The following is a 67,778-nucleotide window of genomic DNA, read 5'->3' on the forward strand; positions in this document are numbered from 1 at the left end:
AGCTGGGAAGAGACTTTTGATAAGGGCATGCAGTGACAGGATGAGGGGAAATGGCTTTAAACTGAAAGAGGGTAGATTAGATATTAGGAAGGAATTCCTTACTGTGAGGGTGGTGAGGCACTGGAACAGGTTGCCCAGAGAGGATGTGGATGCTCCCAGCCTGGAGGCATTCAAGGCCAGGCTGGATGGGGCTGTGAGCAACCTGGTCTAGCGGGATGTGCTCCTGCCTATAGCAGGGAGTTCGGAAATATATGATCTTAAAGGTCCTTTCCAACCTAATCCACTCTGTGATTCTATGACTGTACGATTCTGTGACTCTGTTCTTCCTGCCTAGCTCTCCCTGCAGGCTCCTTGTGCAGACTCTTGCCTTGGGGCCTATGTGGCAGTGCAGGGCCTGGGCAGCAGCAGGATGCTGTGCAGGGCAGGCGCAGCCCTCAGTGACCAGTGGCCTTCCATCTCTGCACAACAGAGCAGGAATTTCTTTGAGGAGTCTGAGGAATTCCACATAGAGCACAGCTCTCACCTCTCCAAATTTTAAATTTCCTACCAAATTTGTAGAAGGATTCACTTCCCGAAGGATCAACTGTAGGAACTTTAACATAGAAAACATGGCATGTTTCCTACCTAGTCTTGATCTCAACAAGTGAAAAAGAGGCTTATTTCTTGCCTTCTCTTCTTAGCAGTAGCAAACATTTTTGTTAATTTTAATGATGGGCACTTTTAGTGATAAGAAAGATGAAAACTTTCAGCTTTACAAAGTCAGATGAGGATCTTCAAATATGAACAGCTGGATACCCTTTCCTGGAACTGGTGTTGTGAGCTTTGTTTTATGGTACCATCAGAGAATGTTTAACAGAGCTCAGTCAGATTTTTTTTTGTTGTTGTTCCTGTCCTGATTTTATCACATTTTCTTTCCCTAAGGCATGCAATTTCATTTTCTTGCTCTAAAATAAGGATATTATCTGCTTGTATTTTTGAAGGAAGCACATCTCATTTCTGCATTTGATGCTTGTCCCACTTGCACACTGACTTCTCCAAGACCTACAGATCAGCAGCAGAATCAAAAAGATAATTAAAAGTGAGAAAGGGATCAGAAGGCAATAACTTGTTCATGAAGAAATGTTTGCATTAAGGGTATACATTGCATAAGCATACATATACTGTAAATTTTCTCATGCTCTTGAAACACTGAGAGATCAACCAATAGATACTGTGATTTTGAAATGGAACGGTATTATTTTGAGAAGCGATGCCAAAAGTAATTGTAATTGCCAGAAATCCACAGAAATTGTTAGTTTTTCTCCAGAAAGTGCAGAGCAAAGAGAGAAGCTGTCCTGGATAAAGCTGTTCTTCAGTTACTGACCCAGCAGTAAGATCTTTACTTCTGAAAGTTTAATACTATTTTGTGGGGATTCAGTAAGCTGCTGTTTCTTAGCAAAGGCTGACAGTGCTCTCTGCACAAGCTGGCTGACTCCACTGGCACCAAACTGCTGGTCCTGTGCCCCCTAAAAGCTTTTTGTTTTAATCTCAGACTGCTTGGAGTGGAGAGCAACTAACATTTGTGGATGGGTTTTCCTGCAGTCGTTCTTTGTGTATCTGTGTGCCATACTATGCTTACACATAGCCATATATAACCATGCTTAGATGGTTATTGTGGCAAACTACATTTGGAATAATCTAAGAGGATCAAATCTTCTTTAAGAAAATAAATGAGCAGATAGGTCCTTTTTATGAATTCATTTAATTTTTTCTTCTGACATATCAACAAATGAAGCCAAAAAGATATGGCTGGTCCCATACTTGAGCTATGTCATGCTATTTAACTGTACTAATAAGAAAGTGACTCAGCATTCATATGATATATTCATATAATACATTCAGATATTGTAATGTAGAATCAGGTAAAAAGTTTGGACAGCACATGAACATTTCACCCTGATGTTAATGTATTATCTCAAAGAAGGTCAAAGGGCAGCCTTCTGGAACGCAAATAGATTAATATTTTATCCTTAATTACCTTTAAGCTGTCTGCTTGTTTTCCTGTTGGCACCTGTTCTTCCTAAATGAGTTTAATTTCAAATTGGAACCAATAGATCAGATTTGCCACAGATTTTGCACTTTCCTATCAAGAGTGGTAGGAAGCACTAGAAACCAGAAAAATGGATAATTGTGACAATTGATATTTTCTCTTCTGACTAGTTGGCTTATTTCAATTCCTTGAACTGTAAATTATTTACAAAAGCTTCAAGCAGAAAATCCAGGAGTGCATCTTGCACGGTAGTTTCAGGGGACAAATAGCTGTAGAAATTAAACTCATGGGAAAGTCAAGTGACTTTCTTTTTGAAGCACATTCCTGTTTGTGAGAGAAAGGGACTTAGAGCTGGAGGAGGCAGCTTTGAGACAAATCCCACAGAACTCACATTGTAGCAGCAGCTACAGATCAACGCCTGGGTCAGTGAGCAGCATGGCCCAAATCTACTAATTCATTGCACAAAGAAATCAGAATTTGTCCAATCGCTCAGTCTCTACCAACTCTACATGCTGTTACCCACGTAATAACAGTCCTCTCCAAAAATAAACAAGGCCAAGTTACATTTCACATAGACTTGAAAATTCAATTTATCTGTAACTAAATTAACAGAAGGAAGTCCTTGAACAACTTTTGTGTTAGTTTCTACTTCTCTGCAAAAACACGAAGCCTTGCTGTCAGGCTATGTGAGGCTCACGTACCATGTGCCCTTCCATAATGTGAAAGGTCTCTCTCATTTCTGTCCAGTCATCCTCTCTTGGCCCCGTTTCACATCAGCAAACTCGCTAGCAAACCAATAACTTCATATTTGCACATTATGTTGGGCATAAAATGCCCAGAGCCACGTGGTGCTGGGACAGGTTGTCATTGCACAACTCACTTGTGCTATCAGCATGAGAAAGCTGGCTCTCCTTCAGCAGACTAATAAGAAACAGTGTTGAAGTCATTAGAGAAAGTCTTCATTTTATCAGTAATGTATGTCTTTCTAATACAATGTACGGAATGCATTCATTTTTCTATTTTTTTTTCCCCAGTCAAAATTCCCTAATGCTATCTCAGTTTTCTGCAACTTTCAGAATACCTAGCAACTTGGACTGGATTATTTTTTTGTGTCCGGAAAGAAACTCTATAGTTGTTCCACAGAATTCTTGTAGCTCTTGTGAACCTGCACTGTAGACCTTATTAGGCATTTTGTGGGCAAACTCCAGGATTGCAGAAACAGAGGTGTGTGGCAACCCAAGCTGAACTCTAAAAGGAACATGTGGAAGAAAGGCTCAATGTCCTTTACAAGTTAATAGATCTTTTTTTCTTTTCTTTTTTATTCTGTTTTCCATCATAGGACATCTTAATATTCTCATCCTGTTGAAACCCATATCTTGCATGACTTCTCTTTGATCTTCTGGCTTTCATCGCTTTGTTTCTTTAACTTTGCTAGGAAAACATACATTGATTCCTGCAAAAACTTGCAAAAGACAGGAAGGCAAGTGAGCTACATTCATCATGGTAGAAAAAGGCAGCTTGCTGGTACTTGCTGTCAAGCAACAAGTGGTGGTTCTAGCTGCTGTGGTGACACCAGCACTAGGGTGCATTGCTCAGGATGCTCACACACACACAAGGTGTGTGGGGATTCTGAACAGATGGAGTGGGCTGAGCTGGTGGAGTGGGCTCAGAAAGAGGCAGAAAATGGCCTGAGGTCTGGAAAAGCTGTTATACAGAATTTTTTAGGCCATTAAAGTGATAAATAGAATCATAAAATCATGAAATATCCCGAGTCGGAATGGACTCACAGGGATCACAGAGTCCAATTCCTGACTCCACATAGGGCCTCCCAAAATAAATGTAATTTTCTGAATTTACTTTTACACTTTAAGAAGATAAATCAACTTGAAACTCGCTGCCTTTGTTTCAGTACATTATCTAACTGAATGAACAGTTGTGAATTTTACACAGAAGTTATTGTGTGTAGCTTTATGCGGTTTATTATCTGGGACCTTAAATATTTAAATCTGATGTATGGGCATGAAATCTAGAACAGACCAGTTGACACAACAAATAATTTATTGAATGCAGCATCTTCTGTGGAAATATGCACAAATATATCTTTTTTTTCTCGCCTTTACCCTGTACTTCTTGATTTTGCAGCCTAGCATCCCAAGGAAGGAACTTTTTGGTGGTTGTGTCTGTTCATCTGTCCCCCTCTACTAACTTTTAAACTGACTGCCAAATTTTAACAGTGCAATAGTATGGCACATAGCTCAAAGGCATTCGGATTAATTTCGCCTAAGTTTAGACTCTGGATATCGTATCAGTATGTAGTATCATCTGAATTGTCACCTTAGGTTGTCCTTACAGTTAGTGGAGACCAGTTGGCACTTCTCAACTGGATTCAACTGTCCTGATTCAGACATCTATTTTGGGATAGCATGAATCACAAGCCAAGAGTGCCTTTCTGTACCACTTAGTTGGGATCATCAGCTGAGATGAAGAACAGCCTAATAGTGGAGTTTTCTATGAGACATCTGAAAACTGGCTCTATGTAAGAAATGAAATTTATATGTCCACTGAGGCCAAAGCTGTGGTGTGTGCCCTCCAGCAGTGGCTAGCTGGTGGTCAGCTGCTGTGGGTATCAGGCTGGTAGCTGACACTGACCCCTTGTTGGGAGCTGATGGTGCCCTTCATCCTGCTGCTATCTAGGGGATGTGCCAAGGAGATGAGTGCACTGCCAAGGTGAGGAGACAGTGGTACAGAGCTTTGGGTTGTTGTGATGGGTGGGTAAGAAAAAAGACACCAGTTGGTAAGAAGCAAGTCTTCACTGGATTTACTTCTCACAGAATTAATTGCTTGTTCTCATGAAATCACCTCATTTCTGCATGCTGTGACTGCTCAGATGAAACCACTTCTACAACAGCCCTTTCATCATGCAGAGGCCAAGCCCTACCTCTGATCAACATAGGGTGCCGATTTCCATTTTCAGCTTGACAATTTTTGAACTTCCGTGTTTTTCCTCACCGCCACTCTTCCTTCTCAGAAAAAGTCACCACAGATACCTGCAAAACTAATTATTTTCTCTGAATTTCCCCGGGCCTGCTGAAGTTCTGATGATGACTGACTGCTCTGCTGAGGCTGCTCCCCACATTCATTATCTCCGTTTCCCATGGCTGTCCTGCTCGTGCTCCACATTCTCTGGGTCAGAGCATCTCTTTGCTGAATGCAGTAAATGTCTTACTCAACAAACCTAAATCTGTAAAATGCACAGTAATGCAAATAAAGAAATAGGAATACACTACTGTTCTGATTCTGTCCTGAATGTTGGCACTACTCATTCTAAAATGCTGGGCCTGGGATGTGTCGTGACAGCAATGTTTCCTGGTTAATCTCAGTCACTTGGCTGTTTGCAGAAGACTGAGAAGCAGCATCGCTGCAGGAGAGGCAGACACACTGGCAGCAACAGCATCTCACAGGAGGAAATGACCAGAAGGAGACATTTCTCAGGAGTCTGTTAATCCCTGCAATGTCATTGAATGACAAGAGTCATTACTGCCTTAATAACCTTCATAACAAGTTGTGCTTTGTCATGGTGACTTTCTGTAAGTAATAAGGCAGGGCATTGCTCAAGGCTGGCATTAGTTTGGTTGCCTCCACAAGACTGTTCTCATCTCAGGATGTCTTGCTAATGCATATTTAGTTAGTAGCTTACTTTATGGGCACAATTCCATTCATGTTCACATTTTCATTATCAGCGAAGCATAGCTCACTGCTGTTTTTCAAAAGGCAGAACAGAGATAGCTCAGTGTTTGCTCATAGCCACAGGGCGATTCAGTGACTCACTCAAAGAGCGGTGCGAAAGGCAGGCAGCTTTTGTGTATGTTTCATTATAGGAAAACCAACATAAGTAGTATGGGCTCGGTGAAAAACTTCAGAACAAATGAACCGGAGCAATCTCCCCCAAGCTGGTGCTGCACAGAATTTTGTTTGGATTTGTGTGCTGAATGTCAGACGGTGGATGCTGCCTCCTCCTTCCACTTTCAGAAGCTTCAGCCTCTATATATCTCCAGCAAGGCCACTGCCCAAGATTCCTTTCTTTGGGTATCTTTGTCCTCCGGGTTGGACAGCAGTGGTAAGTATGGTAGTGACGTGCAGTGAACTTGTTGCTATCCTTTTGCTGAAAAAGGATAGGTCTTTTGATCACAGCGAAACGAGTCATTTCTCAGTTCTTTCCAGTTTGCTGCCAGTCATGTTCCTGGTACCAATACTGACCATTCCTTTGTCCTCTCTTTACTGCTTTGTCTCTTGCATACTTTCACTCCTGCCTCATCCAACAGTTTCTTTCTTTGCCATAGGTCATTGGTCTGCCTTTCAGGGGCTGTCTTGCAAAACACAGCTGATGCCAGTGTTCAGTCAATAGCAGTAAGTCAGGTAGAAGGAAGCCGAGAAAGAGTCTCTGAACTATCTCTGTGCATGTGCATCTGTTCTGCACCAACCTGTTAAGGCTCAATTAATGTAAGTTGTTGCTGAACAGTTATTTCAGGTTGCCTCGTGGTTGGAAAGACTAATATGCATGGAATTCTGCAATTAAAAGACACAATGGCCTCAAAACAAAATTGCAAGCCAAAGAAATCTTCAAGCGCAGAGACAGATACACAGTATCTAGAGCAGAATCCAGTTCCATGAGAATGCCTTTGCTCTAACGTGTCTATTATAAATGTGCTTTGCTATGCTTTGCCTGTGGAGATCAGCGGCTCAGGCAGTGGAGATGAGTGGCTCAACTTAATGCTGGTGCTATTTCAGAAGCCTGAGACAAGTGGCTGTCACTGACAGGGGAAATTACAGGGGAAACCCTTGCCCTTTTGGAACAGCTGGGTGCCAGCCTGGACACCTTCCCAGTGCTGGACACATAGAGGTGAATCTTGACTCTAGCCAACACAGTCAGTAAAGTCTGAAAAGCAGTTTAGCTCTTCCTAAAGTAGGACCTTGTGAGTGACTGAATAAGCCACTTGATACGGCTGCACTGGCTGCTTCAAAGGAGCAATGGTAGATTAAAAAACATTTAGGTTTCCCAACTGATAATGCCTGCAACTGCTCAGTTTCATAACCTGCATGACTTATCTGGCTTCTTCTAAGTGGTCTGTCCCTCTGAAGAGATAAGATCACACAGAAATTTTCAGAACACTTGTTTCTCACACAATCTGCTCCAACTTTTGGCAGCGTGACCCAAACTTGCTTTGCTTCTGCAGGGTGAACCATTCTCCTTTTCATCATTCCTTTCAACAATGTCAGTCCTGGAAATGCACCTATCTCTTGTTTCAAAGGTTTTTCTGATAAAGAAGTATTCAGACTGCTGCTAAGAGCTGAGAGTGCTATTTATTACTCGCATAACACCATGAGAGAGCTCTGACTTTAATTTTAGTACAAGAATTATGATATCTGCTACCACTTTTTTTCTAGTTTTGCTAAGATTCTTGGATTTTTTGGTGTTCACCTGGACTGGGACCTCTCTTCTTCCTTCAGAGGAGCTCATCTGTTTCTTCTGATAATGCCACCAAGGTGTCCTTTTGCCAGAACAGAAGAAAAGAGACTGTCACAGAAAAGTCACTGATGGCTCTGTTGGCTGCCTCAGTTCATTTGCTGTTGTTGCAGTGAGTGTGATCTAATGGAAAGCAGAACATTCTTATTATAGCAAGCTATAATTCACTGGCTGAACACTCAAGTGTATGCAGTCACCAGCACATGAGCTTTAGAGTAGCAGCTGGACCTAAATCTGTTTGCTACACTGTCCTCACAGCTACATGGGAAAGAACTGTTTTTCCCAGTTCCTAAACTTCAGCAATTTCCATTTTGTGCTGAGATGAAAGCAGAAAATGTTCTTGTAAACATTGTCCTGGAGCAGCCAAGAGATCAGCATTTAGGGCACTGGGTTGGGAGGCAGAAAATACATGTATGCACTCTCCTTCTCCGGTGGGAATAAATATTATATATTAATATATATATTAATATTATATATTAATATATATATTAATATTATATATGTATTAATAAATATTATATATTAATATATATTAATAAATTTAATCTGGAACGAGCTCTGGCAGGGCAGACTAAGGAACCTTCGTATAGATTGGAGGTAGGGACCACAGATCTGGAACATGCCAACAAAGTTCCCACTGTGAGCCCAAAGGAGTTAAGCTGTTTATCCTCCCTCGTCAGAGCTGTATCCTATTTGCTGTGGGAATGATGCTCTCTTGTGGTTGCCAGAATTGCATCCCACAGCTAAGAAAACTGTAACTGAGGAAAATGTTGTCTGCCTTCCTGTGTCACTGGACTGTGATGTTACTGACTCGGAGTCATTCAGCACCCCATCACTGAACGCCTGCATGTTTTTCAGGTCATTTTACCACCCTGTTGGGCTCCTCTCGAGTCACAGTCCACTCCCAAAGTGTTCATGCAGAGATGGACAGGAGCTGAAGTAAGGAGGGCAGGCTGCCACTGACATTTTTTTACACGACATAACTGTCGTCTTTGCTTTTCCTCCTCTTTTTCCAACCCCAGCATTCCCGTCTGAAATAAGAGTTTTACTCATAGAATCACAGAATCGCTCAGGTTAGAAAAGACCTTCAAGACCATTGAGACTAACCACGACCTAACCATACTACCCTAACAACCCTCTGCTAAATCATGTCCCTGAGCACCACATCCAAATGGTTTTTAAACACATCCAGGGATGGTGACTCAACCACCTCCCTGGGGAGCCTATTCCAGTGCTGAACAACTGAGCACTTTCCTTTCTGTAAAGAAGTTTTTCCTGATATCCAACCTAAACTTCCCCTGGCACAACTCGAGGCCATTTCCCCTCATCCTGTCACCTGTCACCAGTGAGAAGAAACCAACCCCACTCTCACTGTAAGCACCTTTCAGGTATTGAAAGAGAGCAGCAAGGTCTCCCTTCAGCCTCCTCTTCTGCAGACCAAACAGCCCCAGTTCCTTCAGTCTCTCCTCATAGGGCGTATTCTCCAAGCCCTTCACCACCCTGTTGCCCTTCTTTGGATCTGCTCCAGCCCCTTCCACGTCCTTTCTGTACTGATGTGCCTAAAACTGAACACAGCACTCGAGGTAAGGCCTCACCAATGCCGAGTACACGGGCAGCATGACTTCCCTAGTGCTGCTCACCACACCGTTCCTGGTACAATACAGGGTCAGGATTCCGGCTTCCCTCCTGGATTGCCCCTTTTATTGTCACCGGGGTCCCGCTAGGACACGCCATGTCCCGCACAGCGCAGCACGCGGCTCGTGTCCTTCCTGCTGCTGCCCTCCTGCGTCCCGGAGCCGCCATGGCGCCGCGCGGCGGGAGCAGCGGTCCGGCTTCTTCCTCAGGTTTGGTTTCAGCTCGCTGGAGTAAGCAGCGCATCGCTGACATCAGCCTCGGCTAAGAGAAGCCGAAGGGGTTCTCGGCTGCCTTATCGAAGCTCTGGAGCGCTGCCTTATCGAAGATGTTCACCGTGCAATCATCTTCATTTGAAAGATAGCAGTACCGGATGAGGGACGTGGCTAGTGGGCATGGTGGTGATGGGCTGACAGTTGGACTAGATGCTCTTAGAGGTTCTAATAATTCCATGACTCTATCATTCTGTTATTTGTCCTTTTTCTGCTTTAAGGGAAATTTCAGAAGGCAACATTATTCAGATTTTTTCTTTTTTGCTTAGATCAATTATAAGGAATAACCTCATGCATCAGTACAGGTTAGAGGGTGGTTTGCTGGAGAGGAGCTCTGTGGAAATGGCCTTGGGGGTCCTGGTGGACAACAGATTGGCCATAAGCCAGCAGTGTGCTCCACTGGCTAAGAAGACCAGTGGGATCCTGGGGTGCATTAAAAGGAGTGTGGCCAGCAGGTCAAGGGAGGTGATTCTGCCCTTCTGCTCTGCCCTCATGAGGCCACATCTGGAATACTGTGTTCAGCTCTGGGATCCCCAGTTCCAAAAAGACAGGAAGTCCAGCAGAGGGTGACAAAGATGATTAAGGGTCTGGAGCATCTCCCTTATGAGGAAAGGCTGAGAAATCTGGGTCTGTTCAGCCTGGGGAAAAGAAGACAGAGGGGGAATCTGGTTAATATTTATAAATATCTAAAGGGAGGTGGGAGGCGAATGGATGAGGCCAGGCTCTTCACATTGATAGGATAAGGAGCAATGACCTAAAACTCGAACATGGGAAGTTCCATACTGACATGCAGAAGAACTTCTTTATGGTAAGGGTGATGGAGCACTGGAACAGGTTGCCCAGAGAGGTTGTGGAGTCTCCTTCTATGGAGATATTCAAGACCCATCTGGATCCCTACCTGTGTGACCTATTGTAGGGAACCTGCTTTAGCAGGGGAGTTGGACTTGATTATCTCTTGAGGTCTTTCCTAGCCCCACAATTCTGTGATTCTCTGATATGTACCTTCAAGAAATTCACTGTTTGGCTCAGAATAATCCCATATACAAATGGCAGAAGACAAAAGCAGTCTTTTTCATTTCCTATGGGTTTTCGTGGCTGTGTTCATGTTGCTACATAGGTATTCTGCTTAATGATAAACAGTGTCCTTCAGATGAGACACAACGCAATGTCATAGGTTTGGGTTGTATTTATTTTGGGAGCATTTTGCAGAAAGAAGAAACACATTGATTTATAGACCTTTACACATTGGCATAACGGACACCATAAATCTGTGCAAGTCCTACAGGTATATTTTGGATAATTTAGAGGAAAAAAAAGCTTTCCCTAAGTGAATATTTCATTCATACTGTTTCACTGGTTTTGAAGGAAAATGATGGCATAGTCATTTCTGAAATACAGAATATATCTGGAATACAGAAGAATAAGTAATTTTTTGGACCCTTAAGTAACAAGGCAAATGCAGTAAGAAAGAACACAGGCAATGTTTACTTTACTCTGGCTTTTTTTGTTGTTGTTGTTTTTGTTTTGTTTCTTACTTTAATTATGCTGCCAAATAATGCATTTGGCAAGACTTGCTTCAAATCTTTGCTTTTTACACCATGGTTTATTTAGAAATACTTTTTAGCAGTTTTTTACCACATAGATTCATGACTTGACTCCTGTACTTTGCTTCCTCAAAAACACCCCTGATAATTTTTATCTGCTCTACTTTAGCTCCCAGCAATCATTTACATAGTTCTTTATTTTTTTTAACCCCTTAACGCCACTTAACATTATTATTTCCACTCCAGATACATGAAGATTCCAGCCAGATCATGAAGGATTTGCTGGAACAGAGACAAGTTCAAAGTAGTGATACTCTGTTAGTTTCTCTCTCTCTCTGTTTTTTTTTACAGACAAGCTACAGATGATCATTTTGCTGTCTGCTCTCAACAGATCAAGGACAGCATGTAGCTGTAAAGGACTGAGTTGGAAATTTAACATTTCTTCCCTGTTCCCCTCTCTGGATGCAGGGAGAACTCATGTAGAGGTGAGACATGGCAGTAGCACATTTTATGGCTTGGGCTCAGCAATACCACAGCAGCCTCATTTGCTGCTGAGGTGGCGACCTATGTGCTATGAGCTTCGACAAGGGGTCAGGGGAGAGACTTGCTCTTCCCATTCTGCACAACAGGAACAGGTCATAATCCCTCACAGGCTGCTGTGAATTTGGTTATGTTTTTCCTTACAAAAAAATGGCCATACTCTGCTTTGAGTAGGTGAATAACATATCCTATATTAAGTCTCCTTTTATAGCTTATGACTCTATACAAAGCAATTTCCTTATGCTAAGCAAAGCAATGCTCTCCTTTTCTTCAGCAACAGCACTAATCACACACAAAAAAAGAAATCTGACACCATTAAAGATTTAAGTATTTAAAGATTTTAAATACCTGAGGATCGCTGGAAAATGATTTACAGCCATCAACATTTCATGCTTGCTAGACAGAAGTTCTGCATCTGTGATCCCTCAATCTTTTGCCTTCTGCTTCACACCATTAACGAGATGAAATATAAGTTGCATGCTCTAGGGATCTACTTATTCCATAAGACCTTTTGCGCCACTGTACTTGCACTGGTAAATTACCAGCCAGGTCGTCATTGAGAGGTGATAACATTATATCCTACTACTGGGCCAAAGACAGACATCGCCACTTTGAATAGACCTCTCCCCTGAAGGAAATGATGCTGATACTTAGCTTTTGAATAGTGTTGTGAGGATTTGAGATAAGGAAGGTTAATGTAAATTTGGAGCTAAGAAGAGATAATGTAGATTTGAATAATAGATTTATATAGGGTAAGTACAGTGAGTTATATTAATTATAATTTACAATTCAGCGCATCTTTTTGGATAAGGGCATCAGCAAATTTGAGGCAGCCAGGACTTGTTGATACATTGGGATACCAACAGAAAGGCCACCTACTCTTGGACTGTCAGGCAGAGGATATCTGGGGTGCCCTGCAGTGTTGAAAATGGCATAAAATGCTACATTTAGGCCAATTAATCCCCTTTTACAGATCACTCACAGATCAGCATCTCATATCAGTTGAGATGGTGTTTACACCACCTGGGACAACTGCTTAAGGCTGGCTATTAGGACATGGGACCTTTGAAAAAACCACAGCAGATGAGTCCAGAGCATGTCAACTGACACTAGAGAGGTACATTAAAGCACTTGAGTCCTGACTTTCAGACTTTTAGACTTGATGAGCAGGTGAGCATAACCGAAGGCAGATATCTTGTCAGATGTTAGGAACCTTGCTGATGCTCCAAAGGTGCGTGATCCACAGAATCACACAATGTCCTGAGGATCATCGTGTCAAACACCTGGATCCATACAGGATCACCCACAATTCAAACCCTATGTCCGAGAGCATTGGGCAAACACTCTTCGAACTCTGGCAGTTCAGCGCCGTGCCCACAGCCCTGTGCAGCCCGTTCCATGCCCACCACCTCTGGTGCAGCCCTGTCCCTCACCCCCAGCTGTCCTCCCCTGACGCAGCTCCATGCCGTTCCCTCAGGCCCTGTCGCTGTCACACACAGCAGAGCTCAGCGCTGCCCCTCGGCTCCCTGTGAGGAGCTGCAGCCGCCATCAGGCCTTCCTCAGCTCCTTGCTCTGCGCTGAGCAAACCCAGGGACCTCAGCTGCTCCTCACACACCTTGCCCTCCAGACCGTCTACCATCTTTGTAGCCCTTCTTTGGACACTCTGTAACAGCTTTATGTTCTTCTTATATTCTGGTGCCCAAAATTGCATGCAGGTCACGTTCTTGTTCAGCAGTCTCATCAAGCTGTCTTGGACATCCACAGAATGGCAAATCATGCTTTGAAGAAAACTCTTCTTGTCAAAACTCAGGGAACACTTTTCAATACATCAAAACCTCTCAAAAGGTACAACTTAATTGCCTTTTAGAATTGTGACTAATTTTTTCCCCTCAAAACTTAGATGCTTTTATTTCCTCTGATGTTACTCATACAGTGAAAAGGAAAATATGCCAGATTGCTCATCACGCATCCATTCTGTTATCTTTTCTTGTAAGGCATTTGAATGATGAAAAATGACTGTGAAATGCTTTGTTGAAAGGAAAGGTATTTTCCTTGTGAAAGAAATGAAAAATATAGGATACAAGTGGTACCAGCGTCATCCTGTGTAGCTCACCATGACCATGGTTTGACAGCCAGCGAATGACAAACATGCCAATTAGCTGGTATGGAAGAGGTGATCAGCATGGGGCTTGGAATACAAAGGATATTTAAACTGCAGCCAGGGGTTAGCCTGATAGAAAGACAGTCCCAGAGATACAAACGGACTTGACAGCAAAATTAATTCATTCTATGTGTCAACAGTTTTATTTGAAGCATACAATGAAAAATACTGACATGCTGTTTTATTCCACTTAACAACTGCTGCACCACACATTTTAATTTTTAAGTAGTAACATTCTCACATTACATATATAGATTTTTCTGTTGAAATATGTTCCCATGTGTTATCACAGTTCATCCTTACAGTGTATAATTAGAAAACCTATTTGTATAGCAGTATGTCTAACACTTATAAGCCAGGGAAATGTTTTACACAAATAAATTATCTTTTTTAACTTGTTGACAACAAAACTGCCAAGGCAGCAGCCAGTGTAACACCCAGTGCATCTAAAAGTGTGTGCTCCCATTCTTACCAACTGAGATTTATGATGTATTCCTTGTAAATTTACTGTCTAGATTTTTACTGAAAATTTAATTTCCATTGAGAAACCAATGAACACACTAGTATTTTGCATGGCAAAACGCATCTGATGTTATCTGAATCTCTCACTCAAGCTGTACAGAATTGCATGCATTTTCACTTGTCTTTTTGGGAACTACTGGGAATAGAGCTCTTAGCAGTGCCACATTTTAAAAATAAGCACCTGTGACTCATTGTTCACCCCTTTTTCCAACAGGCATTCCAGATTATGACCTTTTCCTTACCACAGCCACCAGCAAAGAGGTTTTCTTTGTTTTGTTTTTTTAATTAGATTCGCAGATGAGCTTTTATGAACTGTATGCATCTGTGCACCATAAGCAGCTGCTTTGGTTGCTTGTGAGAGAACCACTCAATAATGGACAAAAAAAGAAAAAGAAAATAAAATAAAAAGGGACGAGATTCTCCTCCTGCACGGAGGAATCAGAGTACAAATCTGTTCATGAAAATATTTTTGATTAATTATACAAAGCAGATCTTTGACAAAAGGATGAGAAGATTCATAGCAAAAATGCCAAGAAAGTGTTGAAGGACTATTGGCTTCAGCTGCATTCTCCAAGCAGGAAGATTCAGAGCTTGAAAAATACTTCCTGGCTTGGGTAAGCCCAGGTTACACTAAGTTGAAAATTCTATTCCACTGAGAATGGAAATTACAGTCAATAGAAAACTGAAACTTGGTTTTCATAAGAAATGTTGGCCGATTTCAGTTATGTAACAAAAGCTGCTTGTGGAAAGGTGTGTTGAAGCAGATATTTCCTTTCAGCATGTATTTCTCACACATCCTTGAGAAATGGCATCAAAATCTTAATCTCCTGACTATGCTAAGGGGCTCCATCTTCTGCTTTCCACTGTCTGGATCTTCTTGCATCTCCAGTCCTGTGTGTTGCACAAAAAAACGCAAAGCCTACACAGGGTTTCACTGGGGAGATCATGTCTATGTATGGTCAATGTAGGTATTTGAATGGTAATATAGAATGTTGACCTGATACCTCCATGTTGGCCTTTATTATATATTAATTCTTATGTACTCATGCATTTAGTTCTTGTAATTTACATTTCCAAACATTAATGCATGAGAATATATATAATACATATATTATATATTATATATATATATACACATATATAAGAGGCCCCACTGTATTCAAAATGGGATATGTACTCATACAACTATATTTATGATTGCCAGGTTTGCAGCTACAAACTTATTTTTGTTACTATGGAAAAAGTCCCCCCAAACCCATCATGGGTTTTGAAAGATTTAAAGCTGTAGGATCAGTGAATCTAGGCTTAAGAATAATATAAAGGATGGCCATCAGTCATTTAATTAATCACGTACTTTTTCCTGCTAGAACTGCCATTTAAAAATCTCAACACGCAACACTTTTTAACACCTTGTAGTTTTGGTTGATGCTAATTTTCACCACTCCCCTCTCTGACCAGCTAGAAGTTGGCACTCAAGCTTAGTGGACGTTTGACTCATCCACAGATGATCTTACAGGTTAACTTCAGGAATGGTCATGGTCTCATCATAGTGGTTAAGAGCTATGCACAAAATCTTCCTTTCAGCATTGCTTTTCAACAGTAAGCTCCTCACTCATAACCTTACAACACACTCTTCCATACACCTGTAGAAGCATTATTAAACAAGAAAACTAAATGTAATCAAATTGTTTAAATCACAGACTGAACAGAGATCATTTTCAGATTTCAATTCCTTGGAATCACGGATGTTGAAGACTATATATGCATGGGCACAAGGAATTTTGAAGACAACATTATTATTTCTTTAAATATTACTATAGCATTAAAGAAGATCCCTGTAGTGTTTTAGCAACCTGTGTCTCATACAGTCGGAAGTTCTACCATACTTAATATCACTGTATACAGTACTTTCTAAACTGCATTTAAGATTTTCTTTTTGGGATACACAATATTTCAAATTCAACTGAGATTTTCTTATTAAATATTTGGAGATTGAAAATATGGTACCAAACAATGAAAGAACACCGTCCCATAACACGTAACATACAAACCACTTCTTACAGTTCTAACAAAATGAGATTGTACATAAAAATGTCACAATTAGCTCAGTACGTTGGTATGATCAGAAAAATATGAAGTTCAGCTGATACTGTCACATACTAAGGACCAAATCCTGGCTCAATGTGCAGTTGAAGCCTAAACAGATGTTTACAGAAAACAATGAAAATACGAAGCCACACTGAAGTGCCATAGTGACAACGATGTCTTTTATTCATCTACCTAAGATTCTTTGCCTATGGCATGTACCTGGTTTGTGCAATGGAAGAAACACGTGGCCAGCGGTGCTTGACTCCTGTCCTAGGACACTTCCCTATAGATTTACTGTGGCCAAGGGTGGTGAGGGCTGAGAGGTCAGTCTTCCCTCTGGATATGACAGTTTTGCAGGCATCTGTATGTATTGTTCTGCCAGAATTTGGCCAAGAGTTTTAAATCCTATACATCTTATTCAATAGTCCCAGTGAAGTCAATGGAACTTTTTTTGTGAGTAAGATGAAAAGGATTTGGCCCCCAGTGTTTTTAACCCTTTAAGTAGTACGAGAGTGGTTTCATTGCACTTAGCCCATCATTCACAAATAAGTTTATATCCAAGACCAGAAGATTGGTGTTGAAGTACAGAAAGCGTCAGTTCACAAAAGAGAAAAACATGCAGCAACATCTGACTACTAACATCATTTGGGACCTGAATTCCTAAAGGGAAAAAAGAGATGCTTGCATGACAGAATTTTATCCCATATTTATCTGAGGCAAAATGATTATTTATTCAGTTCTTAAATACCTTCTTAATGGGTACCGTAGAAGCATGAAAAAACTAGCATATATATACAGACATAAATGAATTTGTCTCTTCATTGATCTGGGTGTCTAAGCAACTATAGTTATAGTACTACAATTTGGCAAAAAATTTTTTGGAGCAGAAGGATTTTTCAAAGAGCATCTTAAATACTTTTGTATGGAACACGAGATCATGACTTTGAGAAAGGAGAAATGTTGCTCTCATCCATTAGAATGTTTTTGACTAGAGGGGGCAGGACCAGTATATCTGTGTTTAAAACACAGTAATCCTACTCTGTTACACAATGCCATGCTTTCTTCTGTGACTGGATTTGAATTATTACTCATTTGAATTAGACAAGGACAACTATATGCAAATCAAATTAACCAAAACAAACTGACTGGTACTCTGATTACAGGTCATTGTAATGCAGTGTATTCTAATAGCATGCAATACTCAGAAATTGAATTTGGGATTTAAATTTCTGCAGTCTGCAGGATGCAGATGTGGAGTCTTAGTTAGAATTGGAAAACAGGATCGAGTACCATTCAGTGTAATTGCAAAGGACAGCGTGAATTACTTCATCCCTAACAAACTGTGTCATGCTCAGTATGGAGTTGTACCAAAGCTACAAAGTACTGAGTAGGAGAGTCCTTTAAATGCTTGTCTCAGCAAAGTCTGTACAACAGGCAATTTTACAGCACTTCTCTTTTGCAAATGAAATAAACTGTTGCACATGTTGAGTGAATTGTTACCCTTTTTGTTATACTAAATCATTTTATTATCTAATTCTTCTCAAACAGAAGGATGTAAGCATGTCATACGGACAGCAGTCCTTTCGAATCAAATTCACCAGGGACTCTGTGGGCTGCATATCCCTTAGACTACACGAATACCTCCAGTGTCCATTGAGATTAGGAAAAAAGTTCTTGGAAATTAATCTGAGTTAATCTAGCCTTTGGAAAATGTGCCCAAGAGCTCCTCAAAACATAAATAGGGCTCTAGCAAAGAATTCAATAGGAGATACTTAATGATACATCAAGAAAAATGTTAGTTTGTGTGATGTTGTGCCTGCACCCGGTAAGAAAAGTGTTAAGATCTCTCGGTTACTATTAAGGAATGTCTCTTTGATTTCATCCAGTTTCCCGTGATTCATGGCTTTCCACACATCTATCCTATGCTTAAAAGCAGTCTCCATTTAATCTTTGTTCATCACCTCACAGGGAAATTTTCTTTTTCAGAACAGTAGAGTAGGAGAGATGCTCCATGCACTTTCTCCATCCTGAGATCCCATTTAGCCCTCGGTGCCTCCTGGCATGAACTCAGTTTCCAGATTTTGTCCCTGTTGTGGCACCTCCTGGCTTCTGGCATGGGCCTTCTCACAAGAGAAGACAACCCAGAGGAACATTTCTACAAAGGTGGGGTAGAGTAGGGGAAGAGGAGACACACTGGATGGCCTTCATGTCTTCCATCTGGAGCAACAGGAGAGTCTCCCTGGCATGAGGAGGAGGAGGAGGTGTTTGTCTGCTCCACGGTGTACACACGGAGGCCAGGAGAGCAACGCAGCACCCAAGGAAGACCTCGGGGCTGGACATAATGCTTACAGAAGCTAATGTATTTTGTAGATTCTGGTCTTGAAAGCCATGTCACAGCATCAGATAAGAGAATTAAAGGCTCTCATGCAGAAGATAGGGATCTCTTACTAGCTTCTGAAGAAGAAAAAGTTTTGACAAATTTTCTGTGAATATCAGTGCTCCAAAAAGTAAAGTATGCACATGCTATATGCAGTTTTTTTGTATTTTTTTCCTTTTTTCCTTTTTTTTTTTCTTTCTCAAAATATAAAAAGCTTAAAAAATAACAAAACTGACCAATTTTATGTTGACATGGCACATTTCTAATTTCTGTTGAGATTTATTGCTACCAACGTTTGACTTTCATTTTGAGTTGAGAAAGCATTTAAAACTCAGTATTAAAAAAAGCCTCACAACAATCTTCTGAAGCAAATTTATCTCTATTTTACAGGTAAGGAAATCAAGGCACAAACAAAGTGTGATTTGCCACAGATTACCCAGTGAGTCAGTGGCAAAGTCAGGAACAGAATGAAATTCTCTCTGCAGTTATGGCTTAACTCTCTTCCTGCTAAGTAAATTCATCTTTTCCCTAATAGGTTGTTTCACAGCACATGTCTTAAAGGTCATGAAAACTGGCAAATTTGCAGTGTTAATACTGTTGCAAAGTCAATTGGTTTTTTTTTCTGTATAAGCTCATAAATGCTACTTAAAGGGTTAATTATACTGCTATGCTGGTAAACATTTGTACTGGTTGCTGGTTTGACCAAGATTTAAATACTGACTGGTACAGAAGAGACTGAGCTTGCTCTGGACTCCCTTGTCTTGGTGTTGGGCATGGATATAGTACAACAGGATACTCCCACAGTGGCTTCAGGCAGCTCGTCTTCCTCCGTCCACTCATTGAGATCTGGGTTATAGCACTGAATACACTTCTTATATTTTTTCTCTATCTCATTCCAGCCCCCCACTAAGTAAATTTTCCCATCCAGCATTGAAGCGCCGGCTGTGCTAACTCCGGTTTGAAGGGGTGCCACATAACTCCACTGCCCCGTGTAAGGGCTGTAACACTCCACAGGAAGGACGTCGATCCTTTCCCCTCTCCCCCCCAGCTGTGACCCGCCCATGACATAGACCCTCTCCAGCAGGGACACGGCACAGTGCCACCCCCGAGGGGTGCTAAGGCTGGACTTATCCTGCCAGCTATCATTGCTGGGGTCATACATGCACACCGAACGAGAGTAAGCATTATTAATGTACCCTCCCGTGACCAGGATCCTACCATCCACCACGGCACTGGCATGGCAGCACCGGGGCACCTCCAGGGGTGCCTTCATCTGCCACTGATTAGTTGCAGGCACGTAGCACTCCATCGAGGAGAGACAACCCTCCAAGTTGCGACCGCCCACTGCAAACAGGAGGCCATTGAACACATTCAGGCTGAAGTGGGTACGCTTCTGATTCATATTTGCCAGGTGAATCCAGGTGTTGAAACGAGGATCGTATCTACAAGGGTAAAAACAGAGAGTGTCCATCTCACGTGCAGCTCTGGTACATTCCACAGTCCTATGTCTGTCCCCCTACTGCTGTGGTTGAGGAACGCTAAATCAATAACGTGCAGCTACTTTTTTAGCCCAGTAGAAGTCAATGGAATGAAACTGCCATCCCTGCTTAAATTTCCAAATACATTTAGTTCTTTATTGGAGGAAAATGTGTTTATGCCATTCACAATCAGTATTATTTCAACAAAACAAATCTGACTCTTCTGAAAACTGAGTTTGTGTAATAAACTCTTCGTAATCAGAAAGTGATACTTTTAAAATACAGTAGAAATTGTAAAATTTTGCAATTTAAGCCTACTGAAAAGCTGTCAAAATTGATTCAGAGTTTTAAAAAGCATTGAGCAGTGATTTGTATTAGCACCTTCTTAGTACTTTCTAAATGGTGTTTCCTCCTGCCACTTCTGCCAATTAAGATTTATGTGGAGAGAACATCTTTGCTTCCTAACACTATATCTATCTTAAAGAACATTCTCTGTCTTTGACTATTCAATAAGCAGTTGTGAAGTAGCAAATAGAAAATTACATTTCCTTAGGGCAGGGGGTTTTGTAAGGTACATTAGTAGACCCTTACATTTTTCCTGTTGCGTGCTGAGTGGATCAGTGAATGAGGAAAAGACTATGGGAGAGCAAACAGTAATTGTTAGTTGTTATATATTATTATTGGTAAAACTCTGAAAGCAAGCGCACATACATATTCATATTAATTAGCATTGCCGAAGTTAATGGCAGAAGAGGGATTGGAACACTGAGCAGACCACAAGAATTCCACCATTCCTCTGCACAACCCAGGTATGCACCAAGCACACGACTTGATAGAATTTGAGGCATAGCTCAGAGGCAGAAGCTTGGAGAGCAACAGTGTAATCTCCTTTAGGTAATATATTTTCTTCTGATAAATTAGATTACAATAGAAATGATCTAGATAACTTCCCTTTTTCATTAATTTTATATGTTGGTGGTCCTCTTTGGGAGAAGTTATCTGAACGGAATGTTCTTTTCTGGGAGCAGAAAAGGAAGCATTGTTGGGCTGCATGTTTGTACTGTGTGTCCACAGTCTGTTACTAGATAGAAGGTGAATTTTTTCAACACCTGCTTCAAGCTACTACGTGCCACTAACTTTTAGGCTAAGCTATTTAAAAACCATCACCATTCATTTGACTAGTACGTGTTATATTATGCACAAGTGACAGTATTTGCTATCACTTGTGCAGTTCTTGGATGACTACAGATAAGAACTGTAAGCAGGGTATTGTTTGGAGTGTCTTGTACAAGAGACATTCAGCCTTCATTGTTTCTAAGCTCTTCATAAATCAAAAGCTAAAAGATATGAAATGCATCGTGAGAGATGTTAAAAATACAAGTGGTGGTGCATAGAAAGTCAGAATTATAATATTTTTCAGAGTTTTCTGTGAGGCATCATCAGCTCTTGGAATTTAAAGTCTCATCAGATCTAATGCATTGTAGTGCTACTTCAGAACCTCCCTTATTAATTTCTCACTTCCTCACTTCTCATTGTGCATCATGGTGAAGCTATTGTGCATTTCAGTTGCACTGTTTTGTTCACTCAGAATTTAATAAAGAATAGCACCTATAGCTCCTCCACCCATCTTTCCACGTGTCTGATCTGATCACGCTGCACGTCACAGTTCAGCTTAGCCTATCTCCCTGCACTGTGTGGAGTAAATAAGTATTGTTAAAAACAAACAAACAAACAAACAAACAAACAAACAAACAAAGGAGTTACCTGCAGAAATTGCTGACCGCATGCTTGGCTTGGTTCCTGGCATCATTCTGGTCTTCCCCGCCGGCCACGTAAAGAAATCCATCCATCACCGTCACGCACTGGTTAAAACTTTTAGCGGGCATTTCACTAAGCTTCTTCCATCCATTTTCAGGATCTCTGTATAAGATGTCTCTGCTGAGAGACTTCTCTGTTAGAGCAGGGCGTCCTCCAACGGTAACTAGCACTCTGAAACCTCCACGAATCCTTGTTCTTCTAGACTGAAGTGTATTCTGATGATAGGGAAGCAAATGATAGTTCATGGCATCTACCAGGAGCTTATGGCAATCTGCATCTTGCATCATTCTTGGAACAGTTTGGACATAATTGACAAGGTCTTGAGCTGAGATAGTACCAAAACGAATGTTACCTAAGAGATCAGCAGCAAACTTTACTCTTTTTTGGTCAAATTCCAGCCATTTTATTGCAATCTGGAATGCAACAATTTCAGAAGGCAACTGCAAGTCATCATCTGCAAGAAGTTCATTAATCTGATCAAAAGTAAGTTTTAAGAACTGATCTGTTTCTGAAAATTCAATGAAGTTGTCTCTAATAAATTTGTGTGCAGCTTCCTTGGTTGTTTTCAGTCCATACGTTTCTGCAATATTGGCAATGTACATACAATTCTCAACACTGATTTCTTGGGTTAGAAAATCACAGCACATCTTTACAAGGGTGTGAATCTGAAGATAAATGGCTGTGGAAATAATACTACCTATCGTATAAAGTGAGAGAGTGAGCTTTCCAGTGTAAGCGTAGGTGATAACAGTAGCCAGACCCAATGGAGATACATCATTGAGGTCTACTCTCTGAGTGGACGGATCTTTCTTTAAGATGTTGTGAAAGTAGTCACTGATTGAAGCCATCACCACCTTATGAACACTGAAAGATTTGGTTTTGGTACTGATAGTCAAGTCACAAAGAAAATTTTCTAGTCTCATTCTGCTTAGGCCTTCCAAGAGGTTTGGGCTGTATGACGGGTCAGAAACTTCAGACGAGACGCAGCTGAAACCATTGCCTCCATCCAGGAGTCCATTCAATCCATTTAGTTTGCTGAGGGGGCCATCTTCCACAATGATAGTCATTTCACTGATACCTGCTGCTTTGTTCTTCTTCACGTTCTTCTTCTTAGGTGCCATGACTGCAATGAAATATTACAGCCAAGAGCTCGCTAAAAATAAATTGAAAATGTTCAGAGCTGCACTGCAGTTGTGAAATTTAATACCCGAGTGATTATGCAACAAATCTAATCGTTGTCAATACATACAAAGGCCACAAAACCAAAATACACAGGGTAGTCTATCTGCCTATTAACTGTTGTGCTCTCCTGGATGGTAATGTAGCTGCTTATCTATAACAATGCATGTTCAAATTATGAAGAATACATCACAAGTAATTCCACAATTCCTTTTTAATAATGAGATGAAAATAGTAATTATCGTCAACACATTCAAAGAGTTAAACTCTCTTCCTAATGAACATTAAATGAGTATGCCAGAGTGTACAGTTCTGAAATGAGCCAGGTTCTAGATCTGAAGTATAAGAAAAATATGGGCCCCTACTTCTGTTCATCCTCACTGCAGGACTAATACAGATTTACAGGTAAGCGAATTCAGAGTGTAACCAGGAAATATTAAGAGTGGGGAAATTCTTAAGGAGATGGTAACATAAAAGATAAGAAAGTGAATTACAGGTACGATCTTATGTTGATTTTAAATTTAAAATCCGTTCCAAATTGCTTCAACTTTTTTATAATTTATGAGACTGATGATCTTCTATTCCCATGTCAGATTTGCAAATATCTTCTACTCACAGACCCTCTCTCTGCTTCTTGTTGTCTGTAATTTGAAATGGTTATAATGTTATTTTTAGGATTTTCTGGAGATTGAGGGAGAAGAGATGCTGTCTAACTTTTATCTGAAAAAAAGTCACGCATATTTTGAATTTGAATTACACTTATCAACTCTGGACAAGTTCCAGTTCTTGCTGAAATGAAGAGCCTGGTTTTTGTCAAACACAAGTGATGTGACCCTTAACCAGTTCTCAAAGGAGCTTCCTAAATATATATCTATGTATGCAAACACACACTGAAGGAAAGTGCTGATCTTCAGTAACAGAGTTAAAACGGAATTGCTGAGATCAGCGTTCCAATACACACAACAGGTATAACATTTATCTTTGATGCAGCCATTAATTTTAAAACAACTCGCTTAAGCTGGTTTCCTTTGCAACCTTTGTGCTCATAGCAGACAGAGCACAGAGAAATGCTAATTCACGATAAAACATTCTGGATTGTTTCAGATCAACTTAAAAAAAGTTTGATCACATTTCAATCTGAAGTCTCAGCACACTGATTTTCCCTTAAGTGCACAGCACATAAAAAAAATGCTGATTTAATTTTAGAAAGGAATGGTTGCTGCCTGTGAGTACCAGGCATTTTTTTCTTCTTCTGCTGGGTGACGACTGCGTGCAGAGCAGGAGAGGGAGAAGGCCATGTGTGCTGGAAGTGTCAGTGTCAGCGCATGCTGACGTCAGCTGCAGTCCCCAAATGTCTGGGTGCCAGCACTGGGGTCAGCTGCTCCCCGCCTCCCCCCCTCCAGCTGCATTCCAGAAGCTGCATCTGTTGAGAGCTATCAGAGTCACCTCCAGGAATAGCAGCCTCCCAGCAGCTTGCCATTTTAAGACAGGTTCAATCGGAGGTGCATCTGGTGCTTTAGTCCACTTGGTTGTTGAATGCACCTTTTTGCAATAAAACTATGCTGCCTGCCCTGCAATGTATAATCATTGACATAGAATAAAAGCAAAACAGAACCATTGGGTGTCTTTGGACATACTAATAGCCACAAGTTTATTGCTGGCAAGGCAATGTATTATTTTGGCAGACAGACTTGTAGTTCTACATATTTTTAGAGGCCCATAACTTAAACATTCCAATAAATACGTCACTTAATGTTTATTGCTTCACTTGTAGAGCTTACTTAAATACTGTATTCCTTGTAGACCTTATTTAAATATTCAAAGCATGTGTTTAATTTGTTAAAAAAGGTCCACTCTCCAAAGTTTTTTTCCTGAAAATTACTTTTCCATCAGCAGCAATTGCACTGGCTACCTCAGTGCATAAACGTACAAGCAACAGGAGATTCAGAACCAGCGAATCAAACCAAACAAACCTGTTACAACTCCTTGTTGCTGAGCTTTGAAAGCCCTGGATGATTTTCTTTCCTATAGCTGTTTGCCTTCACCTGATTTACTTTAGATTAACAGCAACTCATGCCAAAGGACGCTGACGGTCCCCAAACAGCACACTCAAACACACGACCTTCCCCCCTTTAATATGCTATCTTCTAAACGCTACCAACGTGAGGAGTTAAAAACCCCTTACCCTCCTCAGAAATAGGTTGTCTCAGAGCTGTCCAAGACGCTGCCAGTGAAATTGACTCTTCCTAGGAAAAATGAGAAGACAAAGAGAGGAAAGGTGGTAAAAAGAAGAGAGGAAGATCAGAGGCCACCTGGTAAGTCCCAGCTTGCGGTTTCTACTGTGACCCTTTGCTGTCACAGCGAGCAAAAGAGACCGCAGCCTGAGCTCGAGTGCTCTTTAAAATGACCCCTCCTCTCGGTGCCTCGCTCCCTGCCTCTGCCCAGACACAGGCATTAAGTTTCCCCAGTCTGCCCAGCCTTCAGAAACCAGGGGGGCAAACGCGGACAAATCATGTTCAGGGTCAAGGCAGGAGGGGAAGGTGAAGATGACATATCCACACCAGGTAATGCTTGGGCCAGGTAAGCGTAGGGAGACCATCAGATTACCCTGCTCTGGGTGCCTGGGCTCCCTGAGCACTGCTTGGCGATGGTGACATCTGAGGGTGGGCTGTGCAAAAGCCAGTGTGCTCTGTGAAACAAGCATCTGAAATAACCAGCGGGAAACAGAAAGAAGCTGGCACTTCAGTTCCATGTTTTGTTGCACTGAGCTGCTTACCTCTGGGCAAAGGGAAGGAAATGGACTGATGGGGGGATTCACAGTCATGTCCTGTTTATCAGGTAGGTCACTGCTCCCATGAAAGCTTGCCTTGGCTTTCAAGGATGCTGGCTCACATCTCCTGATACATTTCCACAAAGGTTTGAACTCTGAATCCTTTGAACCCATATGAACCTTATTTGTGGGTTGGAAAATACTCTGTAGTATTTTACCTTCACCTTTGGCTAATTTGAAGCCAGGTCTCTACATCCCAGAGGAATTTCGTACCATGGGAGATGGAAAGAAGAGAGAGGAAGAGATAGAAAAGGTAGAAGTGACTGCATGGGAAGGGAGAGGCATCGGGGGTGTGGAAGTCATGGAAAGAGAAGACTTTCTTTTGACTAGACTTGGTGTAATACTTCATCTGGTAGATTTGTTCGATTAGCCTCTGACTCAGATGGGCTTTTACAGCAATTGCTGCAAAATAGCACATTTAAACAACAGGACATCTCTGTGTCAGCGTAGTTACCAAGTTATAAGACAAAAAACAGAGGCAGCAGTTGGATGCTGTCAGACCAGTTCTAAGAGCTCGCACTCAGACTTCCATAAATTTTTATAATTAAAGAAGTTCTGAAAAGCCAACATTTTTCAGAGAAAGAATTTCTTATCTGACATTTTTTGGTGAGCTTATTTGATAACGAGGACATTTATTCTCCAGGAAGAATACTCTGTCATGTTCTGTAGAAAAAATATATCATTCTAATTTTAATACCAGCTCTGAAAAACATATTTGGAAACAGTAAAATAAATTCAACTTTTATTTAGTCTTTAAAATACATTTCCAATATCCCTACATGATTTGCTGCAGTAGAAATATCACACGAACTACAATGAGGAATGCAATACAGGACTAAGTTCTTATTTCCAGAAAAGGCTGAACAAGCTTTGAGCTGTGCTGTGCAGGACAGAGATAACCATCATGGGGGGCAGGCCTCAGCATTTATGTATATTAATGCTGACACAGTCAAATAAGTTCCATCATTCTGAAACTCTGGTTGTACCTCAGGGCAAAACCATGAGACCCTTACTCACTCAGCCTCCAGACCAGAGGCTGTTATGTAGCATCTAAGCTGATCTTGGAACTGTCATTCTCATTTTCCATTCATTTGCACACACAAAGTCTCTTCAAAAGCAAATAGCAGCAGTGTTGGCTGTGGGTTGTGATGCATCTTTAAAATTCAAACTTTAAGATTTTTTTTTTTAATTCTCAAATATTCTTCACATTATTTCCTTGATATCTTGAAGAAAATAATCTCTTGTCATTCTGATTATTTCTTTTCCAATGGGATAGAAATTAATTACTATGCAAATAGTTTGATAATGTTCCACAGAAAATGTAAATCCTAGCAAACTAGTTACGAATTATGGCCTTATAAGAGATAGGATGGTGCATTTTGGCAGTGATGTTAAGTTTGTAAAGATATATCCTTTTAGCTGTGAGTGAATGCTGGGGGGAAAAAATACTTAATTTTCTCCATAATCAGTCGTGAGCGGCTAAGGGCAATGCTATCAATCCATGCAGCAGGTCCTGCGTTAAGATTTTAACATTCTTTAGGGGAAAAAAACCCAAAAATTTCAAGAGATTTGTTTGTAGAACAGTAAACCAGTATAACTGCTGTTATCTGCACAGGCATGAACCAGAACTGGCAATAGAGAAGACTTCTAAAATAGGGACTTCTAGGCAACCCTCAAGGCAATCTTTTATACTCCATGCAGCACCATTGCTGCACGCTTTCTGGTAACTGTAAAGCCTTGTTTTTAAAGTTAGTGTGTTCTGTTCTGTTGGTGGAATGCTAGCACCACAGCTACGGCTATGTGGAGATCTGCCCCGTTCCACTAAAAATGTTAGCAAAATTGTGGCTCAGCTTTAGATCCTGATTGGTTTGTTGGCTCGGAACCCTTTGCATATATTCAGCCAAGCATTATGCTTCTCCAAAGCCCGTATTTAGATCATGACAATAAGACAGTGAGGCCGCACAGCACAGAGCAGAGCAGGACAACCCCTCCCCTCTCCCAGAGGCAGCGCTGGGCCTGGGGCACCACAAGATGCGTTGGCCCTTTGGGCTGCCAGGCACACTGCTGGCTTTGTCCGACTCGTCATCAACCAGAACCCCAGCTCCCTTTCCATGGGGCTGCTCTCTAGCCTCTCAGCTCCCAGTCCGTATGAATATCTGGGGTTGCTATGTCCCAGGCACAAAATCCAGCGTTCACTCATGTTAAACTCCATGTGGTGAGTGGCTGCAAGCCTTCCACTGTGTTGAGATCTCTCTCTGCGAGGTCTCATGAAGAATCCATCCCGCTGCGCCCCATGGCCAAGCAATCCCCGGGCCCAGCAGAGCATCCGGCGGGCAGGTAGCCCGGAGGCAGCATCGGAGCGGCCGGGCGCTCCCCCTGCGGGTCGGGCAGCGCACTGCGGCCCCGCCTCGGGACGGGAGGGCGAGGCCGGGGCGGGGAGGCACCGCCCTTGGGCTACAAGTGGGGCGAGCGGGGGAGGGACGGGGCTCTGGGCCGCGGCGATGGCGGAGGGGCGGAGCGCGGTGCGGAGCAGCGTGCGGGCGCTCAAGTCGCGTCTGAGCCGCGCGGAGGAGCCTGCGGAGGTAGCTGAGTCGAGGCTGCTGGGCCTGTTAGAGCTTGTTAGGGCGGCGTCAAGGAGAAAGGTTGAATACTGGGTACAGCGCTGCCGTGCCTGGAGCGCGCTGTGCGGCAGCGGTGCTGTCAGGTCCTGCCCTGGCTGGAGATCCAGAGCTGAGCTGCGGCGGTGCTCCGTGCTGTGTTCCTAAGGGCTTCTCGCAGTGAGAGAAGCGTTCCGGGTGCGCTCTGATGGTGCGCAGTGTGGGATCTGATACATCCTGCGTTCATGGCCCTGGTATGGGGGAGAATAGGGCTGCTCTCCTACCTGGGAGGAATTAAGCTACCTGAGGGAGAGCAGGGCTGCTCTGTAGCTGCAGGAAGCAGATAAGGGGCACCTGCACTAAGAATGCATCCGTTCAGAGTGGTTCAGGGCCACGTAAGATGGGCCCTCCTCAGGTTTTGAGGCACGGAGAGGGGAGAAGGAGAGAAGGCACTCCCTGTGGGAGCGATGCAGGAATCTGGCAGGCTGTTTCCTAGTGAACGTCGTTTGACAAAAGATAGTGTACTCAAAAGGGACTGTAAAGATAAGCAACCAAACCAGAGCTTCTTGACGGGCTGAATTCTAGCTGAAAATAAAAAGCACGCTTTGGTGGTGGGTTGGTCGGTTTGCGGGGTTTTGGAAGTTGATGCAAGTTTGTGAAAGGACTTGGAGGCGAAGAGTGCTTAATTTGCGTTGTCCTTGGTGGGTAATAAACTTAAAAAATCTTCATTACTATGTTCAGATCTACTGTGTGTGTTTATACATATTGAAAAATGTTTTTATTAGCCACTAATGATTTGTCTTCCTAATGCCGATTCTATAAGCTTTTTCTGTCAAATGAAATACCTGTGTGCAGATGTTTGACCTTGCAGTTCTTGTGCTACAGAAATGATCAGATTTTAGTCTTTACAATTTGTTTATGATTGATAGAATCCCTAGAGTTGAAAGGTGCCTCTGAGGGCCATCTATTCCCCTGTGATGAACAGGGACACCACAGCTAGATCTGGTTGCCCAGGGCCTGATCCAGCCTCACCTTGAAAGTCTCCAGGGATGGGGCGTCAGCCATAAGATGAGGTGACCTGTTCCAGTGCCTCAGCAGCCTCACTGTAAAAGAATCTTTTCCTTATATCTAAACTTTAGTGTTGATATACAGTTCTGAACAGAAGATGGGAAGGGAGAAGAGAGAAACGATTCCAGAAGTAACTCCTTAAGGGCTTTTAAAGCACAGACAGCTTAAGAGACAAAAATGTGGATGGCCCTGGTGAGGTGGATTTGACTCTGTAAGCGAGGAGATGCATAGTTTTTACCTCGTATGAGCTAAAAGCAAAAGCTGTGTCAGCTGGGTCTAATGGTGGTGCTGTAGCACTTCTGCAGGCCTTGGTAGAGCTGTGTCTGGTGAGATAGAAATAGCTATAAGTAGCAAGGGATAAGGAGGAGGGAAGGGAGAAACTGATAACTGGAAATTGGCAGGCATGAACTGTGCTAGTAATAAAAGGTAAGTCTAGTAAGAAAACATTTGTGGCATATTTAAAGGTAAAGAGGAATGTTTTAAATAAGTGCAGAAAGATTAATAAATTAGTATCGCAGGTAGGTGTTGGTGTTGCTGAGTATTTCTTTTCATGCTTCTTTGTCTGATTTTGTCACTGTTCTTACTAACTACAAAGTACTTGGGTATGACAGGAACCAGGAAGGATTCAGAACATCAGCTGTTCATCTTAAAAGCTTTGCAGTGTGTCAGGTTTGATGGCTACTCTGGAGAGAAAGAACTGACCAAAAAATGTTCAGAACTGGTGATTAAGGTATTAAATGAGCCTTAAGAAAGTAGAGGAGTTCATCAGGTCTGGAAAAAGAAACCAAAACCAAAACTGTTTCTTTGTGCTGTTGTCCCACTGAAGACTGTGAAGCATTTTAATGAGCAGCTGTGAAATGTTGCATGTAAGGTGCAACTGGTGTAAAATTAAAGCTTGGTGCTATGATCAGTGCCACTTGACGAGAGTTCATGTAGATGTGTACCACCAAATTCATTTTGTATTCAGCTGATACTACCTGTCACAAATGTATATAAAATCTCTTAAAGCATTTGACTTGCTGCTATGATGTTGGTTACTGTAGCAGTGTTACATACCTGATGCAATACATAAAATGGACTGAAATTGCTCTCAGCAAAAATAAGTGACAGCCCTCATCAGAAAGAAATGTTTTTTTGGGGGGGAAGTGATTACGCATCTCTTCTTGACTGGATCTTACTCAAATCTTTCTTAATTTAGAAGACAGCAAGCATTGCAGTAAAATGTTACAAGTACAAAAGTAACTTTGCATCAAATAACGAAGAATTTGAGCAGCCTTGATCACGTGCAAGGCTGTGCTCATTTGAGCAGCATGCATTTTAACATGGCTCAGTGGAAAGTCACAGCTAGAAGCCATGAATATAGGTCATTCCAGATAGGAGACTGTATTTTGGAAAGCACTGACTCAGAAAATGATTTGGAGCTCTGATGTGTTAACGCTTGAGCATGAAATTGCAGTACAATGCAATGGCTGATGGAATAAATGCTATCTTTGGGTAGTTAGCATTTGTTAGTTTATGTTGTTACTACTCCCATATAATTTTAGGAATATTACAGGAATATTATGTCTTGCTCTGGGAGCTGTTATTAAAAAAAAAAAAAAAAGCTGTTTCAAGCTGAAAAGATTTTTTTTTTCAATGGCAACAGAATGGCTGTAATTATGGCTAGCACAGCTTCTGAAGCTCGAGAACTCAATCTGTTTGGCCCTAAAGCTGTGGAAAAGGTAATCTTATACCCTGTCAGTTAGCAGAAAGATAATGAGAGTCAATGGTTGAAAGCAAAGCTATACTTTTTATTTATCTGGAAACAGGGTTATTTAGTGAGGACAACTGAGCATATCATACAAGTGCCTCACTTGGGATTGCACCGGGTTTTCTAATATCTTTAATCACAGAATCATAGGTTTGAGTTGGAAGAGACCTTGAAGATCATGTAGTTCCAACCCCTGTGCTACAGGCAGGGACACCTCCAGGTTGCTCACAGCCCCATCCAGCCTGGCCTTGAGTGCATCCAGAGAGGGAGCATCCAAAGGCTCTCTGGGCAGTGCTCTTTCAGGAGGTCTTGATGTAGATTCACAACTGGCTGGAATGTGATGATCTCTGTTAGTGAGAAGAACAGGCTAAACAATCATAAGGAACCCTTTGAAGCGTGAGGAAGAGGAGGGAGGAAAAGAAAAGTAGTTGTGGTGAGATGAAATGAGTCACTGGGCACTGGGGGCCTGTAGTGGGCCCCATCCTTCTGAGGGTCTGGCTCAGCCAGAAGGGAGGTGATGCCAGGGCTCTGTGCAGGAGGTCTGCTGGGAGCAGACATACCTGGTGCACCTGGCCCTGTTCTTATCACTGCTCTGCTTTCAGTTTTCACTCCAGAAAGCTGGTCACGTGCTTCTTGCCTTTGTCCTCTGCTTCCAGATGCCTCCTCTCCTTCATCACAGCTTGCTCTGTTGGCATGTGTGTGCTGGCTGTCCGTTTGTCTGTGAGGCCGTGCTTCTGTCCATTCACGCTGTGAATGCAGGCGGGCAGAGCTCTCTCCTTCAGCAGTCCCTCAGGTGTGTGGCTGCAGGTCTTGCAGCAGGCTGAGCTGTGCCCTGCTCTCACGAGACCAGTGCTTCTCTTCTAGGGACTTCTAGCACTTGGTAATTGCTTTGTGTTTTCTTCTTAATGAAACTCTTGTGTTTTGTCTTACTTCTGCAAATGTGATATACATCTCAGGAAAGCAAACTGAGCAGTGTGGACTTTGTCTTAGAAAACACTGGAAGCTTTGTCTTTCATGAAGACGTGCTGACTGTTTTCAGACCTGCTTGTCATCTGGGTACTTGTACAACACAGCCTATTCTGAAGCTGTATGAGTAGTAATTGCTTGCTTCCTGAATCTGTTTCAGAGATTCTTCTGAAATGAACTCAGCTTTATAAATTAACCCCTCGAGAGAAAATGCTCCAAATCCCCATTGTCTCTGTAGCTTGATGACAACATCTTTTAGCATTGTGGTGTGTCTCTGTGGGATTTATTCCCAGTGATTTGTACTGCTTGATTATCTAGTCCGCCTACAGAGTGAAATGTACCTGCTCAGCAATGGGTTACTTCCTTCTGGTTGCAAAATAAATTGAATGAATATAATGTTAATAATGAACTAAATTAGCTAAAATTGACACTAATAACTTAGTTTTTAATGCTTGTGATTAGCATTGTCAGCAATTACTGAACTTCATAAGCATCTTTGCAGCGTATATTTTTTTCCTGTTGGGGTTATTTTAGGATAGGTCTTCAGCTCGTGGGTGGATCAGTGAAGAGTCCAGGGCAAGGTAACCATCAAGCTTGTAACATCCTGAGGAGGATGAGCCATTCTCCTGAGATGGAAAACTGGTTTTAATTTCTTGCTAGGCTGTGCAACATTTCTCTTGAAGTTCTTCAGATTTCAGTAACTGTACTGCAGCACAGGTGTGTGAGAGGAAGAACTGCATGCCAGATATGCTGATAGAGCCTCTGCACAACGAAGTTCAGTGATACTCTGCTTCCAGCGTACTCCAGGAATAGGAGGTTTATCACAGAATCCTTAGAGTTGGAAGGGACCTCTGAAGGCCATTGAGTCCAACTCCCCTGCAGTGAACAGGGAATCTTTGTGGAGAAAAACAACCCTGTAATATAGTTTGTAACTTTTTCATAAACAGTGCTGCTCACTTATTTTTACTACCCTTTGCCTCCTGCAAAGTAGCAGTATCTAATCTGCTAAATGGCAGTTATTCTGGCATTTGTTACTTAAACCATCATTGCTATTACTGAAGTTCAAAAAGCTTTTGGATTATTATCTTTGCATTCCAGCAGGCTCCTGCCATTGCATTTAGAAGTGGTAATGATCTGAAAACCCAGATAAGTGTTCCAGGCTTTGCTGGAGCTCTACAACATCCTGTAATTTCAGTAACACATTAATTTTGTCATTGCATAACACAGCTTCGTAGGTGTTTGTGAAGGATAAGGCAAATTGTGTGTACTCAAACACAAGACTCAGGTGTGCTGCTGACCCATCATCAAAGAAATTCATACTCTGTTTACAAATGGAACTTCTGTATTTCTTTTTTTAAAAAACCCTCTCAAAAGAAAATGGGCCATTTAGTATGTATTTGAAAAATACATTCCTACTTATAAAAAAAAAAAAAAGCAAACACACAACAGCAGCATTTAATCAAAACTACATGCTCTGCTGGTGTGAAACAACAGCTGTTGTAGCTTGATTTGGTCTTATTAGCATACAAACAGCAGTTAAGGATTCAAAACCTGTTGTTTTTCACACTGAACGCCTTGGGGCTCGGTTCCTCTTGGCCTTGAATGGTGAAGGAGAGTGGAGGCTCCCTGCTTTCTGCAAGGTCCTGTTTCTCCATAGCGCAGCCTTTGAATGAGCTCTGTGTTGGAGCAGGGTCACTGACATAACAGGAGTGGGCCGTGTATGCAGCATGTGCTGCTGTGTTATTGATCTCTAATGTAATCGCTGTAGTACTAAGTTCATACTTATTGGATTTTCTGGCGCTACTGCAGTTTGGGGTATAGCAGAACAGCACTGGTTCACAGCACAGACTTCTTATATTGCACTCCTACACTACACATACGTGCTCACATTTTCCTGGATTTACTGGCTGTTACTCAAGCTTTATTGTTTAAACACAGCAATGGGGATGAGGAAAAGCAGGACAGGATTTACAGTCGTATGTCTGAATATAATAAAATTTGAATATTTCCTTCCAGATTCTAAAAGTACTTGAGCTACTACAGGATTTGGATATATCACTGGATATTCTAACAGTAAGTGACCAGTAATAACCTTACACAGTGAATGACTATGGAAGAGTTCAAAATTCAGGGATGTGCTGTCCCAGAAGCAGTGTGCAGTGTTACATCTTGTAGTTCTGACTCTTAGCCATTGTTCATTTAGAACTCTGTATAACAAGCTCTGGAGACTTCTCCAGAAACTGTGCAACTTGACAAATGCAGCATTGGAGCAGCAGTGTTAGTACTGAGCAGATCTGAATGTCTAGAGGAAACTTTGCCATTTAAGGCTGGTTTCCTTTTGCTTTACAATTGCTTTCAGATCAGTGCTTAAGATGAAACAATTGTGGGTGATTGATTAGGTCCGTTGCCTAAATGTGTCTCTAACTAGCTGCCCTGGGTTAGCATCTTGCATTTAAAGAGCAGGTGTCCCAAGTTATAGCAATACTTCTCTTTTGTGTCCTTACCCAAGCTACATCCTGTCAGGTTTTGCCCTGGAAATTCTCACACTGGTTTAGGAAGCTCCTGGTTACTTTGGCAATATGTTTGTATGTTGGAAAGAGGAAAAATGTGTGTTGTGAGAGAGCTCTTTGCAGAATAAGAGAAAAATATGCTAAGTATTTGGCCAGCTTATTTAGGCAAAGGCATTCACCTGCCTAAGGGCAGATGGCTTCTGCTAGGATACAGCAATATTTTGGTATTTATTTTGGAAAATGAAGTAATCTTCATGTGAATTGTAAATTTTTTTAAAATGACAAAGGACTTCCATAGGCAACTGATGTTTCCAGCATGCTTGCGTGCTACAGTGTGATACACTGCGATGGAAGCCTTCAAGAGAAGTAGAGGAAAGAGTTATTAAACAATTGAAGGTCCCATGTATTTATTTAAAGCTCTTCTAGGAATGTAAATGTGCACTGGCATGGTGCTGTGGTTTGACCTGGCAGGTGGCTGAGCACCACACAAGTGTTCACTCACTTCTTCCCCTTCTTCCCAGTGGGATGGGACTAGTAGATTGAGATGAAACAGTTTATGGAAGCAGAGAAAAGGAAAAGGATAAATAATTGAGTGTATATATTAATAAAAATCTATGACTAATCTATATACATATATATTTATATATGTATATATAAATGTGTATATAACAGGTAATGCACAAACAATTGCTCGCCACCCCCAACCGATGCCCAGCTAGCCCTCTGAGCAATGGGAGAGAGGTGAACTACCACCCTTCACAACTTACAGGAGCATCCCTTAACTAGTAAGCAAGAGCAGTACTAGATTGCTGTTGACTTAAATTCCAGAGTTTGCATGCATCTTAAGTGAGAGCTTGTGAATCAGAGGTGGCACAGGATTGAAAAATTCACCCGTGGTGACTATATAGCCAAAAAGTTTGCAGGATAGTTCTGCTCAGACAACATGGAACTCAGCAGAGCAAGATCTGAAGGCTCAACAACGATGTGAAAATAACTGAAGTGTAGAACAGTGAATGTGGTGGATCTTAAATATCAAGGGTTTATTCTGTAGCTGTGACTGAGGTTACTCATATGAACTCTCCTTCTCTGGCACCTCTGTCTTGTAATACTCCTCTCTGAGATTGTTTTTTGATTACAGTACAGTGCTCATATGCGCTGTCTAATATGCTACACTGTACATATATAAGCCTGAAGAAGACCTGAATTGATTAAATTAGTTTACTTTAGCAGTAATCATTTTGTGGGCATAAGTGTTCAGACAAAGTGAAAGTTCTGATGTACATACATTTAATGGAGAAAAGTGGCTTTATGAACTAAGGCTATTTTTTGTTCCCCATATTTGGTTGTAATTATATCCCTTGCTTTCAGTTCTGCCTGTAGTGCAGTGCCTGTGCTTATTTAGCTGCCATAAGACTACTGAAACTTCCATGCTTATATGGTTTGTAACAGTTTTAGAGGTGGTTTTACTTGGGATGCTCTCTGTGATTGGTTTCACTCATCTTTCTTGTACTTTTCTCTAACAGGAAACTGGCATAGGCAAAACAGTTAACAGTTTTAGGAAACATGCCACTGCTGGAAATGCAGCTAAATCCCTGGTAAAGAAATGGAAAAAGCTCATTCCTCCAGAAAACAAAAGGTAGGTGTGAACTTGCTTTTTTTTTTTTTTTTTTTTTTTTTTTTTGAGGGGTTAATTATACTGCAGTGTAATTTAATACAATAGAACTTGGAGATCTTAGAAAAGTATTTGGTATGACAAATATACATTGTGACAAACCCATAAACAGAATCACAGAAATGAATGTTACTTTTACAGAATAACTAGAAAACAAACCGGTGACTGCTTTGATCCATTAGCCAGTCAGCACTCAAACTTCAAGTCCTGTAAGAATTATGCCATGTGATGTGATTTAATGCTTTTGTTTTATTAAATAAAAAGGCTGTTTCTTCAAGGATTTAACATCTGCTTGGGGTATATGGGGTGTAATTCCCTTTGTGTTGCAATGGTCACAGAGAAAGAAAACAAAACGTTGAAAAAGATGAGACAAAATCTTCAGTTTCCAAGGAAGGAAAGCCTTCAGAGAAGTCCAAAACATCTGTAGCAGCCTCCCAAAGTTCCAGTAGCTCGTCCGTATCTAGAAAGTTGAACAAGCAGCGTAACTGTATTGAAGAAAAGCACCGAAATAGAGACTCTGAGTCTCGAAAAGACCATGATAACAGAAGATGTCATGGCAGTGGTTCTAAACATAATTTCCTGGAGACAAGTCCTCAAGCTAAAGAGAGTGACTGTAAAAAGAGAGCCTCCAAGGACAGGAGAGCTCCAGAAAAGCAGCGTTCTTGTATAGCTGGTAAAGACTCCTTCCCAAAGAAGGAGAAGCCTAAGGATGCTTCCAAACAGAGAGATGCTAAGATTGTGACGAAACTGAAAGAAAAACTTGCTGTGAGAAGCAAAGCCGAATTATCTGGTGATGAGGAATTTGAGCCCCCTACTATGTCTTTTGAATCTTACCTGAATTATGATCAGGTTACAAAAAAGAGAAAGAGGAAAGCTTGTTCTGCAAGTGAACGTCCAGAGAAGTGCAGTAAACAGAAGAGCAGCTCATTACCACAAAAGACTTCAACGCTTTCTCACGCAAATGAGGGAGAAGAAAAAGTACAAAACTCTGAAGATGATCAGTCAGGAACTCCCAGCAAAAAGGTAAACCACTGTGCAATTGAGATGAAAGCAGACCAACTGCAGACAAATAAGAGTTCCAGCCTCTTTCAGTGAAATTCAGCTATGTTTATTTCAAGAACAGATTGTGTGGTTTTGACATAAATTGCATTGTATTGGCCAATATTTATGGATAATTTGGGCAGAAAAGATTTGTTGTGTACTGACAGTTTTAATCAATTTGTCTCATTTTTCAGCTGTTTCCTATCTGGCAGTGGTCTTTGATCAATATCTGCCAGTCTGCTTTTTACCCACAGCTTCACTCTTGACTGGCTTAGTTTATGGTTGCAGCAGATGTTTGCGCGTGACACAGCTGTTCTGTAAGAAGCTGCAGCTCTTTATTAGTTAGATCTGCATTGGGAACAAACAAACTTGTAATGCATTAAAGTAAACTAAGTAAACATGCTTTATGATTTAGGTCTTTTGTAAGAAGCTGCTTGTGCAGAGGGAATTTGAGGTCTCTTGGATCTCTTATCATGATTGTGATATGAAAGCTTTGGGGGTTCTCTGTTTTGTGAAGGATCTGCAGTACAAATGTGACATCTTCTATGCCAATGGAGAAATATTAATATAGAGGCTTGTGCATGATACTCCAGCATAAGCTTGGGAATTGAGGGAAAGTTGAGCAAGGAATCTTGCTTTTGTTTTGAAAAGTTATTAAAGATAGCTGCAATAAAGTTTGGGGGGATGCAGCTTCTGGGTTCTAAGCGCCTGGCTTACAACCAGGAGATGCCCAAGACCTGATTTAGGCGTTGTCCAAAATGGTGGATGTTGGTGGAAGCACTTACCAGATTCCTGAGCTTTTAAATCACCTTTTTAAGGGGTATATCCAGGAGGACTTCAGACTATGTGGCTTATCAAGCACAGTATGGGAGGGTAGGGAGTACCAGCTCTAAAGCTGTTTCTTGCTTTTTTCTCCAGCGTGGTATTTAGCTTGCCTTTAAGCATTTAACCTGTTTTTGTCATCTCGCAGTTTTGTCTTGTTCACTGCATGCCTATAACCTCAAGTAGCAATTTATCTGTAAGCCTGTTAGCTGAACACATTTGTTCCTTTCTTTAATTGCTGATTATGCACTGTCTGCAGATATCCCACTAAGTTCCTTCAGTGATGTAGTATTGGTGGTAGAGCATGGAAGAATATGCATGGAAGCAATGCAGTGAGTGAATTTTAGTGCAGAGAAGCAGTAGTTTAGTAGTTACTGTAGGTAACTTTTGGTCTCACTTAATCTTTTTCTGTACTTTATTTTAAGCCTCGGTAAACCCAAATTTGTAACAACAAAGCAATGTTTTCTTGACTGTGCACAGGCCAAGGTGGGATCCCTCCAAGATCTTCTTAATACTCCGCTGCCTAAATTTCTGCCAGGCATCTTAATCTCCTCTCCCCCATATGCTGCTGACTTTAAAGGTAAGTAGTATGCAATGCTCAGAAATCTGAAACAGCACGTTTTTACATCTCTAGCTATGGCTGTCTTCATCTCCTTTCCTAATAAGCTGTGTTAGCTCCTCTCTCTGTGATGAAGAACCACCTTTCTTTCAATTACTTTTCTGCGAAACTAGTTTTGAATCTGAAGGGAGATATAATGGCTTCCCTCTTACAGCTTTCTAGATGAAGAAATGCTGTAAAAGATTACCATGGAGGTATAGGAGATGTAGGTCAGGTAGTCGTTCTACAGCCTCCATTTATCTTTGCTCCAGTCTATCTATGCCTTATCATGGGGGTAAAGCCCTAGTAGGAATTGTCTTAGGGAAAAACCAGTTCTGTCTTCAGCAGAGGAGCTGGCTGCATCCTTACTTGTAGGTGGCACAAAGTGCCAGTGGTTTCCCCTCACAGCTCCTGTGAGGTTTCAGTGAACTTCACATCCCCATGGTCTTGAAGTATCATTGCTGTTACACCTTCTGGCTTCCCAGGGTCAATAGAATGTGATGCACTAGTGGCTTGAAGTTACCCAGATATCAGTACAGCTCATGTAATTCTAAGCATCCAGATGCAAAAGTTGATACAAGTTGTCCTGAGCTAAGTAATGTGAGCCTAATGTGAGTTTGTGCAGCACAAATTACACTTTGCATTACACTTTCAACATAGTTGCTGTCTTGCTGTTAGATGTTAGTTGCTGTCATGAGGGCTCTGAACTGCAACACAGGTACATTATTTAAAAAACAAAACAAACATGAATATTTGTGTGTACTAACAGCCATTTCTCTGAAAGCTGGATGGTTAAAGCCTTGTAATGTGCCTGAAGGTAAAGGAAACCCTGGCTGATGTTTTCTTGTTGACTCCCCTAGAGCCTGTAGTGGAAGCACACCAACAAGTCGGTGAGATAGTTCAATTCACAGGACGGAGACTGAACTCCAAGATGCAAGTCTACTCTGGCTCTAAACCAGTCTGTCTTTCAAAGATGCTTACACTGTATGAGCTGTGCATCCGTGTGCTTCAAAATAATATTGACTGTGAGTATTTTAAGAGCTTTGTAGCAGGCTGTGCTGAATGAGTATCTGATTTATTTTCTTTCTCTGTGCCCAGGCTGGCCTTCTAGAAGATAGACGTTGTCCCTCCCTACAGACAATGGCAGAGCAGACCAAAAGGCACTTATAAAACTGGATTTGTAATCATGTTGAAATGTAACTTTGTTCTGAAGGCTTAACTTCAAAAAAAAGATCCAATTGTTAGTTAAAATACGAGGTCCTGTAAAGCCAAAAAAACCCACAGCACCTGACTTCCCTTCAAAATGTCTGTTTGTGTAAACTAGAATGAGCGATCAAGAAGTCGTTCATTCTGTTATGTATGCAGAGAGGGGAGTGATGCCTATCAGTAAAGATGGGGCAGCAACTATTCCAGGATGCTTATTCCATCCTCATGTATTGCTGCCAGTCAGTTTGGGTCTGTTGAAATCAAGTATTTTCATACTCTGACTTAAAAACTCATGTTCTTCTGTTTTTGCTATGATTTTATTTTTATTTTTAAACTGCTTGGTAAGGGGTGCTACACACCGAGTAAAACATGCCAGCTATTCTGAGTGCTGTCCTCTGTTGTAGTGCTGCACGAAGTAGGAGGTGTTCCCTTTGAGATCCTCGAGCCTGTGCTAACACGTTGCACACCAGAGCAGTTGTTGCGAGTAGAGGAATGTAATCCGGTAAATTCTGCCTTGTTAATATCAGGGAATCACAGAGGAGACTGGGCATCTGTCTGCCTTCCCTGCACCCCTTCTGATAGAGGTTCTTCAGTGGCTTACTTTTTTTTTTTTTTTTTTGTGCCTGATACACTTATTTCTTTCTCAACTATTAGGACTTAAAGCATTTGAGAGAATTATTACTGAAGTCTAAATGAAAGTCATTGTGGGTAATAAAAGTATTTTTATTTCCTGAAAATAAGAGGGGGAGGGGGGAAAAGTCAACAACAAGGACATAATATTTGGCAGGCACAGTAGGACCAAGTGTTTTCAGGTTTAAAAGCAGCAAAGATTGCAAAGCACATATGAAATGTCACCACAGGTACTTCCCAGTTTGCATGTGCTCGGTCTGTCATGTACAGTGCTAAGCTTTTGGCCCCGTGATGTGTTTGGACATAGGTGTTTTAAGTGTGTAGCACTCTGTGGTGCAACTTGATCACTTCTCTGCATGTCTGAAGTTGAGAGCTGGTATGGCCTGAGCCTGTGCTGGAAACACAAATGTAGTCTGAAAGCACAGCTCATTAACCCAGAGAGCCCTGCTGGAGCTACAGGATGTCTAAGCTGAAGGTGGCATCTCTCTATGGCACTCTATGTCATGCCCAGTCATGTGAGAGCACATCTGGTGGGATCTGTTCTGCACTCCATCAGGTGATCTGGCTTTGTCTACAGTCTCAGCTAAGCAGGTATGCTTAGAAATGTTGCTTTAAAAATCTTGATTTAAAATACCTTGTGTTCAAACTAAGACGTTTACAGAAGAGTCTGACCACCTGTGGAAGAAACACTGCCAGAGGGATTTTAAAAATGAGAGCCTCCTGGAATATGAATGTTGGCGGGAAATGTACTTGAGACTCTTCAATGAGAGAGAAGAAAAGCTGAAGATGCTTACAAAAAACATTCTTTCAGCTCAGTCTGAGAAACCGAAAGGTAATATCTGTGGACAGCTTTTTAGTTCTCAAAGCTCGCTCACTCTCTTCTGTTCTTAAGACTTACTATGTGAGACTTAATGACATGTTTGCTCTAATCACTGATGCTGTATATCTAAGAGAAGGCATCAAGTAAGGATGCACACAAAATGAGTGCATGCATTGATACAGCGTGTTAATGTGTAATATGTGCAGCATGTTGTAGACAAGCCTGACTTACTTTACTGGTTAGACTTTTAGAAATTGGCTCACAGTCATGTTCTTAACTGAGTTTTGAACATAGAAAATGGGGGCGGGGGGGGAAGTCACACTTCTTCTGCTCCTTGCTTCTGCATTAGGCCGGCAAGTAAAGATGGCTTATGTGACCAGTGCAGCAAAGCCACCCAGAAGCATTCGCCGACAGCAGGGAATCCATGGAACAGCAGGATCTGCCACCCAACTTCATGTCATAGATAAGTGGAAGTAAGTGCTCTGTACTGCGCTTTTAATTGGAGATGAGACATCTATGCCAGTACAAAAACTTGCTGGCAAAATATTTTTGAAGTCATGCATAGCTCTCTGTTCACTTCCTTAAGCAGCTTGTGGCTAGAAAATAACTCCCTTTTAAGTCTGGTCTGCTGCTCTGCTGTGTATGTGTTGTCATTGCATATTTCTCCGTGTGTTGCTGATGAATTCATCCTCCCAGCTGAAGAGTCAGTGGCCACTGTTTTTCTGTAGGTTACATTAATGCTGCTTGACATCCTAGGGAGATCCCCAGCGCTGATGTTTTGTATTTGTAAACCTGCTTAGTAGTCTTGCATATTCTTCTATTAGCATAAGGTCCTAGAGTGATGGAGCTAACCAGAGAGAATCTCAACAGCCATTAACACACTTGATTGGGCTTTTGCTCTGGAACAGACTGTCCAGTAGCAGCAGCTAACACTAATCTCTGGAGGAACAGGAAATTAGGATTCCTCAAATATTTCTGTTATTTGTTTCTGACCTCTTAGTTCACGGCAGTTCTACAGCTAAAAAAGAGCTGTGGGGTTTGTCCTGCCATTTCTCCTGGCCTAATGATTTCCTCTTACACCCAAGAAAATGGCTGTAATAGGGAGATAAACCAGCTGTGGCACCAGCTTCAACTGCCTTCTCAACTATATGAAGACACTTTTTTGCTTTGATCTGCTCTTGTCCAAAAGGAAAAACATACCTGTTTTCAGGCAGTGTGAATCTTGCGCTGTGGTCCCTTTCTTTGCTGTGCCTGTGGCTGAGCATTGCACTCTCCCTTTTCTCCGTAGTGTCCGGGTGTCCCCATGCTGACAAAGCTGTTCTGCAACTAGCTCTGTCAAAATGATCATTTCTGTGTGAAAACTGTTCTAATTGTTCTTGGTTACTCTGAATTTGCCAACAGTCATGCAGGCTGCTGAATATGTGAGTGTAAAGTGACAACTGGGAATTGGGAGTATAAAACCTCAGCTGTTGCAAGGATAAGGCTTGATCTAACTTACTATAACAATGTCAGCAGAATTGCTTTCAGATAGCTTCTGTCCTTGTACTGCAGGGCCTGTAGTCATGCTGAGTAATTGTTTCTGTGCCTAAGACTCTGAAGTAGATAAGCAAACTGACCTAGGCTTACAGGGGAGAAAAACACCCAAAAACCAAACAACAAAAAAGCCACCTACAGAACACTGGGAAAGTATATTAGAACAAAGTCTGCTGATTTCAGGAACTTGATTTACTGAGCCATCTGCCTTACTGTTTGAGATGGTGCTGACATGGGGCAGGAACAAAAGCCCACATGTATGAAATTATTAAAACAAGCTTTTATACCAAAGATGACCTTTTCACCGCTGTACCTTTGGGTGATTAAATTAGGAAGGTTCTTTCTAAATCCTCTTACCAGTGAGAAAATAGCCTGCCACCAATATAGTAGGTGAAAGCACTTTGAATGCAGCTTCTGCTTTCAGTGAACTTGTGGGAGGTTGCATCTGTGACAGATTAGCCTTCTGGTTTGGTGCTTCAGGTACAGTAATGTAAATGTCCTTTCTGCTCCAGCAACTGAACGATGTATTCGCATATCATAAACTAGGAGGATCTGCTGTTGTGTGAAAGAAGCTGTAAGTAGGGTTGCTAATTTGCCTTTTTAAGAAGCATGAGTTTGTTTAGGCAAGATGTATTAACTTCACTTCGTTGAGCACGTTCTCTGAAAATCTTCCATCAGTTTTACTGTGTACATCTGAAATCTTCACTTGCAGGAGCTATGAGGGCCATGAGGCAGGCATGCAGATCCCCAGCAGGCTGTTTGCATTTTGCCATGTGGTAGTTTAACTGGCAGCAGGCGTTAATGACTGGCCCTGAGGCATACAAGGCTGCCTGGATTGCTGACATGCTGGCAGCTAAATGCTGGGTTGGTTTAACTGTCCTGCACAGAGCTGATATGATGCCTCCTGTGGTTACCTCAGGCCTTGTCCTGTTGACTGGTATATCTAACCTAACAGTTAGGGTTATTGTGCCTTTTTCTAGGCATTCCTAACTTAAAAACAACAACAAAGCACAGCTGAAAACTCACAGTGTCACTTTGCTCTTGTTTTCTGGCAGAGAGCTAGTTCATTTGTGTTCAGAAAGACAAATAGGAAAGAATTGAATGTGGACCATCATGAATTACCATGGTGTTGCTAAATATTTGGATCCATTATAGTCTGATCTTTTAATTTTAAGGGTAAATAAGAGGCATATCTAACAGAGAAAATCTATGCAAGGGTGTAAATGGGCTGGATGACCACTCGGGACTCCTTCTAACCTGAGTTATCCCATGACTGTATATATACCACACTACTGATGATGAAGCAAACTTGTTAAAACACTGCCAGCATTTTTCTCCAGATGAGACAAAGCCACTAGTAACTTAATTAAAATAATTTTTTTTTTTTATTTCCTGGTTTTAAAAGAAAAAGGTCTCCAGAAGGCAGAGATGGAAACAATAATTCATCAAATCTGAACTCTGCTAGCAGCAGTGGAAGCTCTAGCTCAAATGGAATGACTCAAGATGGAAAGAAGCCTATTAAAAGTAAGTGGAGAGATTATCAAAATAATTGCTTTAACTAGCTGGCTATTAATATATGCTTAATATTATGCTACTATCACATAAATTACTTGTATGATGCTGTAATCCTTACTGGTCTCTCTTGTTTTCTTGTTATTGAAGAGATTGCACCAATCATGAAGAAAACTTTAAAAGCATTGAAGTGTAGAGCTGCACGGCGATAAAACGAGGATGTATATGGGAAGCTCATAGAAATGTTTGTATGTTGTGCTACAGTTAATGGAAGTAAAATTAATGTTAATTTCCCAATTTACCTCTGCAAAAGTAGTTGTTGTATGTTGCAGGAGCAAATGATTTGCAATAAAAAAGAAACCCTGGTCTCCTTTCATATTGCCACTTCCTTATTCATGAATGAGGAAGACTGAACTGAAATAAGATCAGTGTTTGCTAGTAACAAATTGGTTCATATGGACTTCTATAGGTTGTGTTTATCAGTTTTGTATGAATTTGAATAAGCTTTTGATGGCAGCACTCAAGCCATGGATTTTTTTTTTAAAGGAGGCTATATATACTTCTGGGGCAAATAAGGTAGACTGCAACAGTGACTTAATGAAAAGCTGTTCACCATTCAGCAGTTGCTTCTAGTTGGGATGTTACTGGTATAAGTTATTAAAAAAAAAAAAAAAAAATCATTGTGTGAGACTCTAAAGGTGCTAAGCCATGACAGTAGTCAGTATTTTGGGAACAAATTAGATGAGAGCGAAGCCAAGAACTTTGTCAGCTTGATGCTATGGTCATCTTGTTGGGATCTTACTGGCTTCAGAGTTTCTTTAAGTCTGGGCAGTCTGGTGAAAAGTTGTTTTTTACTCTAATCTGCTACTCTGACTCTGCTGTGAAGAGGCCTAACTCAAGACCTTAAGGAATGGGCCCTTTGTGTTCAGAGAGAAAAGATACGGGGTCTTAAATAGCTGTCCTCTTATGAGCTGCAGGCTGCTGCAGTTTGGGACTGATCTATGAATGGACTTGCTTTTTGGAATGAGAATTCCTAGTTCCTGCTCTTAAAACAGTTTATTTGCATGAATTTAAAGTCTGATTTTTGCCTTCATGGCATGGCTTCCATATGATTGGAGGCTGACTGCAGTCACTAGATACAAGATAGTTTTGCTATTAACTTGGTTCTTCTGTAGGTCTTTGCATTCTGAGGCACATAGCAAGACTGTTGTGAAACTAGCAGCTGTCTCTTTCTCAGGAAACCTTGTGTGTGTTGCCTCAGCATCCTGTAACTTTTTTGATATTAAAAAAAAAAAAAAAAGTACTGCTACAACTGTACCTTATCAGTCTGATAAGGTGTGTGTATTCGCCTATGCATAAAAGCTTGTGCAAATGCTCTGTACTAGGATTTTAAGTGAGCACATAGGTAGTGTGTCATGGTTTATTGGTCAAAGGAACAGAGACATAAATAGGTTGCTCCAAAATGAATGCCTCTTATGTATTTCCATGGAAATGACAATAGGTACAAAGAGCACAATAATGCTATGTGATAGAGCAAATTCTCAGCTTACACAATGCTCTTTTTCAACACGGTTGCTACCATTAGATGTGCATTTTCATCATCCATTAACAAGAGTGTGCATTCTGTGCTTGTCCACGATCTGCGCCAGTGGAGGTGACCCATTGTTGCCTCTACTGAAATGTGCCACCCGCTGCCTCACAGTGCTCACATCCTCACTTCGGTCTCCATAAATGTTCAGCAAGTGTCAATGAATGTCAATGGGTGCAATTTTTTCCGCATGGAGGAAAATTCATTTCCATACCTTTGTTTCATATGCTTGTCAGACACCGTTTTGCCAAACTGCCCCTCTGCTGTCATCTGTCACACAGCAACAGAATATAATGGGATATGTTCAGCCTCTATTGCCATACCACCACCATCTGCCTCTGATGTCACGAGGCCAACATCATAAAATAGGAGGCGTTACTTTCAGAACAGCCCTAGTACATTCTCTTTGTGCATTGCTGCACTGAAAGGAATGAGAGATCAGAGCAGGAATATTGATGTGAAAACCCCTGGGGGAGGAGTTCTGACTGTCTCAAATAAGTGTTGACTACTGTAATAGGACTGCAGTGTCAGTCTTCCATGTATGTAAATATATTTCTGAGTGGAAATGTTCAGGATTCAAGCCTGGCTGAACAGTCAGTATACCACATGTCATTCATGAGTCTGACTCTGGTCATCATACAGTTGCTAATCAGTCAGTGGCAGAAGTTTAACTCAACTGGAGGCTTGTATTGCACGTAGTAAATACTTCTTGCCTCTCTCTTCCAGCAGCCTAGCTGCTTTTCTCCATGCCATGAGCAAGCTCTGTTTCTGGCAAATGAAATAAGTAATGGGAGAAAACTATGTTTGCAAAAGGAAAGCCCTGCTCTTGTGGAAAATACCACAAATGAAGGAGATGTCTTAAACTGTTCATTTCATGGATAAAACCCACTTTCTACTTCCTGCCAATGTTTCATAGCATTCAGAATTATTTTCCGTCTTGTTAGTGGTTGAGCCCAAGAAGAAAACAGTCTGACTACTTTTCTGTTTATAAAAGGGTGTATGATCTGGTGCTTCCTACCTTAGGGTAGGAGGAGAAAACAGCAAAATTCTGAGGTGAAGTGGTCTTTCTTATGAGACTGCCCCCAGAGGAAACGTGAAACTCCAGGAGCTGAGCAGGGACCACAGATGCACATATTCTAGGCTAAATCCTGTCCCAGAGCTGGGAAAGGGCTTAGGATTTGGCATAACCAATGTGGTCCTAGATAAGAAAAACTGAAAACAGAGCTCAGAACTGCCGGGATTCTGAAGTGAAATATAGCATAAGGCTATCATAGCTTTTCAGAAATAAATCATTCCAATGTTCAGGTGATCAATGCTGTGGTTTTTTTTTTTTTTTTTTTTTTTTTTTTTTAAGGAATAGAAATCTAGTTTTGGCATCCAAATGACTTTTGGATTGAGTAGAATCGCAAAATGATTTGAGTTGGAAGAGGCCTTTAAGATCATCTAGTTCCAACCCCTTGCTCTAGGCAGGGGCACCTCCCTCTATACCAGGTTGCCCACAGCCCTATCCACCCTGGCCTTGAAAGCTTACAGGGAGGGGGGGCATCCACAGGCTCTCTGGGCAGCTTGTTCCAGTGTCTCACCACCTTCACAGTAAATAATTTATTCCTGATTTGTAGTCTGAATCTACTCTCTTCCAGTTTAAAGCCATTTTCCCTTGTCCTGTTGCTACCTGCCCTTTTAACAAGTCCCGGCCCAGTTTTCCTGTAAGCTCCCTTCAGGTACTGGAAGATTGCTGTAAGGTTCCCATGGAGCCTTCTCTTCTCCAGGTAAAGAGCCCCAACTTTCAGTCTATCCTTGTAGGTGAGGTGCTCCAGCCCTCAGGTCCTCTTCATGGTCTTCCTCTGGACTTCATCAAACAGCTCAATGTCCTTCTTGTCTTGGGGGACTTAGAACTGGATGCAGTACTGTAGGAGTGATCTCATGAGAGTAGAGTAGAGGAGCAGAATTGGTCACATTTCTCTTGATGCAACCTGGGATACAGTTGGCCTTCTGGGCTGCAAGCGCCCATTGCTGGCTCACGTTGTCGTGTCTTTCATCAGATGGCACACCAAAATCCTTCTCCTCAAGGCTGCTCTCAAGTCATTTTCTGCCTGACCTGTTTTTGTGCTTGGGGTTGCCCTGATCCAGGACCTTGCACTTGGCTTTGGTTCACTTCTTGAGGTTGGCATGGGCCTATCTCTCAAGCTTGTCCAGGTTCCTCTGGATGGCATCCCTGCCTTCTACCATGTCAGCTGCATCACTCAGCCTGATGTTATCTCCAAGCTTGCTGAGAATGAAGAAAATATTCAGGTCAGTGTGTTTGCTGTGAGCAGTGGTGGGGCCTATGGAAGTGTGCCACATTGTGTTTGTGAACTCTGTTTACAGATAAAGTTGCCTCCTCTTGTCCCTGACGACAAGACTAGAAAACGTAGTAGCTCAGGAAAGGGCTGCACAGCTCTGGAAGTTTTTACATACTTGTTGTTCTGCAGAGATGCAAGTAGGAGAGAAAGTTCTTTACCTCTTCTCCAGTCCCTATCTCTTAACTGTTTGCAAGGTGGTGGAGCCTGCATGAGAGGAGATGCTGCGTGCTGAAGCTTGCAGAAGCAGGAATATGAGCTGTTTGGGCAGAAAAGGAGGAGCAAGCTGCTGCCTGCCTCTGGGAGTAGGAAGCAGTCTCTTCTGCAGAAGGCAAGAAAGCTGCTGAGACATGGCAGGGGAGATGATCTCTCTCCTTGAAATGCTGACCTCTGAGGGGAAGAAGCTGAAGCCTTGTCCTCCTGCTACCCTGCTCCTTACAGTTTCAAAGTTTCTCTTTCCCGATGAGGCACTTTCCCTTCTTGCAGTTCTTTACAACACACAGTACATTCTCTGCTTTTCTCTCCCACAGAAGTGCTCTAGCCAACTCTCTGCAGAGCACATCTCCCATAGTTACCTGTGTTGCTGTGCTTTTCAGTGCTTTCAGACCCTTCAGGCTGGAAGTTAGACAATTAGTCTGTCTGAAACTTAGATAAACGCTAAAGTGGTGCATTAAAGTGTGACTTCTCAGAGCATTAGTATTGTGCTGGATTGGGGCTGACAGCTGAATTCTGGCTTTCGGCATTTAGGAAATCAAGGGGAGAATGAAATGCTGTGTAGTCCCAGGGGCTTGAGCACAAAGCAGCTTCTGCAGGTTTCCAGAAAGCCTCAGCTTGCTTGTGCTGCTGAGAGGTGAACAGTGCTGACCTCAAGCAGAGTTGCACATCCTTCTTGTTAAAATCCTTGGTGCTGCTCTGAAACTGCAAGGTGAACGCAAGGTGAGCAGTGACCTCCTCACGCCAAGGAGCTGGGGACCCTGTGCCATGAGGTTTTGTTGTTTTCTAGGTGTTCATTGCCCGGGTAATCAAGTGGGCAGTGTTTCAAATTCTTGCCTTTATTAGGGTATGTGGTATCATTAGGAGGCTGGCAGCCATACTGAACTTGTTGTCATAGATCTCATGCTTTAAGGTGGAAAGGAATACATAAGCAGATAAGGCGTGCCTTGCCTCTCAGACTTCCCCATCCACTGTTTGGCCTAGTGAACTGGGGTGATGGGCATAGATCATTCAAAGTAATGCCTCCTACTTATGTCCATGGAAAGTTCAATAGATCCAAAGAGCACAGTCACACTGATAGAGCAAATTCTCAACTACGAAATGCTATTTCTCAATGTAGTCACCACTGAAAACGCACAGCTAACAGCAGTGTTGAACAGCAGCGTGAGCCCTGCCTGAATAGCGAAAAGCACATCTCTTTGGCCTGCCTAACAAGAGAGGCTTAGGGAAGAGCTTCCTCAACAAAAGCTCAGACTGGCTCTGCTGTTGAGTTATTTAATCATTCAGTGTTATCAAAACTTTCAGTGCTATAATGACAGTGTGTCTTGATTATAATCTGTATTTACAGTTTTGTGGAAGAACTCATGCATCATGTGTTAAGCTTTTGTCTCAGTTGTTTGAGTAAGACTGAGCTATATTTTGCATTTAAGTAAACATTGAAAACAGTGTAATTTTCTCCAAATTATGGCATTTATAGCACAGAGAGTTTTGTGAGAAAAAATCAAGTCTGTGACAGACTGTATTTTTGGTGTTGCAGTGACTGGCACAGTGTTTAGCATTCCTCATGGTTCCTGGTAGTTGTTACAACCCACTGAGATGCTGAGTTTGCATGGGACAGGGCAACCATTTGCCCTACTGAAGTTCTCCTGGCTCTGAACAGGAAGCTTTATTCTTTATCCATCATCTATTCATCTGCTGAATTAAATTTAATTAAAAAAAAATAAATCCTTTATTCCAGGAAAGAATTGCTCTAATTCTCAGAGTGGTAGTTTCCAGCTGACCTGCCCAAAGGAGAGTGGAGGCTTTTGTTTGGGGGCTGATCCTGCTCACAGATGCCCTGCTGCCCCTTGCCCTCCATATTGGGCTGATTTGTCCCTCCTACTGCCTCAGGTATTGTTGCTCACCTGAGCTTAGAGGTTGCTTAGCTTTTTTGAAGGCTGCATTCTGATTTCCAGGCAGCAAGCATTATGCCTGCAGGAAGATGACCACATCACCGTGTGAATATGGTCCTGAGGAGAGTTCGGAGGTGGTTGGGGCCTTGTAGGCACCTCTATAACTTCATGAAGCCTATCTACTACCTCTCGTTGTCCTTTCTGGGACAGCAGGGCTTGTATTGTCTCCGTCCTGAGTATTTCAGCAGATCTGGGCTCCTGCTTCCTCCTGAAGCTCAGCACAGTTTGAATCTGCAGCTCCCTCCAGCAATTACAAAAATCATGGTCTGGATCATTGCCTTGCAACAACTGCCTAATGAGCAGGCTGATATGCAGCTTGCAAGTTTTTCCTCAAGATGGATGCCAAACCACAAGTGTGGGCAACTTAAAAATCAGAGCAACATCAGGCTAATCGGAGATTAAAAATAACACTCAGTTTTTCTGGTCTCCCATCCAACATACTAATGGAGCTATTAGTGTTGCCAGCTTTCCCCATAACACTAAGATGTTTTACCTCTTTTCTGCTAAAGCCTGCTGTCATTTCCAGCCTCTCTTCAGGAGCTGAAATGGGAATTAATCCTTGTGGTGCCCTTACCCCTTCCCTTCTTGTTCCACCTAGCTTTGCTGTCTGCCTGCCTGCCTGCCTCTCCCTTGCATTGTAACCCTTCGTCCTCCAGCTCTGATGCAGTGCAACAACTTAATACTCAGAAGGAAAACCTTTGTGGGATACCCTGGTGTACATTCCACCTTCCTCATGTTGTGCACACATTTTTCTTTCATAGCCCTCATTTTCAGGGCGTCCCCTTAGTTCCCACATTGAAACCAATCCCAATTCTGAATCATGAATAATGTTATAAATGTGTTTGCAGTGGCATTTCCCTTTTGCAGAGTGCTCCTAGAGGCAGCCTCCCAGTTCAGGGACGTAGCTGCCTACAGCATAATGGATCCCAAAATAATCAGGATACTGTTGATGTGCTCAAAAACAGGGTATGTTTGCTATCTCTGAGTGCTTGCTCATACTTTTTTCAGGCTGCTAAATAAGTTTTCTTCACACTTTGACTGACCAATTTGACATTGGGTGTGAAATAGGTGCTTGTGTTCCCGAGCACAGATGCCAAGCTCAAGCTCAGGCTTAGAATGTCCAATTTAGCGCTTGAAAATGGGACTTTTCCTCTGAAGCCTGCATGTGTGGGCTTGCAGGGGACCTGGAGCTGTAGGTGAGGCATGAGGATTGAGCATTGCCCCTACACCACCTTGCAACTCTGGTGCCTTCTTATAGTTTTTTAGATCGGCTGCTTTTTTTGGGTTGTCCTCTGTGCTGTTTTATCCAGTGGGGACAAGAGCTTCAGAGCAGCACCAGCCGTGCTGATGGCTGCTGGTCACAGACAGCTGAATGGAGGCCTGGTGATCTCTCCCAGGAGGCTTGGTGGCCTATTGGTGGGCTATTCTTCTTCAGGCACACAGCAGCACCCATGAGCAGAGGTCCGACCTCACTTCAGTTGAGTATCATAGAATCATAGAATGGCTTGGGTTGGAAGGGACCCCAAGAATCATTAATTTCCAACCGCTCTGCCACAGGAAGGACCACCAACCTCCAGAAATCATGCTCATGTTCCTCGAATGCCACATTTGGCACCCCGCAATTTGCAGGAAATGTCACATTTCCTTAGGGGCAAGGCAGCATTTCCTGGGGCATCTGATTGTGTACTGCCACTTTCCGCTTAGGAAAATGTAAGCACAGGAGGCTGAAGGAGAGTGACACTGCTTGCCAGACATGCCACCGTGCATTTGTGTTCAGACTGTGAGGCTTGTGCTTCTCTTTGCAGGAAGCCCCACTGGCTCTCTGCTTTTCCTCTTTACCTGTCTGAATGGCAAATAGTATTGGAACATCCCCCGCTTGTGTGAGACAATGCTTCTGGCAAAATGGGATTCAGGAAGTCAGAGAAAGCTGATGCTGGCAGGCCATGGGGGTGGTTGTGCTCACTTTGTGGAGACATTGGTAGGAGTTACCCACAAAAAACTCCCAGATGTTGAAGAGCAAATGTGAGTGGAGAGGTTGACTCCTAAGCACTGCTGTGGGTGGATGGGGGATGTGCAGGCCTGGACTCAGATCGCAAGCTGTACCACTTTTTTCTCTGCTAATATTTAACTTTTGCAATTTATTCTATAGCATATATACTGGAACTTGAGACATACAGGAACAATAACAGCCACTTAGACTGTCAGATAAATTGTTTTGCAGTATTCATGGTCTGTGGAGTCCAATAGTTGTACAAAAAATCCACTATCACCAAACTGGAAAAACAAACCTCTGTGATACACACCTATTATTTTTCAATGTATAATGATAGCTGTAGTCAGACTTCAAAACTGCAAGCACTCTGGTCAAAGCTAGATAAATCTCTTCAAAACACAGCAGACATTGCCTTGCTATTTTCAGACCCCAGCAAGAACCAGCCAGCAATTCTCTGCCATATATTTTTTTCTGATTACAGACAGCAGGTTTCCATCCAGATCATGGGCTCAGGGTGATAAGGAGAAAATGACAATGTTGTAGCATCCGGTTTGTTGAAAATTGATGATATGGATGTGTACATTTTTTAATTTGTGGAAGATGAAGCATGGATGCTGTGTAACTTTTTGAAGGCCTTTGACTGAAAAGAACATTTTCAATGTCTTACAGAGCAGAGGGAGGAGAAGTATTTTGGTACAGGCGTGAGTTTGATGTTAGTGACAACAATGTCTATGCAAGTTTTGTACCATTGCAAATATTGAAATACGTATTTGCTGTTGTTTTGTTACTTACAGTTCTTAAACAACTTTTTTTTTTGTTTTCACTTGAAAGAGAGAGAAGAGGAATGTTTTTGCCTTTATGCCTCACAGCTGAAAGCAGACATCTGAACCCAAATGAAACGCATGAGAAGGAACTAATGCGGTTGTTTTGTCACTTTCAGTCTGTGTACAGTAGGGTTTCAGTCTTTGATGGACTGCTGAGAGGAGTGGAAGGATGAATCGCTTGTCACCATGTAATCTGTCAATGTATAACTTGTCAACATATAATCTGAGTCAGCCTCCGGAGAAATAAGTACATGCTTTGCGGTTGCATTCATAATGAACTCAGTGAAACGCAGATACCTTGTACTAAGCCAGAACAATTTAGCCGCAAAATTAAGCTAATTGAAAAGATGTCTCTAATTTGGGGATGAAGTTCTTGCAAGCAGGTAGGGGCTTTGTGTCAGAAACTCATCACGGTGCCACTGTAGGAAGCATAGAGCCTTGAAGCTCCGCTATTGATGATATTCACTCGCTTTGGCAAATCCCCTGCATTGCAGCACAGGTTGCAACATCTCTCAGAGCTCCAAACTACTTTTCCACACCTGTCCCTGCCTGCTGTCTGTAATTTAGCTGCTCTCATGAGCTGCTTTATGAAGCTTATGTAATTAAAGTTACATCTGTGGAGGAACAAAGAGAAAAGATGGGCAATGCAGTCTAACTCGGAACCTTGACTTGACTTTGCCAAGTGCATGGTTTTAAGCATCTGCTTAAAAAATCATTAACTTTACCAGTAAGTAAAATCAGATAAGTATCCGTGTATGTTACTGATGGTCCAGAAAAGCTGTGACATACTAGAGTGAGAAAGACCCCAACAGTAGTGGAGAATAAAATAACCTGAATTTCTCACTCCTGCTCTTCAATTTCACATTGCAAAGTGAAAGATGGCAGGAGCTTGTATGCTGTTAGCCAAAAGGCATGGCTGCCCCAGATAGCGCTATAATACAGGAACTTTTTACTTAAGAGTGCAGAAATCCATGATGGGATTTTTTTCCTGCTCTTCCTGCTCCCAATGAGAGAAGAAAAGTATGCTGTAATCCTGGAAAAAAGAGCCAGTCTTGAAAACTACAACTCTCCATTAAATACAGTAATGGGAGCGCTCACCATGCTCTCTGCTTGTTGTTTTTTCCCCTGAGCTCTAAATATAGTTCCCAAATGTGAAAGCTGTAAATTCTTACAGTCTCATAGCAGTGTGAGCTCATCACAACTGGCATTGCCAGAGCTTCTCTCCTCTCTTGCCTTATGTTCCTGAACCCTTCATTGCACCAAGTTGAGTTTTTTCCCAATTTAGCAGCGAGACACATTTGTAAAAATAGGCTCCCAAATTGCTGAGCAAACATTTCCACCTCCTTTCTGGAATAAGATCTAGTGCTCTTGTAAGTAGAGGGTGCATTGGTTCAAAAAACAATGTCAATAATAATTGAGAAAAGATAAATCTTTCTTTCTGTATTTCTCATACCGATTTGGATTATTTCTCTGCTGCAGCCAATGCATAGGAAAGTCAGGGCAAGAGGAGATGAAGGAGAAGAGTGTTTTCTCAGCAGCTGAAAGGTTTAGGCTGAAGATTGGCTTAGAATTGACAGGTGACTTGAAACCTTCTGGGAGCTGCTCTGTCTGCACTTGACTGCCAGGGAGCAGTGCTGGGTTGGGTACCTAGGAGCTGCACTCTCTGTTTGCTAACCACGAGCACTGGGTTCAGTTTCTGGTGCAGAGATTTAATGAAAGTGAAAAAGAGGAGATAGAGATTACACAGGTCCCTGTTCTCTGACTGTTCCACGCATTCCATGCTGGAAGTTACTAATGGAAGGTCTGGAGCTTATTCCCTTGCTTTCAGTGGTCTGCTGGTGCAAAGCTATGGTGGATGTATGAAGAGCTGCCTGACAAACCTTCAAGGGATTGCTCTGAAACATGTAAGTAAAGAATCACAGAATCATTAAGATTAGAAAAGGCCATTAAGATCCGCTAGTCTAACTGCCAACCCATCCCCACCATGCCCAATAACCATGTCCCTCAGTGCCACACCTGCACATTTCTTGAACACCTCCATGGATGGTGACTCCACCACTTCCCCAGGCAGCCTGTTTCAGTGCCTTTGTGCCCTTGCTGAGAATATTTTTTTCCTAATATCCAACTTGAACCTCCTCTGGTGCAACTTGAGGCCATTACTTCTCATCCTAAGAGACATTAATTCAAAACAACTTTTGAATAAGGTGAGGGTTTCTTGTTTCATCATTCCACGAGATGTCTGGTTTTAGGTGAGATGTTACTTCTTGTTGCTTGACAGCCAGTCCCCAGGGAAAATCAAAGCCTGTAAATGTACAAAAGTGTCCCATTTCCTCCAGAAGGGATTTTGATTTTCATGTATTTTCATTTTATTTCTACTGTGGTTTCTACAAGGTGCAATTTTTGCATCCTAGAATGTTGTTTTAAATTATCTCTTGCAATTAATTGCTATCAGTACTACAGTAACAAGAGCTAGGAGTTAATATTCCAACTGGAGCATTTAAGGTTAAACTTCTGATGGTATGGTGCAGGTTGCTTGCTGTACTGATTGGTTCCAAAGGGACTGGTTGGAAACAAAGGGCATTTAAAACTCACAGCCATGTTTACCATCTACAGCTAAATAAGATATCTAGAGGCTAACCTAGAAATGTGATGGGGTTTGTTAATTTTTATTTCTTTTACGATGCAAATAAAATAGTGAGCCCATCGTCACAGGGAAGCAGACAAGAGAAGATGAAGCAATATTCTTGGCTACACATTACTGGGTAAAACTTACTGATGCTGCCCCCAGTTTGTTGCAGCTGTGAGCCCTTGACTATATGGAATTTATCCCAGTGTGGAAAGCTTATCTAAAAGCCTTTATTCCACACACGACCTATTTTAGGCCTCTATGAAGTGCAGAAGTTTGACATAACGGGTCAGGTGTTTCTGCTACAAACACAAATCCTTCGTGAAAATCGCTGCTGCAACGTTTAGCCACTGGATGTCCTCGTTTTCAAAGGTCTGCAAAGGTTGATCAGCCGGAAGGAAACATGTTGACGTTTGCAGAGTGTTGCATAAAGATGTTCTATGTGTGCTGTGTACTGCCAAACTCCAAGCTTACCACCCATAAAGCAAGAGAATCAGCAACAGAATTGGTTTCACTTCTTAGGGCTATTAAACTCCTACAGCATTCAGAACGTGTAGTTTGTTCCATCTTTCTTGTTGACTGAACTATTTATTTCTGTAAAAGCTTGCATTGCTGCACTCTTGCATACTTAAGGCACAGAGTAGCTCACTACATTTCTTCCTCCCTGCAATGCTATGTTTGCTAGACTTGGTTACTGTTTCTGCTGCGGATTCTGACCGGAGCTTGATCTTTCCAAATTCATATTCTTTTTGAAGGCTGTACCCCTCTGACCACAGGGGCTGGCTCTGCTGACAACAGCATCAGCAGCAGTGTGAACCCAGGGGCATCCCTGATCCGATCCCACAAGGACATTACCAGCAACAGGTAATGACTTGCTCCTGCTGCCCTTGCCCTAAAAGCTGGCCCTCCCTTTTGCTCAGAAGAATGCTTGCTTTCTCCTGCAGCAAGTGAACAATCACTGCTCACCTTTCCTTTGCTGCAGGCTCCCATGCTTGAGCATCCCCTGCAGCTAGGCCTGTTTCTTGTAGGTCTGATGGGATCATCCTCCTTGCCAAACATTCCTATCTTTTGATTATTACTTGATATGGTTTGTCAAACACTTTCCAACAGCTCATAAAAATCAGAGCTAGGGGGAAGGCTGGCAATAGGATATCTGCAAGTACATGAGAATTTCATGTTTGTTCATGAAACGTGAACGTGTTCATGAAAAACTACCTTGTTGGGTTTTTTTTTTTCAGTCTAAAGTTTCAAGAAAAAAAATCTACTTAGCTTTTTCAGCCTTTTATTTTCTTTAATTTAAGCTTCTGTTAAACCACCTCATCTTTCCAACAATGGAAAGCCTGTGCTATGTAAACACGTTTGAAATCATGACAGCGAGTTTTGCCAGAGGACAAACTCGGTAGAAAAATTAAGGCTGGACATCTTTCCCTTATAAAGGATTCGTCTGTTATAAACAGACATATTCATGCTTTCACATTCGCTTCATGTACCAGCATGGTTGTGCCATTCTTCCTGCTGGTGCATGAGGCGTCTCTCCAATAAAGATCAATCTCCCGTAGCTGATGAAGTCTTTTAAGGTGACTGGCCAAGTGTGCCTTTATTTTTCTACTTTGTAATGTCCTTCAGGTGGCATGGCATCTGATGAGTGCTTCAGAAAGAGGCTGATATGTTATCTTTCCAAACACAGCTCTGCAAGACTGGTGGATCTTTGTGGAGACTCATTCTCACAGGTCAGAAGAGGAGCCATGCCCAGAGCTTCCCATGTGATAGAGACCTGAGAGGCACCAAAAGACTCTGAATCTGGATATTTGTTCCACTCAACAACCATGCTGGTTTCCAGGTTCTAAACCAAACCTAATATTCAGATAAGCAGAGAGGGAGATTTGGAATGCTAGAAAATAGCTAGGACAGAAGGAAAACACCCGTGGCAAGTACAGGTGATGTGGTGCTTGACCACAATGTCATTGTCTTAACTCCAAGTACACCCTGCTGCTTCTCTAACAGGGAAACTAGCAAAGCGTGGTAGGAACATACTGCCTTGTGCACACTGAGTGAAGGAGAGCAGCTTCAGAAGAGGCTATGTGAGGAAAGAGTCACAAAATCACCAGCTGACGAAGGCTGGCAGGGACTTTTTGGGTCCATCTGACCCCTCTTCAAACAGGGACACCCAAAGCAGGGTGCCAAGGGCAGCATCCAGTTGCCATCCTGTTGAAGGAACAGATTTATCAGTTCTTTCCTAGTGTTCTCTATGCTAACTGTGAAGAAGAAAAAGAGCTGGAACCCATCACAACTGTTGATAACAGTCCCTAAGCAAGGTGGAAGCCTTTCCTCCTGCACCCATGGCCATCCCTTAACAACTGGAGCCCACTGTGATTTTTGGGTGGCTTTTGGAAAATGAGAGATGTTGCTTTTGGCCACTGCAAAATTGGAGAATTGATTTGGAAAGCTGGAAAAAGAAGTAAAAGGTTTTACAAGCAGCAAACCCTAGATTTACAGTGAACAGAGAGGATTTTTCTGTCCCTTGTATGAGAACTCTGATGCAGCTTCAATGAAAATCAATAATTGATCTACATCCATTTACAGATGCATCAACACATGTAGGCTGAAAAAACCTTATCCCTGTGTGCACATTTTGCTTTTAAGCAGCTTGTTCCTGGGCTGCCTGTGAATGTGTCTGCTCTCATCACATAGGGAATGCTTGGTTCCTTCTAGGAGCAAGCTGGGGCCCTGTCTTTTTCTGCCAGATGCCAATAAGAGCACTGACAATGCCAAACTGCTACACAGCTTGTTAGATAAGTGCAGAACCCTTTAAAGCTTGAGGTGGAACCAGGATTTACCTCTTGAAAAACAGCAGCCATCCACAAAGCCAGTTCTACGGATAACAGTTCTCCATTCTCCCTCACAACAAGCAGTGTAGGGCTGAAATCAAAATAAATCTCTCTCTTTTTCTTTTTAGATTTTCTGGCGTGGACTGAGGCTCAGCAAACATGCTGTAATTCTCTCTGTTTGCTGCTTAGTGCCACAGATCATAGACTGTGCAGCCAGTGCAGATCACATGCTTTTGTTCCCTATATAGAGGTAAATCTGTGCTGTGTTATGACAAATTAAAAAGGAATTTCACTTTTGCTTCATCTGGTAAATGAGCAAGCACCTTGCTCTGACCAGTGCTTACAAGGAGCACGTCCCTGGGTCAGGGGAGCCAAGTTGCAGAGCCAAGTTGTCCACCTTCCTGAAAAGGAACAAGTAGTGTTACAGAAACACAGGCTGGTTGAGATTGGCAGGCACCTCTGGGTGCATCTGGCCCAACCCCTGCTCAAGCAGGGACACCCAGAGCAGGGTGCTCAGGACCACATCCAGATTGAAGACATCTAAGGAGGAGACTCCATAGCCTCTGGGCAGCCTGTGGCAGTGCTCTGTCACCTGCACAGCACAGAAGCACTTTCTGGTGCTCAGAGGGAATGCCCTGTGTTTCATTATGTGCCCGTCACCTCTTGTCCTGGAACTGGGCACCACAGAAATGAAGCTGGCTCTGTTCTCTTTGCACTCTCTTTTCAGGTCTGTATAAGTGTTGATGTGACCCTCTGAGCCTCTTCCAAGCTGAGCAGTCCCAGCTCTCTCAGCTTCTCCTCACAAGAGTGCTGCAGCCACTTCATCTTTGTGGCCTTGAACTCTCTCCAGTATGTCAATGGCTCTTCTGCAGTGAGGGGCCCCCAGATGAGCACAGGATTCCAGATGTGGCTTCGCCAGTGCTGAGGGGAAGGAACACTCTGCTGGTGATACTTTGCCTAATGCAGCCCACAGCGCCATTAGCCTTCTTAGTGGCAAGGCTACTAAGGCTACTTAGTGGCAATGGCTACAAGTCACACTGCTGACTTATGTTCAGACTGGTGTCCACTGAGTTCATGGACAATGTGGGATTTTTAGCTGCTAAATAATAGACTTGTTAGGCACACGTACTGCTGAATGTATGCGAACTGATTATTTTTTTTTTTTGCCCAGAGGGATCTTGTACAGATTTCATGGTTGTTGCAGCAAAAGGCGCATTGGTGGTCTTTCTGCTAAGCAACTCTCTTTGCTAAAAAGACTTTTTCTAAAGCAAGGTGGTCTGGATAGCAAGATTACTGTGTGTCTTTTCAGTGTACTGCATACCATATTCTCTGGCAAACACATTATCAGAAAGATGTGATCATTTTAGCTGCTGCTTTCTTGAAAATATCTGAATCTGAGTCAGACTCATGAGGTAGAAAACATCTCTGATGAGACTGTGAGCAAGTAGAAACTAGATCTCAAAAAAGGCGGTGCTGAGCCAACTTGTGATAGAGATTATCAGCTCCTCTCATCATTTGTGATGACAGAAGGAGAAAAGGCTCCCTTTACTTCTGAGACAGATTTCAAAATGTGAAGAAGGGTTTTGTTTTCAGTTTGAGGGAATTTCAGCAGAGGAAGACGAGCAGGGAAGCACACAAAGGTCAGAAACTTTTAGCATTTGGAAATCAGTGTGAGGGAAGAAGAGACTCATGCAGGATTTACCGTGTTTCTGCAGAAGCTAGAAAGCGCCAAATAGTTTTGTTTCTGGCTTCACTTATATCTGTTGTCTCTCATCTTTCCCTCTACTCAGTTTTCAGCCCTGAGATTCATTCATGGTGTAGTGTAGAACTTCCTTAGTCTCACAAGGGTCCTGTAGAAGATGAAGAGAGAGGAAGGCTAAGACAAAAACTGCATCATCTAGCCACATCTGCATTGGACCCAAGACTAGGTGAACCATGTCTGTATGGGTTCAGGCTGAAAACTGAAGATATTTAAAAGGTCTCAACCAAGTGAGTCCACTAAACTGATTTTGAGATGAGAGCTCAAACCTGTCCCAGTGTAGCAGCAGCTTGAGCAGGTTACAAAACGTTGGTGCCTTTAAGCATGGATGTTAATAGATTTTAACTTCTTCCTCACCCAGGCAATGATTTCCATGAGTGAAAAGACATCCCTTTGGAGATGACTGGGATGTGTTTGGGGCATTGCCTTCATGCCCATACAGTTTCAACAGAGCCTATCACCATGCATGGGCCAAGGGATGCAGTAAGGAGCTCTGGGCTGGGACCAGACAGGCTTTCCTTAGGTGAAACAAGTACCCAGCATCAGGCAGGCAAACCCAGCTCTCTCCAAAAAAAAACTAGCACTGTAGGGAACAAGATGGTGGATGTACAGGCAGCAGGACTACCAGTGTTGTCCTGCCAGCTGGGGCTGCAAGGAGCACGTGCCAGGAAGGAGGCCAAGGTTTCACATTCCCATATGTATACAAGGCCTGTGGGGCATCTGGGTGAAGCACTGAAAACTGAAAATATAAATGAATGTTATAAATCTTGAATAAGATGTTCAGCTGTAAGGTCTGTGTGTGCATGCGAGGTGAATAAATAGTGGTACTTTGTAGTGAGTGGTATCCACCTTCACCTCTGGTTGATGGTACTCCCATGTGAGGATTGCCACCAACAGGCAAGAGCAAGTGTACATTGCACGACAGATAATGATTGGAAGAAGTCAGTTTTTCAGGCTTGTGTCCAACAGAATTGTCAGATCTTTCTCTGGTACACATATTTTCAAGTTTTTGTAGTCATCTCATCTCTTCATATAATCAAATTAATTTGAACACGTTCTTAAAATCCAACACAGTCTTTACTAAGCACATTGATATCTGAAGAAACCTTCTCTCATAGGAAAGCGAATGATGGTCTACAGCAGTTCTTTGCCTTTGGAGGTTCATGAAAGGTATGCCAGAGTCCCACTCCATCTCATCCTGCTCTCTATTTACTTTCTGTTGGCCTGCAGAGCATTTGATAAGTGTCCATAAACTTCCTAATTCACCACAGTATGTCTGTTTGCCAAGATTTACTTGACCTGAATTCTTTTGATAACAATTGTTTGTGGCAGTTTTAACACAGGTTGTAGAGAAGGAGATAGCTGGTGACCTGGACATTCATGCTTTACCATTTTGCTGCAAACAGTAAGCTCATGGGATTTATTTATGTATTTATTTCACAATTTGCTTATTTTTAATGGTAGTTAATTATTTTCCAACTATATATTTTCTCACAACTAGAAGATTGAGCTGTTGTATACATGTCCTGCACTGCTAGCTTACCTTTTGGTATTCAGCATGATATATCTTCAGAAAGCTATTTGAATCTGAAGACAGTTGTGTTTCTCATTGCTCTGCTACATAACACCTAGTCACTCAATTGCACCAGGTAACATATTTTTCTATCGGGCATTCTAAATACATTCTGCTTATATTTCCTTTATCCTTGATCTGATTCATTAAATAAGTCACTTTCATATTCTATCTGTTTCTTTTTCTATGGAGAAATGTCAGATGTTTCATTCTTTTTATTGAAGATCAGGAACCATTTTCTAATGTGTTTTATGATTTGAAGAAAAAATCTATGGCAAAAATAGTTAAAGCACAACAGTCTAATTAATGTGCACTCTATGAGCTAAACAGCTATTACAGGAAATTAGTGGAGAGTATAATCAACATTAAAACTTGCCTTTATAATTCCAAGTGTGGAACTGTATGTGCATCTGTAATTGCAGATAAGACCCCATGTGATTACCCTGAGGGCATTAAACTTCCCTTCCAGCTAAGATGAGAGGAAGAAGGAAATTATGAACCATACAACAACAATGTATATATATATTATGAGCCAATTAAAATATTTTTTCAAAGCTGTCAAATTTTTACTACCCTCAGTGTTAGCTGCTTTTGCTTCCCATCACTCAGTAAAATATTCTGCAGATCCATTGATCAGTGACAAAGTAATGGCCCATAAAGATGGTGCTGGCGTGAGCAAAGTTCCTTGCTGCTGCCATTGCACTGGCACAGTTGGCACAGTTCTGCCCTGACGAAGACAGTGATGAGTACAGAAGATGAATGGGGTGCGGCTGAAGTCCCTTAGTATGTTTAGCCCAGAGAAGAGGAAGCTGAGGGGCAGTGGGCATGGAACAGGCTGCCTAGGGCAGTGGGCATGGCCCCAAGCTGCTAGAGTTCAAGGAGCTTTTTGGAAAATGCTCTCAGACGTAGGGTTTAATTTTGGATGGTCCTGTGTGGAGGCAGGAGTTGAGGTTGATTATCCTTTTGGGTCCCTTTCAGTTCAAAGTATTTTGATTCCATAATTCTATGAAGCCTGCCTGGGCCAACTCCCCAGCAGGCAGTAATGCTGCACAGTAATGCTGCAGCTTCCTGTGCAGTAATGCTGAATGAACCTGACTTTGAGCCCACTGGGAGCTGGGTTCCTCCTCATCCAGTGGATGAAGAGTATGAGATGAAGGTGTGGCTTGATGCCCACCCCAAGTTTCCCTGTCAGGTCTGAATGCAGGGTAGGGTGACTTACCTCCTCCTGGTGTCTGTTATTTCATTTAAATCCCAAACCCAGCAGGTTGGTTGTCTCTGTCAGGCATGGCAAACGGAGCACTAAACTGCACACAGTGGAGTGATATTTAATTAAATTATGGTGTTGATTCAAAAAAAATCAAACACAGGTCTGAATTTGTGCATCTACTTGTTTGCTTGGCACTAAAAGAAGTAAAAATTTGCTGTGAGAGGTCAGACCTCTTCTTGGACAAAGCAAAATAAGTGAAAGCCTGAAAAATATTTGGGGCTCACAATCTAGCCAACAGCTGTGACAGCAGAGCAATGGAAAGGAAAGGACAAAAAAAGAAAGAAAGAATGAAAGGGAAAAAAAAATATATCCCCAGTCACAGGCTTCTCCTTACCAGCCAGAACCTATTAATTTGTTCTTCTGGCCAAAGAGGATGAAAGTTGGTGTGAAATAAGAAACCATAGGATACAATGGAACCGCATATTATTGGCCACTCCTTACAAACCAAACTGAAGCAAATAGGATTAAAGCAAAGTAATACCTCATGTGATTACAGCTCATTGTGTTCAAATAAAAGGTGACGTGAGCGATTTGTTTGGGGGTGGGAGTGGAGAGGAGGAGAGAAGAGATGCAGCAGCTATTGCTCAAAGTGATTGCTATTTATAGCACTACAAAAACACACTGAATGTGTTAAATGCACCGCTGGCAGCGTGTGCCACTGAGGCTTTGCATTAGCAGATGGTAATTCATTGGAACTCGTAGGGATATGTTTGTAACAATGGTACATTAACATTATTCCATACCAATTGTTTCAGGCGCACAAAAACTTTGTGGATGTGATGCTTGTGACGAGGTAACCAGAATTCATTGCGGTCTTGTAGGTACCATCAACATAGGAATGCTTCGTACTTCCACCCACCTGCTGCTTGTACAGCCCCCTTCTAAACAATTCAAACAAAAACCGAGGAGTAAGTGTGGTTGGAGTCCTCACCCAGCAAAACTGAGAGGAGTATGTCAGTGCTAGAGAACTCCAGCACTGTAGCAGCTTTTTAGGCAAAGCAGCTCTGCTTGCTGGCAGTTTAGCAGTACTCACATGGATGTTCACAGGGTGGCTAACTCCTCCTCCAGTGGCATTAAAGTCTGTACTGAGAGTGCTGCTTAGATTACTGCAGCCTGGACTGCTACTATCACCTGCAGTCTGTGAGTCTCTCCTTCTCCTTTCTTCGTGCCTTTCTTGTTTTGCCCCTGCTTCTTCATGCTCTGTAATTGTATCTCCTCCTCTCTGAAGGCACTGGGACACCTGGCTGCGGGAGGGAAGAAGGCCTTTATGCAGAAGTAGCTTCAGGAACTTGGTGTGCTTTTTTTTCCTTTTCATTATTTTCTTATTGTTAATTTAAGTGAGTCTTAAACTCTGAATTTTATGAACTACTTAAACTATGATGATGCTAAAAGCTATTTCTCTCCATTCTCTCTCTTTTTTTTTTCTCCCCCTCCATACTCCAAAATGCTCTTTAGTGTCCTGACTCAGTTATTCCTGCTTTTGCTGTAGCAGCAGTCATCTTCTTCACATTCACTGAAAACCAGGGCCTCAAGGAACATAAGGAACTCAAAACTTGATGTTGGTTGCTTGAATTGCAAACAAAAGGAGTGTTCCTTTTGGAAAATCAGAGAGCAGTTCTGCATAACCGGTGCCAAGGAGGGGATCTGCAGTGTGACTTTGCTCTCACTTCTCCTGAATGATAAGTGGGAAGAATGCTCCTGAGCTCAGCTTCACCTTATCTGTATTTTACATTTCATTGTCTGAGGTCCTTAAAATCACAGAAAAGTAGTTTTATATATATATATTTGTTGGCAAGCACATACAAGGACTGATGTCCTTACCTATATTCCCAGACCAAACTGGTAGTGGTTGTAGGATGTTTGTCTGATGTTCCAAAAGATATTAAGTTTTCAGTTATAACCTGTCTCCCAGATTTCAGTTCTGACATGACAGCACGTGCAGCCAGTACCTGCTGCCATTTCCAGCTGTGAAGGTGATCCCTTACACGCAGCACAGCCCTTCTGGCAGTCCTGTGTAGGTGAGATTGCTCCTTGTACATGTGCTGTAAGTAACTGGGGTGTAGCCAGCCCTCAGGAGTACATCCTCTTTAGAAGAAAAAGAATGTTTTACTCCTGTGTTTATATGCACCTTCATGCACTTTAGCAGAGCAACGGTGATGGACACAAAACCTGGTGTGGGTTGCCTGATTGCAGTGTGAACAATAGAAAAAAATGTGAACCATGGCATCTTGGTGAACCAGAGTTCATCTGTTCCCCTCCAAAGCTGAGTTTGGAGAAGTCTGATCGTGTCTTCCTGAGGCTGAGTAAAGCAGCTTGCTGAGAAAGAACCTGCTGCAGGCATTCATTTCTCTACCAAAAAATGTCTGTGGCATTGCCTCTCTTACAGATTCCATACACCTCAAAGGCTCAGGGCATTGCTGGGAGAGTTGTAAGACAAAACCTAGCTGTCTCGAGTAAATAAAGTCAAGGCAAACAATATATAAAAGTACAGAAGTACTTTAAGAAGCAAAAAAAGAGGAGAGAACAGGAGAAGAAAGAAAAGGACTTAGATTAAAAAAACCTTAAAATAAAATGGAAGCAAACCAAATGGCTATCAAATGGCAGTTGGAGCCAGGCAGAACTGGGAGAGGACAGCCCGTGCTTCCTTCTGTAGGTGAGCCACACTTCGGTGTGCCACTCATCTGTGTAAACCAGCAGGATTGCTGCTGTCAGAGCAGGCAGTGCTTCTCTTATCCCTGTGGGGCACAATTACCCCGTTAAGAAGTTTGTCACATATGTGCCTGTACAAATCCTGTCAATGTACTGTCATCCTCTGCTTGCTCACAGGGGCAATCTGATTCTGCTGATTCTCAGAACAGCGGAGACCAGTAACTCACTACACCCACCCAAACTGGATGGGTTTATTTGCAAGCTGAAATTCAGGGTGTTGCTTTCAGCTGTGAGAATACTGCTTCCTCAACAGCAGTTTGCCTCCCGGCCTCCTTGATGCCTGTTTCCACACCATGAGTTTAACACAGACTTGCAGTGGATCACACTCCTCTCAAAGTCCGCAGGTGAAGATCTTCTTTTCACGTGCAGGATGAGAAAGATCAATCACAGCTTTTGTTTTCATGTGCTATAAATGATTTGTGCACCCACAGTGGATTAAATGTATGCTGAAATACTGACCCTTTCTCTCCAATCTTTAATCGCAGCATGGTCAGAATTCAGTACAACTGATCACTTCCTGCTGATTTCTAAACAGCTCTTCAGCTTAGTTGTTATCAAGTCAGAGATGTTCACAGTGCTTTCCACTCTGACTTTTTTGTATTCTTTACTTAGATACACAGGGAGTTTCCACATATTTATTTTAATTACTGATTATATTGGTTCATATATTATTATATAATAATACACACAAAGGGTAACTTTTGAAAAGTTCATTGGTTTGTAGGACAGCAAACTGGAACAGTACACGCAGTCCAAAAATGCCCTAAACTAGGCATCACTGCAGTGTCCACAGAAATTAAACAAACGTACCCTGCAAGACTTATCAGTTTGTTTAGGGAAAAAAAAAAAGTGATTTTATGACTACTTATTGCAATAGCACACGGGGCAGAAGGGCAGAGGCTGCTATGATAAACTTCTCCTTCCGCCCCGCTCCTGTAAATGCATGCAGTTATCATTATGCAAGAAAATAGAACTACTTCAAGAGAAGCTCTGATGTCAGATGCATGTTTTCAAGTCTATTTTACATCACCGTGTGCGTTCCCAAACTGGCATTACAGAACCAACAATGGAGACCCTCAGAGGCTATGGAGAAGAGAAGGCTCCAGGGAGACTTGATAGTCGCTTTTCAGTATCTAAAAGGAGGGGAAGGACTCTTTAGCAGGGTCTGTTGTGATAGGGCGAGTGAAATGATTTCAAACTAAAAGAGGGGAGATTTAGGCTGGAAATAAGGCAGAAGTTTGTTACAGTGAGGGTGTGAGTAGTGGAACAGGTTGCCCAAATAAGCGGTGGGTGCCCTGTCCCTGGAGTCATTCCAAGTTAGGCTGGATAGGGCTCTTGTTTCAGAAAGCCTTAAGTGTAGCATTTTGATTTCTGCCTTTTCTTTCTTT

The 67,778-nt window shown here is 42.2% G+C and overlaps 2 protein-coding genes and 1 long non-coding RNA gene across 3 annotated transcripts; 2 read left to right on the top strand and 1 right to left on the bottom strand.

Moving 5' to 3' along the window:
- Positions 1 to 5,671: 5,671 nt before the first annotated feature.
- LOC122166400 lies at positions 5,672 to 8,008 on the top strand. Its single transcript, XR_006170798.1, has 2 exons — positions 5,672 to 6,146; positions 7,475 to 8,008. It is a non-coding gene; the product is annotated as an uncharacterized LOC122166400 (long non-coding RNA).
- Positions 8,009 to 19,398: 11,390 nt separating this feature from the next.
- KLHL31 (kelch like family member 31) lies at positions 19,399 to 23,106 on the bottom strand. Its single transcript, XM_042825575.1, has 2 exons — positions 21,932 to 23,106; positions 19,399 to 20,131 (listed from the first exon to the last, which is right to left on the bottom strand). Exons 1-2 carry the CDS (start codon positions 23,104 to 23,106, stop codon positions 19,399 to 19,401), a joined length of 1,908 nt encoding a protein of 635 aa, XP_042681509.1.
- A 5,389-nt stretch (positions 23,107 to 28,495) lies between these two features.
- On the top strand, positions 28,496 to 44,949 carry LOC122163393 (elongin-A-like). The gene is made up of 11 exons (XM_042824594.1): positions 28,496 to 28,576; positions 34,392 to 34,448; positions 36,409 to 36,521; positions 36,887 to 37,580; positions 38,901 to 39,000; positions 39,879 to 40,043; positions 40,629 to 40,726; positions 41,506 to 41,686; positions 42,024 to 42,147; positions 44,613 to 44,731; positions 44,870 to 44,949. The coding sequence occupies exons 1-11, from the start codon at positions 28,496 to 28,498 to the stop codon at positions 44,929 to 44,931; spliced, it is 1,794 nt and encodes a 597-aa protein (XP_042680528.1). The 3' UTR covers positions 44,932 to 44,949.
- Positions 44,950 to 67,778: the final 22,829 nt, after the last annotated feature.

The sequence above is a fragment of the Centrocercus urophasianus genome, unplaced genomic scaffold, assembly GCF_019232065.1.
Source record: "Centrocercus urophasianus isolate 14NV4802_14NV808 unplaced genomic scaffold, USGS_Curo_1.0 seq_10, whole genome shotgun sequence".
Lineage (NCBI taxonomy): Eukaryota > Metazoa > Chordata > Aves > Galliformes > Phasianidae > Centrocercus > Centrocercus urophasianus.

Excerpts from the sequence above, each read along its gene's own strand:
- KLHL31 (XM_042825575.1), bottom strand. The coding sequence starts at position 23,106 with ATGGCACCTAAGAAGAAGAACGTGAAGAAGAACAAAGCAGCAGGTATC. Across the intron at positions 20,132-21,931 it reads GCGGTCAGCAATTTCTGCAG|ATACGATCCTCGTTTCAACA; the intron begins GTAACTCCTTTG and ends TTACCCTTGTAG.
- LOC122163393 (XM_042824594.1), top strand. The coding sequence starts at position 28,496 with ATGGCGGAGGGGCGGAGCGCGGTGCGGAGCAGCGTGCGGGCGCTCAAG. Across the intron at positions 39,001-39,878 it reads ATATGCTGCTGACTTTAAAG|AGCCTGTAGTGGAAGCACAC; the intron begins GTAAGTAGTATG and ends TGACTCCCCTAG. Across the intron at positions 42,148-44,612 it reads CATGTCATAGATAAGTGGAA|AAAAAGGTCTCCAGAAGGCA; the intron begins GTAAGTGCTCTG and ends TGGTTTTAAAAG.